General features: G+C 43.4%; 5 protein-coding genes and 1 long non-coding RNA gene across 13 annotated transcripts in view; 4 read left to right on the top strand and 2 right to left on the bottom strand.

The window, feature by feature from the left end:
* Positions 1 to 5,511, top strand: part of misp3 (MISP family member 3) — a 6,544-nt gene extending 1,033 nt beyond the window's left edge. Inside the window, exons 1-3 of the mRNA XM_076265275.1 lie at positions 1 to 3,400; positions 3,886 to 3,968; positions 4,120 to 5,511. The exon at positions 1 to 3,400 is cut by the window's left edge and continues 1,033 nt beyond it. Coding sequence (XP_076121390.1) covers positions 1,033 to 3,400; positions 3,886 to 3,968; positions 4,120 to 4,215 — 2,547 coding nt within the window. The 5' untranslated portion in view covers positions 1 to 1,032 and the 3' untranslated portion in view covers positions 4,216 to 5,511. The remainder of the gene's footprint in view (positions 3,401 to 3,885; positions 3,969 to 4,119) is intronic.
* Positions 5,512 to 7,124: 1,613 nt separating this feature from the next.
* Positions 7,125 to 9,080, bottom strand: LOC143102834 (anoctamin-10-like). Its single transcript, XM_076266648.1, has one exon. It carries the CDS (start codon positions 9,078 to 9,080, stop codon positions 7,125 to 7,127), a length of 1,956 nt encoding a protein of 651 aa, XP_076122763.1.
* Positions 9,081 to 31,145: 22,065 nt separating this feature from the next.
* LOC143103049 (uncharacterized) lies at positions 31,146 to 32,337 on the top strand. 2 transcript variants are annotated; one of them, XR_012982708.1, is made up of 4 exons: positions 31,146 to 31,389; positions 31,644 to 31,740; positions 31,843 to 31,953; positions 32,201 to 32,337. It is a non-coding gene; the product is annotated as an uncharacterized LOC143103049 (long non-coding RNA). The 2 variants fall into 2 exon arrangements; XR_012982707.1 differs by having other exon boundaries at positions 31,843 to 32,337.
* Positions 32,338 to 34,232: 1,895 nt separating this feature from the next.
* Positions 34,233 to 41,839, bottom strand: LOC143101964 (uncharacterized). Of its 7 annotated transcripts, XM_076265272.1 has the most exons (13): positions 41,578 to 41,839; positions 40,250 to 40,277; positions 40,074 to 40,159; positions 39,745 to 39,777; positions 39,531 to 39,620; positions 39,353 to 39,418; positions 39,167 to 39,255; positions 38,886 to 38,988; positions 38,536 to 38,650; positions 38,019 to 38,071; positions 36,741 to 36,819; positions 35,258 to 35,451; positions 34,234 to 34,456 (listed from the first exon to the last, which is right to left on the bottom strand). In XM_076265272.1, exons 2-12 carry the CDS (start codon positions 40,254 to 40,256, stop codon positions 35,300 to 35,302), a joined length of 873 nt encoding a protein of 290 aa, XP_076121387.1. In that variant the 5' UTR covers positions 40,257 to 40,277; positions 41,578 to 41,839; the 3' UTR covers positions 34,234 to 34,456; positions 35,258 to 35,299. The 7 variants fall into 7 exon arrangements, 4 of the variants coding, with proteins under 4 accessions (XP_076121388.1, XP_076121387.1, XP_076121386.1 ...); XM_076265271.1 differs by lacking the exon at positions 41,578 to 41,839 and having other exon boundaries at positions 40,250 to 41,130; XM_076265274.1 differs by lacking the exons at positions 39,745 to 39,777; positions 40,074 to 40,159 and having other exon boundaries at positions 34,235 to 34,456.
* Positions 41,840 to 53,681: 11,842 nt separating this feature from the next.
* On the top strand, positions 53,682 to 57,138 carry nfil3-6 (nuclear factor, interleukin 3 regulated, member 6). The gene is made up of 2 exons (XM_076265269.1): positions 53,682 to 53,872; positions 54,977 to 57,138. The coding sequence occupies exon 2, from the start codon at positions 55,031 to 55,033 to the stop codon at positions 56,303 to 56,305; it is 1,275 nt and encodes a 424-aa protein (XP_076121384.1). The 5' UTR covers positions 53,682 to 53,872; positions 54,977 to 55,030; the 3' UTR covers positions 56,306 to 57,138.
* A 4,501-nt stretch (positions 57,139 to 61,639) lies between these two features.
* The window catches only part of nfil3-2 (nuclear factor, interleukin 3 regulated, member 2), an 11,001-nt gene continuing 1,036 nt past the window's right edge, over positions 61,640 to 71,604 (top strand). The window contains exons 1-2 of the mRNA XM_076265267.1: positions 61,640 to 61,940; positions 68,175 to 71,604. The exon at positions 68,175 to 71,604 is cut by the window's right edge and continues 1,036 nt beyond it. Of these exons, the coding sequence (XP_076121382.1) occupies positions 68,772 to 70,523 (1,752 nt within the window). The 5' untranslated portion in view covers positions 61,640 to 61,940; positions 68,175 to 68,771 and the 3' untranslated portion in view covers positions 70,524 to 71,604. The remainder of the gene's footprint in view (positions 61,941 to 68,174) is intronic.

Raw genomic sequence — 71,604 nt, 5'->3', positions numbered from 1 at the left:
CAATTGGCAGTGGCATTAAGAACTGGCTAAAGAGTTTAGATTGGGTTCAATATACAACACCAAACTGCTACACTGTTGGGAATTGGAGAGGCGGTCATCTGTTTAGTTAGGCCTATACCTCTGTGAACAGTAGTGAAGAATAGTGGAGACATATTAATCCAATCCATTGGAATTAATCAGTACTCTTTCCGAGGTCTTGCCTTCTGCACAGTGTAGCAAGTGGCTAATCCAGAGCAAGCTAATCTGACTCAATGGTGTAATTATAGCACAAATCGTAACAAATCGCTACGTCAATGGAGGGTAGCCTATAGATTAAAGCAGCGTGTTTTTTTAAATACCAAAAACAACACTTGGATGACAATGTAAACAGCAGGGTCTGAGCAGACACAGTTGACAGGTGACACAAGCAATTGAAAGCCTGACAATAATCCATCCTCACCCTTAACCTGGGGTCAGTCTAGACGGCGTGACCTTTCTTTTTTTGATTGGGAATGTCAAAGCTCAGTGGTGCGAGAGACTGAGGGCTTAGGTCAGAGTGGGCAGTATGTGCAGACAACGGGGGCAGTCAAGCTGAAAATCTGACCCGTTTTACCTACCCCAAGTCAACATGACATTTCAGCTCTGCCAAGTCAAGTAATTACTTCGGTCTGATCACACATTCCACCCACATTAATACTCTAATAAGCACAGTAATAAAATATAGGCTGTAATTTAGCCTTAACCATAGTGTGACACCACTCAGCTAATCATTTATCTGCTAGTGAGGTGAAATATTTTATATATGCCAAATGAAAGTGCCCCTTGTGCAATGTGTTAGCATGCTTTTGTAGGCTAATGATTAACTACTAATTCCAAAACATAGACTCTTTTGCTACTGAGTTTTTTGATGCTTTTCCATTTAGGGAACATGAAGATGAAATACTAACTCTTTTTGTTTTGTTTTTAAAGCTCTTCAACAGGGTGGACCATCCACCACAGCCATCAATGTGGACACACAGGTGTCACATAGGTGAAAAGTAGAACATCATTGCCATGGCAACACACAAGGACCATGGTTCTAGCAAACTCGACAAAAGCCTTGAGGAGGACGAGTACCACAGAACACGTACGTACAGTGGTCAACCGGAGTCACCACAAAGCCATGTCCCACCATTAAGCCCAGCATCCCTGTCTTGGGAGGACGAGGCCTTTCCAATTTCCACGCCAAACACGTACTCATCTGGGGAAACTAAAGGTAGTGAGGAGAACGTATCTGAGGAGGTTCAAAGTTCACCCGGCCCATCAACAAAAGAGGGGAAGATCCCTGGGTATGGAAAGTTTGCTGCTTTCCTACAAGAAGAAGAAGAACATGTTGAGGATTTTCTGGATGAGGATGATGACCTATTTGATCCAGACGAGGAGGAAGAGGAGGTCAGCACTCCTGTGAGAAGAGAACTGGAATCTAACTTGCACACACAAGATGCGGAGGAAGACAAAATCCCTGTACAGAATTGTACAGTTAGCATTCCAAGTGTAGTAATAGAAGCACCCAGCATCTCTGACAAGCAGAAGGGAGAAGCCAAGAATCTAACAGGGGAAGAGGATGCTCATATTTCAACAAAAGAAAAAAAGGCAGAATATTGCACAAAGGCAAATGAAGGGGCCAGTCTTACATTTGAAGAGAGACTGGAGGCTATTAGTTCTAATGAGAAGCAACCGGAACCCATATATTTTTATGATGAGAAAGGAGAATCTTGGATTGCTGGGGAGACACAAACCCAGGCTAGCATGCCAAGTGTTCGTGACCGGGATCAAGTGATAGAGATCAGATCAGACTCAAAGCAAGTGCACATGGCACATGTTTTCACAAAGCAACACGAGAGTGCCAATACACTTACACAGGAAAAAGAACGGGCCCACACACCAAAGGATCATAAAGCAGGCACAGATAGTCCTTCACAAGCAGTGAAGAACACAGTGGGGCCTTCATGTGAGCGGGAGGGAAGCACCCCCAAGCCGTCAGAGCCTGCACTGACCGAATGCATCCAGCAGGGGGAGTCGTTGCTCCACCGCCTGCATGTGGTGCGGCAGAAACAGCAAAGCCCAGAGGTGTCCGAGGAATTTCCAGTCATGACCAGTCAGAGTGTCAGACTGGCAGGGAATCTGGAAACCAGGGAGAGGGGGAGTAGTGTGACGGGTCCAGACGTAGACGACTCCTGTGGAGAGGAGAGCGATGAAGATGACGATGACGATGACTATGACGATGGGGCTGCTGGCCCTTCTCACTGGCAGCGTCCACCTGCAGGCCTGGAGACATTACAGGCCCCCAGCGAGGGAGTCCTAGCCAACGCAGCGGACATGCAACTCAGCGACGGAGATGACCAGAATGACAGCGGTGTGTCTGCTGACTTCTCCCCCTGTGGCGGGCAGGAGCCTCTGGCCAACACTGCTGCATCCACAGCCACAGCCCTGCAGCCAGCACCTGGGACCCCAGCCCAGAGGAGGCGCCATCCAAGCTCGGGGCATGAGCCTGAACAGGATGACAGTCCCAAAGGGGAAGAGACGGAGCAGACCCCTGCTCAGAGAGATCCTCTTGAGGGTCAGTCTTCCGCTGCTGCTGAAGGGGGTGTGGGAGTCCAGGCAGAAGAACAAGGTTCAGCTGGGAAGAGGTTGAGACAGCAGAAAAGTTCAAAGGTCAAGGGGGAGGAGGAGTCGGTTCGGATGGGGAAGGTGTTGGGCGAGTACATTGAGGGCTCCGTGCGTAAGTTCAATGAGAGGCGAAAGCTCTTCGAGGCCTTCCAACAGGCCAAACCTGCCGACACAAAACCCCCTCCTGTCCGGCCCAAAAGGATCCTCTCCACCTCCTTCTCGGCGTTCTCCCTTTCATCCGTCTCCACGAGGCGGATGCCAGAGGAGCGGATCCGTCCGTCCGTCTCTGTCATGGAGCGCGCCCGCAGTCTGGAGCAGCTCAGACAGGCGCAGGAGGTGGCCGTGTCCTGCCACAGGGCCAGCGGAAGGGACAGTGATTGGAGCAACCTGGCAGAGTCGGACGAGCGAGACAGGATCATCGTCGAGGGCGACGTCACGCTGGTGCGCCGCCGGAGGTCTCTTCGCCCCTCTTACAGTTCCGAGGCCCTCTTCGGTCGTAAAGGGGTTGAGCTTGCAGAAGAGGGGGCGGGTGAGGAGGAGGAGGAGGAAGACGAAAGCTCCGTGCTGCACATGCAGAACCCCTTCTTTCAGCTGAGGCCCGCACTGGCTCTGAGGCCTGACGTGGCCAGGGACATCCGAGACGCGCGGGAGAGGGAGAAAGAGCTCCGGAGGATTAGGAGGGGACTCTACGGAAGCTGGAAGGGTCGAAGGGGCAGCCGGGGGTCAGCAAGTTCAACGACCAGCCAAGCAGACTCAGGGAGTATGACTGAAGGTGATTAGATGGGATTTTAGTACCGCTTCAGTTTAATATTCAGCCATATTAGTATCTGTCATGGGTTTCCAGCAGTACAGTTTGTGATTAGCACATCCTGATCAATATTGATTTGCTTTGAAGGAGAAAGAAGGGTCTTACATTGTCTGCATTTACCTATGCAGGTAGTAAGTGACATGTATTTCACATGTAAGTAGGCATTATTATGTCTGTCTAACCCTAAATCTAAGCCCAAGTATATCCTTTAACAATTTTACTAACATAAAAGGTATATTGCCTTATTGAATCCTTACACCACACTAAATGTAACTGTGACTCAAAGGAGTTGCCCAAATATCTGATATACTTAAAACTGTCTTACTTTTATATATTTGTAATTACTTTTATACATTTGTCTTGTTGTAATGTTAAAGATCTATACATTATATAAACACATAAAGTTTTAGTACGTTTTACCACATATTTTGTTTTTATTATTATTGCAGATTATCAGTCAAGAGGTAAACTAGAACTTGTGTGGCCACCTCCCTCCCCCACTGAGAAAGTTCCCCAGTTGGATCAAGCACAGGTACAGTAGAGCAGCACGTGGCCTTGGTTTGACTCCTGTACAGTGGTGGTCCGCGGGAGTGCACAACCTCAAACATGTCATGTTTGATGGTGTGAAATGAATGATTTCTGTATGCACGAACGAGATGAGTGAATTGCCTCTCTGTCCCCAGGAGCCGAGACCTCTGATATCGCCGAGTCAGAAGGCTCTGCTGTGGCAGCGCTGGCAGACAGGCACGGTAAACGGACGCGTGGAGGAAGAGGACTGACTCTGGGGTGCCCCGCCCCCACCTCCACACACTCACCTGATGACCAATAGACTCTAAGAACCACAAAAGAGAGGGTCTGCATCTAGATGACTGCGGTAGGCTTATGCAGATGATGGATCTTCACTCAGCGATGAAGATGAAACACTGAGAACATTTATAAGTACTCAGGGATGATGTTGGCAGCAAGTCTCACAAGCATTACCTCATGAGGTACAATCTCAGAATTAAACGCACATGAAATGCTGAGCTGTTACAGAGCTCCAAGTTTTCCTGGGTAGGATTGCACTCAATTAGGCAGGTTATACTTGGGTTAGCTTCATTGCATTAAGACAATGAAAAAAAATTCCCATTCAAGTGTACATGTGATACAATCATTACTTACTGTATTTATGCAATATTGATCTCAAACAAGACTATGGTCAGCTATGGATCTACACAAGTCTTACTTTATGTTTTGTGTTTTTGTGATAGTGTTATTTGTTACACATGATTACTTGTATACCTGTATGTTATGTTTTGTCATAAATCAAGGCTTCTGCAATCAGGTATCTCAACATTTGACTGGAAATTTGACCTTATGAATGTTAAGCTTCAAAATGTTGATCCAGATACAGATGTTTTTGTGAAGTGCTGTTTTACCAAAGAACTAAGACATTAATTGTGAATGACTGTAAATGCATACATGGCACCTCTGTTTCTTCCCCCTTCCCTTCTCAGACAAACCTGACTTCTCTTGCACTTTTTTTTGAACTACAACTAGCCTACTCTAAGTCACTTTCTAATCTTTGGTATCACTACCTTGGTTCTAGCCTGGAAAATCCAGACCCTGGTAATCTAGAAAGATTAAGGGTCTGGCCACGAACAATGTAATGGCCCAACTCGAGGGGCGGCAAAAAGCATGCATTTAAAAATCTCACTGCACGCAATTGGATAACAGTAGACCATGTTTACTCTGAATGATTTCGGACTTCAACGCAATCGGATAGCACTACGACCAATGTGTACTGTCCTCCAACGTTGCAGCGCTGTCTTAATCTGTTTAGCTGGTTCCCCGGAATGTTGGGGTAAAAGTAACGTGCACCATTGCTCATTGCCAGAGTGTCTCGCAGAGACAATTCCATTGTGCTCTCGCGAGAACTCTGGATTTCCAGGGTACCTTGGTTCATGCCTCTCTCCACTTGTTATCTGCTGATTTGGCTTAAAGACAAAGATCCCTTTGGGGCCTCCACTGGGTTCTGTGCCCATGTTTTGTGTATCATACGGAACTACCAGAGGTAAAATGACACTGCTTTCGACAATGACAATGCTTTCCACAACCCATCCATTAGTAAATTGTTCTCAACTCTGTTTTTCATGGCATATTCAGTTATAAATTGAAATGTGTCATCCTTGCTTTCCCTCCTTTCCTCTTTTTGCTTCATGGGCACAGTGTCTGATAACAATAATAACAACAACAACAACTACAACATGATTGATAATATTGATGTTAAATTATAAAGTCTTATAATATTGGTATAGCTAAAAGAAATATCAATGACATGACAACTGCCATATTGTAATGGCAGGGCCTGTGGTACTCTAGTGATCAATAATAATAATAAAAAAATGCGATTATTTTAAATTGCAATCAATTTAAACTATTTTTTTTACAACTTTTTGGTTAGTTACAACTACATGTACCCCCAGCCTCCACCACCTTGGCAAAACGTTTTGTTAACTCTGTGATTGGATTGTGCAAACATAGTAGCCTGATACACTGCTTACAATCAGCTTGTCAGGCTTACATAAAGCCCCATTAAATCTCAATTTACCAAGTAATTGAATTTACTACTGAGAATTTTAAAAAAACAGGCCATTCTAGACAGCTTTAATACTAAGCCACAAGACAAATCCTGAGGGTTTGTTTAGTTGTTCAATGAAATTATGTATAACATTGCCATTTGAGGATCTGACAAGACACCCTTTTCAACTGTGAATGAATGGACACTACTTAGTACACTACACAGTACTTAGAGGAAGCTCTTTGGGGATTCTTTAACCTGGGCCCTATTGTATAGATGCTTTTTAGGACTGGCAGGGAATGCGAAAACCAGGGAGAAGGGGGAATAGTGTGACGGGTCCAGTTGTAGACGACTCCTGTGGAGAGGAGAACGTTGAAGATGATCATGGGGCTGCTGCTGGCCCTTCTCACTTTCAGTACGGACATAGATGAACTAAATAGGTACATTTTTCAGTTATAAAGCGCTAAAACCGTTCTACACTCCCATGTGATAATTGTAGGACTGATTTTATTAAGTTTCTTTACACACATAAAGGTGTACAGACACAGATATCTCTGTATTTAATTTGCCATGTTACAAGGCACTTTTAATGAGCCTACAAGTGGCAAAAACAAGCTGTTAACTTTCATGTTTCATTTGCATCATAATGGATTGTTTGGAGCTAGCTTAATTACACACCTGGTATGATACCCAGAATGCCCTTGTTTGACACCGGGTGCTTTAAAACTGGGCATGTTAATATCCACTTTAGGAACCTTGACAAAGGTCGACAGGCCGAAACGTTGGGATAAATGAAAGTAAAAAGAGATAGAGTGTGCCGTGACCAAGTTTTTCATAGTTTATTTTCCCTTGGAGGGTGTGCATTCTTTTCACTATTTATAAACTTTCATGTTTCACACATGCTCTGCAAGTGTCCACTGTATAGCCATGGGGAGGCTAACAGATAGTATTCAAATTCAGTACTTGACCAATTTCATTCGATGTTTGTAGTGAAAATGTAGAGTGGCAGAGTAAAACGTCCAACACTTAACATCCACATACAGCACAATCAATATCAAATGTTTATTTTGTGCAGTCTTTCTCTCAACGGAGTCCAATCCTCACTGCCTGCCATAGTTGTATGCATCCTTACTCATTAGCCTCTGGGGGCAGTCTCTGCTGCTGCTGCTGTCGGTGGATCCTGTAGTGCCTGTGGTGGCGCTGGCCAGGCTGTCCTGCGTGCCAGCCAACAGCCTGGAAGAAGCCGAACACCAGGTTGGCCGCGGCACTCCCCAGCACCAGCAGGAACAGCTGCTGCCCCAGGGCCTGCACGAGCTCCCATGGGCTCGGGTCCAGCAGGAGCTCCTCCGCCTCGGCAGAGGTCTGCAGCAGGATGATGTTGCCCAGGATGACCAGCGTCTCCACCACCAGGAACACCTCCTGCCAAACGGTGATGCCCCCGGCGGGCGCCTCGCATGGGAGTGGACGGCACACCGCCCAGCCCAGGCGCCACATGTCCAGCCAGGATTTCAGGAACACGGCCGCCCAGCACCAGAGCACACACTGGGGGCTCATGCTGGAGAAAAGCATGACGTAGCCATAGGAGGTGAGGAGCTCGAGGTAGCAGCGGGTCTGGCTGTTATCGCTGGATGGCCAGTCGCACTGCCTCTGGATCTGCTGCAGCACTGGAGGCACGCCGGCTTTAGTCCAGTCCATCCCCCGGACTGCCCGCTGTTTGGCGCAGGGCAGTAGGAGGCTGAGGAGCAGGTTTAGGGTGCACTGAGTGGCCAACTGCACAGAGATCCGCTGACCCAGGCCAGAGAGCTCTCTCAGCTGTAGTGCTTGGTAAAAATGCACACCAAAGTGATTGAATAAGCAGAAAACGACAAGCTCAGGCAGTAGGGGCTGCTGACTTCCTAGAAAACTTGAAGAGCTGGGAGAAGCTGATCTGGAGTTGAGGTGCCCGGATAACTCTACGGCAAACCAGTCCAAAGCCGTCATAGTAACAGACAGAAAGACATCTGGGAGGTAGAGGCAGAGATGGGAATATGGGGATTTGTGTTTGTCTGCTGAGAGATGGTTCTTGAGTTTCCCATCTAGGTCGAGGTAAGTGGCAGTCACCGTGGAGGTCATGAGAACTGTGAGGGTCAGGAAAAGAACCGAGGACAGGACTCTTTTCCAGCCTGTGTCAGCTGAGAGGTTCTCTTGGTTCTGGTGAGTAGAAGGTGGAGACCCTGGCCAATGTCTTTGCATGGGCTCCCCAGACCCCCATTCAGCCTTCAGAGCTTCACTCTTCTGTTTCCAGCCGTGTAGGAAGAGCCTTGACCACACCACTCCAGTGAATGAGAGGAGTGGTGAGTTGAATTCCTGCATCAGGCAGAAATGCAGACACAGGTACAGCACAGATTTCTTTAGGAGAGCATTGGCCAGCGTCCACATGAAGCCAAAGTAGAGAGCCACGGGCTTCCCAAAGTAATCCATGATGTCTTCCAGGATCTCCCTCTGGCAAAAGGGTTTGAAACCAAACCAGCTGGCCCGCCATCTCCTCTCCAGGTGTTCGAGAACCGGCACCTCGTGAAGGGGGTATGCCGCCGTGATAGCACCGCGGTGAAGCATGCTGCTTATGACCGGCTCACCAGGGGTGAGGAAGATGTTTGGGAAGACGTTCACCTCCTCCGTGTCACCCACCTTCAGCTGGCCCAGCACCTTCAGCAGCAGGCTCACGGCCTCCGCAGACGAGATCATCCCTTGGAGGCCGTTGGCCGCGCTTCTCCTCTCCTCGTCCGCCTCCCCTGGTTTGCCCTCTCCTTGTGTCTCTGGTCCCAGGTTAGCCCCTTGTGAGTCTGAACACACTGCCTCGCTCAGTCTGATAGCTGAACTATATGGCTTGTGTCGGAAGAGGATGGACTCGTCAGCTTCCAGGAGCAGCCGTTCAATATCGGCGCCCACCACCACCACTGGCTCCCCCTGCTTTGAGTTGCCTAGCAATCTGCACGGTAGGTCGGCTCCACCCTGGAGTTCGGGTGCTGAGATCTTGACCATGAGCCAGTCCACAGCCTTAGTCGTGACTTTAGGATGGAACTTAAACAACACCATCGGGGCCATGTGCACAAGGGTCTGCAGGGGCATCAGAAAGGCTGCTGAGCTGATAATGTTCTAAGTATTGGTTCACTCTCTGCGCTAAGCCATCCTTGTGCTTGTTGTTTATGCTGGCCTAGCCTGTGTTCTGGCACCCCTTCTCTGGTAAAGGGCTGTCACTGAAGAGAGGACCCCTCTTTGGGTTTTCCATGGGAACAGTGAAAATGACATTATGACATCATTACTGTAAATGTTCTGAAGTGGGTTCATCAAAGTAGAGATATTTCTCTATTTTAAGTGCTATTTGCTTAAAGACAGTGCACCTTATAGAACATAATTCTCCTTAAAACATTATGCCAACTAGAACATAATTCACCACAGAACATAATGCTCCTTCGAACAAAATTCCTGAAAGTAAATTAATTTACGATATTTGGTCTGTTTTTTTATGTTTTCATTTAAAGCCATTTAATTTACAGTACCCTCCAGAATTATTGGCACCTTGGGTAAAGTTGACTAAAAACAGGTATAAAAAAAAATCTTTTAATGATTCATTGTACTCCCGCAATAAAAAAAACAATGAGGCAAAATCCACTCTTGAAGGGAAGACAATTTATTCTGAGAAAAAGGAAAATCTCATAATTTGAATTATTGAATAATTTTCAACGAAAACACGTTGCTCACAATTATTGGCACCCCTAGAAAAATCTTATATACAAAACCTAACAGAAGCATTTTCCTATAATTTCAACTTATTTAATATTCAACTTATATTTAAGTTAATCAGAGTGTCTGTGAACTTTCAGAAGTAGTTCATGACTTTCTTTTTCACTAAGGTATGAAAATAAAGTGACAGACACTAAATCCTCTAGTCATTTTTCAACATCAGAAAGACAAGAGAATACACTAAATTTAAATGAAAAGAAAGTGTGTTGACATTTGTAAGTCAGGGAATGTCTATACAAACTAGCTACCTTGTTGAAAATGCCTATTTACAGTTAAAACAATGATTAAATGTTTTTTATAATTAACTGGAAATGTGACAAACATGCTTGGACAAAGACCCAAGGTTATCTTGCACCCACGTACAGTATGGAGGATGGTAAGATAGGCAAAAAATTCCATAAGAACCACTATTGGAGAGTTACAGACAAAGGTGTCATCTTGGGGTCACCAAGTCCCCCCCAAAATCTTCAAAGTGACCTCACTGCCAATAGCTTATTTAGAGGGCATGCAAGGTAACAGACTGTCCAGTCATTTAATTACCAATGTAAACGGCAGGAGTTACTAAATGGTACAGTGACTGTCTGGAAGTGTGGTCTATTGTCAGATTAAATGAAAATTGCGCTTTTTGGCTAGAAACACGTTAGGTGTGTTTGCCATATATAGAAGAATGACTAGACTGAAAAGAATCCCATACCTAATGAGAATTATGGTGGAGGCGTTGTGCTATTGTGGGGCTGTTTTTATTCCCAAAGGCCTTGGGAATCTAATTAAGGTGTATGGTATCCTGAACAACAAGAAAAACCTGAACATTTTCAAAGGAAATCTGTAAATCTCTGACAAGACACTAAAAGTTGGTCATGGATAATTTTTCAGGTCAATGAACCAAAACAATCGTCTAGATCGAAACAAATATGGTTTAATGAACACAAAATCAAGCTTCGACCATTGACATGTCAGTCCCCTGATCTAAACTCCATAGTGTTAGGAAGAGGTGGCCTGGCAACAAGCTCGAACTAAGTCTAGGGAAATTAGATGTGCTGCCCAGACCAGAGTCCCTAACCTAAGTGTGTGCAATGGTGTGGCAGTCAGTGTGTACGAACTAATAGGAGATGAAATGCAAGAGGACACCAGCTTACCTCCAAGTCCTGGACCAGCCCGCGCATTGCCACTGTCCAAAAGACAGCCCAAAGACAACCTTCTCTAGCAACCAGCCCATGCGTAATTCCTACTTCCAAGAATGTTCATAGAAAATGTGGGGAAAACCCCAACACAAATACAAAACAACAAAAATGTGTCCAAACACAAAATATATCCAATGGGAGAAAGGGAAAATTCATCAAAAGGGGTCCAGGGCGGAAACCATGAGGTGCTGGTAGGCCCCAAACAGGCCTTTCCTCATGCCAAACTGAGTTCCCCATTAAAGCCGCTTCATGGCTTTTATAGCTAGCTCACAGCTACCAGGTCAAAGAAGCAAACTGGTGCCCCCTTGTGGATGAGATGTGTTTGTGAAAGTGTGCCGTCTCACAAAGTGCAAATCACAGGCAGCACATCGTAACATCCCTCCCCCCCTTAACCACAAAAAAAAACACAACCGGGTAATTGACTATTTTTTCTAATTTTATACTTTTTTTTGTTAAACTCTTTTCTTAAATCTTTTGTGTTTTTTTTTTCTTCATTATTTACAAAATCTACAGAGAGTTCCTAAAACAGAACTAGAAATAAAAATTCATCCTCAGACATCCACAAATAAAATGTGGGAAACCTCAAAAGAACAAATAGGCCAATTCAGTGTCAAAGCCACATCAAATTCCGCTCGTTTCAGGTCACAGCTGGGACTCTAGAGCACCCACCATCCTACATTTCTTGACTGGTGGCATGGAGTTTCATGCCCAAGACCAGTGGCTGTGGAACACTGCTCCACCTGAACAAATGGCAAGGTTGTACATAGAGCTGAGAAAAACAGCTAGAGAATCCACAGCCATCCCAGAGTCTGTGAGTCCCATCACAACTCGTCGCAACCACTCCCGAAAAACAGTGGTCTTCCTCCAGAGCCACTTCCGCAGAGATGAGCAGATTCCCGATCAGTTTTACAAATGCAGTGTGACCTTTACCCAGATCAAGGACATCCACAACAGTCTTTTCAAAACCCTTAACCTCCCAAAACAACTCTGACTGTCTCTTGTCAGAGGGATGAGGCAATCCTGTGGCTCCATTTGGGCCAGTAGGATAATTTGTCAAACAAAAATCACTAGGTTCAGAAGCCATCAGTTTTGCCTGCAGAGGACTCTCATCCCTAAACTCAAGCAGGTCACCTAAGTCTTTAACAACAGGCACTTCAGTGGGTGTTGAAAAAGTCACAAAAACCACATGAGCTGCTTCCCGACCATCTACACAAGGTCCTGTTTCTTCACAGGAGACCAGCTGTGAATCAAATTCCTCTGCTTCACAAGTGTCACTATAACATTGCTGATTGCCACCTTCAAACACAGCCCAAAAAATGGTGTCACCCAAGTCTATCTCAGATGTGTTTGACACATCTGAATAGTCAGCCTCTAAACCAAGCTGCACAGATTTTACATCATAACAGGGCACCAAAGAGAACAGAGAAGGTGCTGAAACAGTTACATTTTTAGGCCCAGCCTCCAGAGAGCGCTAAGGCACCTCCATCTCACAGACAGGATCAGAAATGTCCATGGAGGATATATCAAGCTGATTTGCAATAGCCCCACAAACTGCATTTTCTTCTAGATGCTGGGGGTCATCCAAAAGTTTAGGGACCAACCCCTCCAAAAGCCCCACATGGCTCAATGTAGCTTCCCGTCTGATGAACCCTGAAACTAGTTTCACAGGGTCAAGCACTTGCTCTTCCTGCAAACGAGCTACAGTACATTCAGGTATTTCTAACAGCAGCTCTGATGGAACATTTGCTTTCTGTGCCTCAACTATTGACGAGCCATCTGCTAGTAAAGTGCTTGAATACAACAGTTCTCGTTCCTGTTGTATCTCTGTGAGTTCCTGGTTCACCTGAGCCCGCCTCAAGCATAGCTCCTGTCTCTCACGAAACGTATCTAGCTCAGAAGCAAACATCACAGCATCCACAATTTTAGTTTTTTTCGTTGTCTCAGATGCATCTATTTCGTACCAGTGGGCCACTTCAAGCATCTGTGTTTTGGAGAGCCTGAAAAGCCTGAGTCGTGTAATACCACCAGCCACAAAGTCTTCGACACAAAAATCCCTTGGGACTCCCTTCAAATCTGGTTTTCAGAAACAAAACAAACTAACACCAGCACCCCAAAATACAGTCTCTGTGTCGGTAATGTTCCCAAGAAGAAAAACACTTAGACTGACATTCTCCACAAACACTGGCGTTACAATTTCCCTAAAGGGACACAAATCTGCTGGTTAAACCACTGCTCAAATTGCTATCCACCTTAAGTGACCAAACACTGCACCCTGCAGCACAAAATGTCAAGCAATTAATTATTGTCGGCACATAGCTACCTTAAACCACTACATTCAACGCCCCCTATCATAGGCAAGCTAATTCGGCAACACTGTCCAAAAGACAGCCCAAAGACAACCTTCTCTAGCGACCAGCCCATGCGTAATTCCTACTTCCAAGAATGTTCATAGAAAATGTGGGGAAAACCCCAACACAAATACAAAACAACGAAAATGTGTCCAAACACAAAATATATCCAATGGGAGAAAGGGAAAATTCATCAAAAGGGGTCCAGGGCGGAAACCATGAGGTGCTGGTAGGCCCCAAACAGGCCTTTCCTCATGCCAAACTGAGTTCCCCATTAAAGCCGCTTCATGGCTTTTATAGCTAGCTCACAGCTACCAGGTCAAAGAAGCAAACTGGTGCCCCCTTGTGGATGAGATGTGTTTGTGAAAGTGTGCTGTCTCACAAAGTGCAAATCACAGGCAGCACATCATAACAATAGAGAAATAGTGGGGTGAGTCAAAGAGTAGAATGCAAAAGTGTGGACCCAGGAATCTGGACGATCTGGGGAAATTTTGTAAAGACCAACGGTCTTAAATCTCTTGCTTTGTATTCTCCAACTTTATGGGGTGTCATAGGTGAATATTACAAGCTGTTTTATTGGCAAAGGGAGGGTTAAGAAGGTATTATAAGCAGGGGTGCCAATAATTGTGAACAACGTGTTTTTGTTAAAAATATGTATTTTTTTATGAGATTTTCCTTTTTCTCAAAATAAATTTGCTTCCCTTCAAGGTTTGATTTTTCCTTTTTTTTTCATTGTGAGATTACAATAAATCACCAACAGATTATTTTTTATTCCCGTTTTTTAATCAACTTTAGCAGAGGTGCCAATAATTCTGGAGTGTACTGTATCTTACTATTGCTCATACATTTTAGCACTATGCAAGGCAATGGTTTTATGTACATGTTGCATTTCATGTTTTCACCCAATACAACAATGAACAACCTTCAGTCACATTAACCAGTAGGGGGTAGTACAGTTCCAAGATTTGTTGCCGTTTAGCTGGTACTTCAAAGTCACAGCAAGGACACTATGAATGTGGAACACTGATAGGAAAGGGAAGCTCTTACATAACACTTGTGGAATTATGAGTCACAAGCAAGAGAACATATTTATGTGTGACCAACCCTCACTGACGCACGGTGAAGACTTTATTATTTATTTCCCATGACCCACAGCTACTTGTTGTGAAATATTGATAATGCACTGATGTAATACTGCATATAGGAGTAATATAATCATATATTTTATTATTTAGAATTATACAATATGCATCGCATATCCTTTTATCTTACAATGTCACTGAAGTGGATATAATACATTGATAATATTGAAAATAGTTATCCTTGACAGCCACAAGCCTAAAGGGCATTTTCATGACTGTAGAAAATCCCACCATGAAATCTTTTGAAAGACCTGAAGTCGAGCGGTTGTGCATTTTTAGTACCTTTGACATCACTGCTTTCCCTGCTTGTGAAACCATGCTAAGCCTAATTTGATGTGTTCAGAGCTGTCCTCTCCTGCCTGGCAGCATGAGTCATCCGTCAGTGGTGGTCCGGGGGTGTATGGCGGACAGATGAAACACGGCTCCACGGCACCTCCAGTTTTAGATCCTCTAATTAAAGCCAATACCAGTCTAGTTGCACCAAACGTGTGGAGTGACTGAGCCAGTAAACACAGGGTGTTGTTCTTCTCATCCGTGAGAATTACACAATGATGACGACGCAGTGGTGGATAGTCATCAGCCATGGGCCCTGGGAGAAGATTTTGCTTTCATACAAAAAGAGAGCAACAGAGAATTTAAATGAGAAATATGAGATGTGGGGTAAAGTTAAAGCCACCTCCTGCATCTCATCTGAGTCTCACCCAAGTTGAACTGCTAGTGTCTATGCCTGTGGTTCTGTAAACCACAAAGACTGTGTTTGCCGTTCTAATCCCCCCCCCCCTGTCCCCGTCATGAAAAGAATGAAGAACAATGTACACAGAGATTAAATTGTTTATCTTTTCTAAAATGTTTTCAAATTTCTCAGTGTTTCCCATGTCTGTGCCTGTTACTGTAAGTTCCTAACTGTTTGTGTAGTAGGCTATTGATTCCATGACTTTACTGCTTGATGCAATGTCTGAGGACTCTATTCAGGGGAAAACAATTTAGGTCTGAATATACCTGGTTTGACTGCACATTTAGATATGTGAAAATATATGGACAGACAAAGAACCTGCACTTCTTCAAGATTCATTTTAGAAATGTTCAGTGGCATTTTTTTAATCAGGACACTGACAGTAATGTAAAGTGAGTGTAATGGAGGATATGAGGAGTTATCCCTGGCTCTGGTGAGATGACTCACCCCCAGCCAGTGAGACTGAATGACCCATCTCCTACAATTCTCTACAGCCCCCCTCCCTGTCAAGCATGAGAGTTTACCATCTGCTGAGTCTATGTAATGTGTCACTTGTACTCTAAGCCTGGAAAAAAGAGAATGTCCCAAAATGCACCCAAAGAATTTCCTTTCACTTCATTAGACTGTTGTGTCAGTAAAATCTTTTCCAGTTGAGATAAGCTAAAATAATTAACTGTAGGCAGTAGAAGGCAGTGAGAGGGTCACCCCCTTTTGTGTTGTGAGATGTTACTAAGCGTTACAGTAGTGTAAAATTGTAAACTTTTGAATCACCAGCAAATTGATTATTATGTGCTAGTGAATTCCTTTTGAATTCATATTGTAATATCAATTAGACAATTATGTTAACAAATAATTATCCCCTAAAATAATGATATAATATAATTAATATATATGTATATATGTATATATATATATATATATATATATATATATATTCCTTTATTTAACCAGGGGGGTCATATTGAGACTACATAAACCACACCACATTATACAGCAACATAACAAAGCACAACACAACACCTAACAAGGACAAAAATAAACACAGTGACAAACAAAATACAGAGCAAGAATATAACATATAACAACCAAGACATCATACAACAAGCAATACAAAAAGCCACAGACAGTAAAACAATAGACAAGAACAGCAGCCTATATGCAATCACACTTATAGCTGAAGGTCTCTGAGACATATAATTTAAACTCATTAAGTGAGATAAAAGTGCCTAGCTTCAACTGTTTCTGCAGAGCATTCCAGGTTGAAGGGGCATTGCAATGGAAGGCAATTTTACCAAATTCAGACCGTACGGCAGGTGTAGTAAAAAGAATTCTATTATTAGACCTAAGATTGTACCTATTGTTTTCTATAAAACTGATAAATATAGGGCAACAATCTTATCACTGCCTTATAAAGAAAGACAAGCCAGTGATGCTGTCTACGAACTGAGAGTGGAGGCCAACCTGATAAACTGCAGTGGTGTGTAGAGTACTCAGCCTTAATGACAAAGCGCAAGGCAGAATGGTAAACAGTCTAGTGAACGTAATACAGACTTTGCTGCATGCATATAAAGAGTGTCTCCATAGTCCACAACAGACAAAAAGGTAGCAGCTACAAGTTCCTTCCTTATTTTTAAATTAAAACAAGCCTTATTTCTATAATAAAGACTTAACTTAACTCTCAGCTTCTTTACCAACTCTTCTACATGGGGTTTAAATGCAAGCTTTTCATCTAGCAAAAGACCCTGATATTTATAATGTGCCACTTTTTCAACTTTTTGGCCATGTAGAGTGACAATTTGAGGCAAATCCTGTACATTACTAGAGTAAGTAAACAACATTCGGTCTTTTTAGAATTTAGCACCAGTTTTAATTTAAGTAGATTCTTTTGTAAAATTGTGAAAGCATTCTGCATCTTCTTTAATGCCTCATATGGAGATCTGGCAGTACTGTATGATAGTATCATCTACATAATAATGTAAAAGCAAAGTTAGTTGATCATTAAGGGCTACCTACAAAAATGACATGTTTTTCATTATCTCTCTGTAAATGAGTAAATGAGAAAGACATCTCAATACTATTGAGATATTTCAAATATATCTCACAAGCAAAAGAAACTTTTACATTCACCTCCAACCACATGTAGGCCTAAGATATATGCATACTATGATCTGGAAAGTCCTTTAATCTGCTTGTAAATAGTGCTTGATCAGTTTTGTATGATCACTACTTTTGTAATGAATGCAGTTTCATTGAAGCTTAGTGTACATTATTGGATATACCACATGGCATCTGGCGCAATGTTACAGTCATAGAATGACAGCCTTCCATTATGTTATTTTCATCTTCATGGTCGATGTTATTGTTTTGCTTGTTTTGACAGTGTTGTTTGCAAATGACCTCAGTGGACATGGGTGTACCTCGTGTAAGTCTGAGGATGGACAGTGAGTAAAATCCTGACGTCTGACCAAACACCCGTGACAGTTTGACACACCAGCATTTAGCTAGTGGGGCACGTTTCCAAGCTATTTAAACAGTGCAACAAGCGTGGTCTTTGTGGCAAGACTTTGTCCTCAGGAAACTCCTCTCACCCTGCTCACATGGCTCCTTCACTTCCACCCTCATATTCAACAGAAACGCCATTGTCTGACTCAATAAGCTGTTATATGCAGCATAACCAACACAGCTGACATAACAATTGCATCAATGAATAACTGAGGTCAGCCAAAGACCTAAAACGAACTTTCTTCATACTGGTGGTTTAACCAGATTAAAAGATCTCCCCCACAGTTTCTAGGAACCCTGCTTTTTTTCCAGAAACACTTTAAGCATGTACAATCAATATTGTGAAGCAGAACCATAAACACAGTGGACATACTATACAATTCCTCAACATACTTCATGCTGAGACAATTGTGGACCTACTACCCTGCTGTCCTGTGCCATCCCTGCTATGTCTTCAAAGATCAAAGAAAATCTGCATTGTCTGGTGCTGGAGATAACATTGCTTAACAGAGCTGGATTTTATCACAAGCCATTTTACTTGGAAAAAGTAAATCGCATGTGGAAATATTACTCAGTAAGAGTTCCTGGCACTCAGCGGAAGATAGGGGCTGTGGGTGGGTGGGTGGAAAAGTTATGCTAAAGAGTGGGGGTTGGGGTGGGGGGCGGTGCCTTGGTGAGATGTGGGCAGAGTGACATGATGTAAGTTCATGTCAGTATGCTGAGAGCAACAGGATCATTCTGGGACAGAGCCCACTAGCAGCCAATCAGTGTGCGCTCTGTGATTTGGCGCAGAACCGTGGCATCTGGTTGGCTGGTTGGAATGGCGCCAGGAGTCACTTTAGGTTAAACTCTAACAGTGGTTTCCTGTTCTGAACCTCCCTCTGCATACACACAACGCTGAGCAACGCAGGGGGAGGCTAGGGATACAGTATGTGTGAGGATATTACACAAGAATAGCTCATAGTGTGTGACAAACAAACAAACAAACAAACAAACACCCACACATACAGTATACCCATACACATAACTTTTAAAATGTATTCTACTACAGATTACAGAATACATGAGCCAAAATGTATTTTGTAACATATTCAGCAGAAATGGCAGAAGTACTCACTTCCCGTACTCAAGTAGAAGTACAAATACTTGTGTTAAAAATACTCTGGTAAAAGTAGAAGTACTGATTTAACTTCTTTACTCAAGTAAAAGTAACAAAGTACAGGCTTGGAAATGTACTTAAAGTATAAAAGTAAAAGTAGTCTTGTGAATGACAACCATTTTTTATGCAACGGTACATGGACCACATAAAAATGTTATTAGAGTGCAAGTGTGCCAGTCTCTCTTTTTAAATCTTCCCATAACCTGTTGGGCCATTTCTAGGCTTTCCCCCCCAACATTGCACTGCCTAGTTCAGAGGGCAGTGTGTTCTTTTGGCCTACCATCAAATGCTTTAGAAAGCTAAGAAGCATTGGCACAGAGTTACAGAGCCTAGAATATTGTTTTTTCTTTCTGCCGGATAATAAGCATCACTGAACTGACCACATTTCAGCCCTCTAGGTCACTTGATATGATTTTAGAAACACAACTGAGCCCTAGCACCAGGTCTGGTGGAGAATAAAATATGAGTACTTTAGACCAGTGTTCTTTAGAGTACTTTAGACCATTATTTGCCAAGGTATGCTCATGCGTTTTGTAATGCCTTAAGGAAACTCCACATAGGACTTTTGGTTACCCAAAATGCATACTGACAATAAAAGTATGCATTTCTGAGGTTTCTTGTAGACTATTTGGATTGTATGTTAGGTTCTGATATAGAATGACTACACAAAATGGAATAATTACACAAAAGTCTCTATTTTTGCATTTTTTGTTGGCTTCATGGGTGTGTATAAGATGGACTATACATCTGCACAACTAATACGGGATAAAACAACATGAATATTTAATTCCTATGGATTCCTGTGAATATTTCAAGACCAGGAATGTAGTGGTAAAATAAGAGGTAATCTATGAATTCTGTGATCACAGTAAGGTGGACTGTGCCATACGGTATCAGATTTTTAGAAAAGGCATTCAGAACATGTTTGATGATGGTGGAGGTTATTGTACAATGCTTATAACAATACAAGTGGCATTAAGTGGTTCATAGAGTGTTGATGTGTACATATTGTTATTGTGGATAATACAGTGATTTTTAAATGTTAACAGTTGTAATTGGTGAATAAACTCTTTTGAGAGGTGGATAAACTCTAATAAGAGGTGTATAAACTATTTCTAGGTGGATATACTGCGTTTACTTGCGTTTAGCCTCCACTACATCCCTGTTCAAGACCGAATGCTGCATATTGCTAAGGATAGGCTTATAGGCTACACTGCAGCTAGAAGATAGGGAAGCACCAAAGGCGATGAGAGGAGGAGGGCATTTTTGACAACATTTAATTGAGACTAAGATTTACCGACTGTTTCCCGAAACCATCGTGTAAGAGCGTTGTGAAAACACTCGTAGATCTACAAGTGCTCCAGAGTTCTCGTTACTGGCTAAGAGCGTCTTAACAGGCACTTCTCATTGAGGTCACCAACAGGACATACAGAATTACAACTTAGAATACATTAACCAACTTACGTTCCCATTCTTTATTGTGTTTACTTGTGATGAATCAAATTTTAGCGTGCAAAACAGCATACATTTAATGGTAGGCCTAATAATAATAATGTCATTAAAAGCGGATTAAAATGCAATCAAGGTATGAAACGAGACGTTGCCAAAATAGTTTGCCATTATCTTTGTGTAGGCCTAAGTGTAGGCTATCTTTTATTAGGCCTATTAGGTAAAAGCAGAGAAAGGAACATGTAGTTTAGTCTGTGCTGCGTCAAAATCTAAGCCTGACTTACTGTATGTTATTTAAGCCTTCACATTTCCTTCCCCACTTTCTTACCTCTTTCTTATCTTCAAATGTCTTCTTAAAGGAGAATTCCGGTGTGATATTGACCTAAAGTGTGTTGAAACATGATACCGAGTGTGAACGTATGTCTCATAGCTTATCTCGGCTTGTCCCCTGCAGTCCGAAATCTGGCGCTAGTTAACCGATGCTACCAACAGGTTTTCAAAGGGGGTGCCTCGGGCATCGGCCTAGCCATGCAAATAAATCACTGTTTTCGTATTGATTTGTGAATGATTTGTGAATTAATGTGTAGATCCGAAGTTGAAACGGTACTGAATACTGAACGGTAGGCCCAGCTGTGACGTGCAGTCACCTGACATCACCATCAAATTAGAGGATATTTCAGAACACCTGACATGGACAGCTCCCCTTAAGAGTGTCTTAAGAACAGTGCACTCGCGTACACTCTACGAGCATGTTCGGGAAACAGTCGAAAAAAACAAACAACCGATATTCGTGTTCAAATGTAAGGAGTAATAGTAAAAAGTCGCCTTAAAAAAAAAAATAGTAAAGTAAAAATATCTGAAAAATCTGCTTGAGTAGGCCTACAGTAACGAAGTATTTGTACTTCGTTACTTCCCAACTCTGGTATTCAGATAGACTTTTAAGTGAGTAACATATTTTGAATAGGCCTACTTTGGATTACATTAGCATTGTAGGCCTATTGATGGATTGATATATAAGCCTATGCAGTGGTGTAGGCTAGTCTACGTGATAAGCAGGACTACGCAGTATACCCACTTAAAAAGCATCACCATCTCAATATACCCACTAGGTATCACCATCTCAGCAGAGGTGGACAGAGTACACAGCTTCATTACTTGAGTAAAAGTACAGATACCCTTTGCTAAATTTTACTCAAGTACAAGTAAAAGTACAACAGTCAGATGTCTACTTAAGTAAAAGTACTGAAGTACTTGTTTTTAAAAGTACTTGAGTATCAAGAGTACAAGAGTAGCCTACATTTTCTAAAAATTGCATTACTACTGCCACAGTGCTTACATTTACAGAAACAACCTACATGGAGTCATGAAAAATGTTAATGTTAATACCTTGGAGAATGTAAAAGAAATTGAAAGTAAAATCAAGTCATTTTCATCTTTTTACCATGTTGCCAGGGATGGGCAGTATTTCTAATACATGTATTTAAAATACGTATTTCAAATACAAAATACTATTTTGTAATTGAAACACTTGAAGCTAAAACTATCATTAACTTGTTCAGAAAATTGAAATAGTCTGGCGAGGTGTGGCCACAGGTTGGCACATTCCCGGGATGGACCTGCTGCGTCTTCATCCATTGTTTCGTCCATGGTTTCATCTCTTATCTAAATCTGACCATGGTGGCCATTGGCGGAAAGCTGAAGGTGATTGCTGATAGGCTGTCCCAATCAGTGGCGCCTGCACAATCCAATCACGTTTGAGAGGGAAACAACAAATTGAGGGTTTCCGAGATTTTTCTTTTTTTTAGAAGAAGTAACGGGTACTCACGGTTATGGATAGAAATGTAGTGGAGTAAAGAGTACAATATTTGCCTCTCAAATGTACTTGAGTAAAGTCATGAGTACTCCCCAAAAATGATACTCGAGTAAAGTACAGATCCATCAAAATTGTATTCAAGTACTGTACTCAAGTAAATGTACTCCGTTACTGTCCGGCTCTGCATCTCAGTATACCCACATAGGATCCCAAACAAATGATAGCCTACACAGATTTTTGTTATGAATTTCAATAGCACAAGGGGAGTTGCATTCCATTTTGCAGAACACTCTGTCAAGAAATGAGAACCTATACCAGCCTAAAACAAAACTTATTTTACTTTCTACATTCCCTGAGAGGTTTTTCATTTAGGCTATCAATATTAAACAGAAAGGGAAAGAGAAAGGAGACACCTGAGAGATACATAGGCTGTATGGTGTGTGTCAAGGACTGCTTGGCTCAAAGCAGACCTGACATAAGCAGTCCAGCCCATTAACTACTGGGCGCCACCCCTGCACTCAGCACCCTGCAGGAGACAAACAGGCAACACATAGAACAAAGGGGCGGAGCCCCAAGAACAGTCAACAGGGTCGTAACATGTGGCATTTGAGTTTGTTGATGTTATAATGATTTAAAATGTAATCCCTTTAATGTATCAGTGTAACTGTATTCTGAATACCACCGATTTAAATTGTAACTGTATTTAAATACAGTTACTCATATTTTGTATTTTAAATATGTAATCTGGAATACATGTATTCTGTTACTTCCCAACACTGCATACAACACACACACATGCACGCACGCGCACACACACACACACACACACGCACACACACACCACACACACACACACACACACACACACACACACACACACACATAGGCTAGTACACACACACACACATACATACATCTACTAGGTGGCAACAACAATGGTTTAGCAGAAGTAAATGCCAGATTCATTTTCAGCGTGCAAATGTCTTCAGATCCATGACAGTACAGAGGCCATTTTCAAAGACAATACAAGCAAACCAGGGGCGCAGGAGATATTTTGAAAGTGAGGGAGACCAAATTGTGAACACAATCCCATAGTGAGATCAGATTTCCAGATATTGTATCGCCACCTCTGGCCCACTTTTGACCATCATATTTTATAATAGCCAGAATATTAAGATAATACCATTGATTGTTTTCAAAATATGTTTTGATAAAAGATGAGCACAATGCCAGATCTGCCCTCAGACCAGCTTCTTGCTATGTGCAATTCTACTTTTTGTTTTATTTTTTATTATTTATTTCACACTAGTTGGGCCAATGGTAGAATACTCTAAGAGCACCATGGGATGCTGATATTTTATGAAGCCATGAATGAACAAAAGTTCATCATGCCTATGATCCAAACATACATGATCAAATAGTTAGACCTACTGACTGGCAGACGTAACACCGCTAAATTCTCAGCTTGTTTAGGACCCCACACTGAACGCGTAAGAACGCTAGTAGGCCTATCACTCTGGGGTGTGGTAGCCTCAAGGGCATCGGTTTGATCTCAGCTTTGGTGGGGACATATCCCCAACTCCTGTTGTCACAATACCAACATTATTGTTTCAATAACAATACTAAGAATCTCGAATCGATACTTTTGCGATTTTTAAAAAATTTGATTTGGTTTGTGTGATTTGTGAGATCATTCACATCAGTGGCAATCATAGAATTTGATTGACCACACACACACACACACACACACACACACACACACACACACACACACACAGTGCTGGTTGTCATCAGTGTTGGGCAAGTTACTTCAAAATCGTAATGTATTACTCATTACTGTCATTTCAAAGTAATCTGTATCTGAATTGTAAGGCATTACATTACTATTGTATTCCTTTTAAGTTACTTTTACCAAAATATCTAGAAATATGGATTTGGAATTCTAAATGCAGTTTATTATGCTCAATGCAGCTCATTGCACTTCTAATGGAGGGCGAACATAATGACTGAGCTAGGCTTAAGGCTAACAACAGTAGAATGCAATAGGCGCAGTGATGGCTCATGATGCAATACAAGGAAAAATCATAGCCAGAATTTTGTTAAAAGCAGACCAAAGGTCGAAGTCTGGTCAATTGTGATAGAAATGCTGTAACTTTAGGCTTAGGCCTACTCATTAAAATCAACAGAGAGCCCACTACCTGTATATTGTAACCAAAAACTTAGACATGTCAAGATAGGCTACACAGTGCTGGCCTACTATTTTGTATTTCAAATACAAAATAGTAATTTGTCATTTGTATTTTATTGGGTTGAAGGAAATGGCTCTGTATTTTGTATTTTTGTATTTTAAAAATATTGCAAAATACTATGTGACACTAAAAAGTAGATACTACACAATGTAATGAATAATTGGTAATTAGGCAACAATGGTTTATGTTTATCGCAATCAGCTAATGTGAGAACAGCTGTGTTCAACGACACTCACAGCTTTTCAGTGACGGCTATTGCTGAAGCATCAGCTCTGGTCTGAAGTATAAGTAAGTATAAGCAAATAGACAATACAATATAAGTATATATACTCTTTTGATCCCGTGAGGGAAATTTGGTCTCTGCATTTATCCCAATCCGTGAATTAGTGAAACACACTCAGCACAGTGAACACACACTGATCCCGGCATACAGTAGTGAGCTGCCTGCAAGAACAGTGGCGCTCGGGAAGCAGTGAGGGATTAGGTGCCTTGCTCAAGGGCACTTCAGCCGTGCCTACTGGTCGGGGTTCGAACCGGCAACCCCCCAAGTCCAAAGCGCTAACCAGTAGGCCACGGCTGCCCTGAAGCACTGGTGTGAAGTCGTACGCAAGTAAAGATGAGCAAGTTTACCTGTGCAAGTTCACATAAGGACACAGACAAAGGCAACAATGTCCTATTGTCTCCATGCTGATCTTTAACAGAAAAAATGTCAGATATCTCAATGAACCACAATGACATCAATAGATGGTATGGTGTTGAGTGTGTTTGAATTCCCTTCCTTGTAGCATCCTTATCTGCATTCCACAGTGGGGAGAAGTTATCCTTGTTTAATTAAATAACAATTCTATTTCCTTATTAGCTGCATACTTGAGGTTGGAGATAATAGTTTTTTTCAACTGCTTACACACTAAATCTTTGCTTGTCACACAATTTTCTAAACATGTCCTCCAAACATCATAACCCGACACCAAATCTGCAAAACCATACACTAATTCTCAGTGTTTGACTCAGTTTTCAATTGACTAAAACACATTTTGCAAAACACCACACACAATTTTCTACCTAACACAGGTCTATGAATAGATATACTCTCTATATAGGTATAGACCCTTTCAATCTGCTCCTAGAGGATTTCCGGTTACATGTAAAATATTCAGAACCAATGCAGATACTTTGAAAATTACAGTAATCGGACTTTAGCTTACAGTAATGTCCTACAAAAAGTTGACTTTATGTAAAATTTGTCTTTTTACTCTATTTTTGTTACAGTATACCATTAGCTCAATACATTTTTCTGTGCCTCCATAAATGCCTTAGGAACGCTTACTGTAGAATTGTTTGTTTCTGCAGTTGAAAGGGTCTAATAGGCCTATGAATACATACTGTACACGGGGTTGAACTTGAAGGAGATCTTCTGCTTGGCCAGGATTGCCTGGAGGTCAGGGGTCAAGGATTGGTAGGCCTCCTGTAGCTCTCTGGTGCCACCGATGAAGTTGGTACCTCGGTCAGAAAGCAGCTCAAAAGGTTTGCCTCTGCGAGCTATAAAGCGCCTCAGTGCCATCAAAAAGGAATCTGTATTCATATGACTGAGTAAATCTAGATGTACACACCTAGTTGTCAAGCATTTAAAAATAATTTCCCACCTTTTCTCTACTCGTCTGCCAATCTTCACAGTGTAGGGCCCGAAACAATCTGTACCGGTGGAATAGAAGGGAGGTTCACAGAGGCGTAGGTGAGTCAGGGGGAGATCAGCCATTTGGGGAATAAGGGGTTTGGCACGGGACTGCTGGCACTTAGCACACCTGTGCTGATGTTTCTTGACAGCCTCACGACCCCTCAGGATCCAGAACCGTCTCCTTAGCTCAGCAAAAAGTCTTTCCGGACCAGGATGGTGTAAATGGTCATCACAATCTTTAATTATAAGCTTCGTGATTGGATGGGCAGGGTCCAGCACAACTGGATGTATGGCATCAGGAGGCAGGTCATTGCTTTGCTGTAACCTTCCACCTACTCGGATGAGACCTGATACTGGATCTAGTTCAGGAGCAAGGGAGAGAAGACGGCTGGAATTTGGAAGGGGTTTGTGGGTCTGAAGGCATGCCAGATCATTCCCAAAGGAATCCAGCTGGGCCTGTCTTAGGATGGAGATCTCTGCATTGAGGAAGGCTTCTGCTGATGGTGTTGCAGGAGTCTCTGCCGCCCCATGACAGGAGGCAGCGGTAGAGTCAAGGAGATCCTGAAAGGTAGTGAACTGGGTAAGATCTGGAATGGAGTGGTTTGGGCCAAGAAATACAGCACCACAGAAACTGGGCTTACGTAGCTCTGATGGATCTTCAGACTGATCGATGATGGGACTAATTGGCCACAGGTCAGGGGGTTGCAGGAGGAAGGCAGGTCCTTGGTTCCACCTGCAGGGCTTAGCTAAATCAGACAGCTGCTTCCCTCTAGTTAGATCGTCTGCTGGGTTGTTCTGGGAATCCACATAGCGCCATTCCTGGTCTTTGGCGAGCTCCTGGATTTCAGCCACCCTGGTTCCAACAAAGACCTTATAGCGGCATGATTCTGAGAGAAGCCAATAGAGGACGGTGGTAGAGTCACTCCATAAAGTAACCTGTCTGATGTTGAGGGTGAGCTCTGTTTGGAGGAGGTTGAGTAGCTGAGCTCCAATGAGGGCTGCACACAATTCAAGTCGAGGAATGGATAGCTGTTTTTTGGGTGCAACGCGGGACCTCGCCATTAGGAAGGACACATTCACCTGTGGACTATCTTCTGTGCGCATGTAGGCGACTGCACCATAAGACTGCTCTGATGCATCACAGAAGATGTGCAGGTCTTGAGTGGCTGAGGAGGGGTCTACTGTCTGAGGGGTGAGACAACGGGGCAGTACTATGGTGGAAAGATTAGGGAGTTCTCCTTCCCAGGAAAGCCAGGCTTCTAGGATGTTGTGGGGAAGGTTTGGGTCATCCCATTCTCTTGCCTTTGCCCACAGGTGCTGTACAATGATCTTGGCTTTTGTTGTATAGGGGAGGATATAGCCAAGGGGATCGTACTGGCTCGCAAGAACTCTGTAGACGTGACGCATGGTTGGGGTAGTAGCTTCAATGGCTCTATGTCTATATTTCAGGGTGTCTGTATGGCAATTCCAGTGAAGGCCTAGAGTAGACTCCATGGGATCAAGGGAAGGATGGTGTGACAGCCAGAGCTCTGCCTGGTCTGACCTGGCATCTAGAGGGAGGTCACAGATGACCTTGGGGTCATTACTGGCCCATTGCCTAATCTCAAAGCCACCAGAGGAGAGGGTTGTGCGCAGGCTGTGAAGGAGGTCCTTAGCCTCCTCTGGTGTGGGAAGACTTTGAAGGCAGTTATCCACATAGAAACATTGGTGTATGGAATGGGTAATGTGCTCATCTGCCTGTGCATCCTTGGCAATCCTCTGGAGGGTGTAAATGGCACAGCATGGACTGGAGGTTGTGCCAAATGGGATGACTTGCCATTCATGCACAGTTGGAAGGGATCTACTGTCCAAGTCACGCCAGAGAAAGCGGAGGAGGGGTTTATCTCTGGGTAGCAGGCGCACCTGGTGGAACATGGACTTAACGTCTCCGCTGATGGCAATCTTGTGCTGCCTGAAACGGAGGAGAACACCAAGGAGGGAAGGCCCAAGGGTTGGACGCAGGATCTGATATCACCAAGTAACTAACAGTCCAGGATCAATAACGAAGTTATTTGCCCTGGATTAACATTACAACCAACCAATCAGTGGCAAGTTTGGATTGTGATGTCATTAAAAGTGCGACGTGAAGGTGAAAAAAACAGGCTCCCGCCAATTTCAAATTTCAGAGCTACTTAGCCATCGCAGACAAGTGGATTCTTCACTGTGTGATTCTTTACAATCGTGCCTTACAGGTAAGATAGCCTATTTCCAAGAGTTTTAAGCACTAATTTGGGGGGCATGGGTTGCATTTGTAATGGGGGGAAGTGTAATGTCTGACATTAGGTTATATGATGTCAAAACCATTATAGAGTTAATGTGTCTAAAAACAATCTAATAATGATATCTAGCATAACTAGGTAGTGTGCTAGCTGTTATACAATTGGAAAAAATTGAGTTACCAAGTCTGATATTGATAAGAAATAAAATATTAGTGCCCAGTTATATCTCTTAACATGATGGAATGTCTGTCATTAGGCTGTAAGCACTTTGATCCTATGAAAAACAGGCTACCTAGCATGACCAGCTAGTGCAATAGCAGACTTGTGGTGGTATGAACTAGCCTAAAGGTAGCTTACTACTAAAATGTTCAAGCTAAGCCAGTGTGAGTCTGTAGACATGTTTGCATAAATAACATTACAGACAAAACTCCTTAGCAATGTGTGTTTTAATCAAACGTTATGGCATTAGCAACGCATATATGCATATGCGATGCTACAATTAGCTGCAAGTCTCCTGCCTCACATGAAAGTGGTGGTGTTGGGGGGCAATTTATTTCTGACAGACAGAAATGCCACACCTTCATTGATAGCAGTGGAGGTGATGAAAGTGAATTTGAATTGAAACAGATAAGCAATTAAAAATAAAGCGTTAGTCCAGGGGGCATCACAGAATCACATTTATCCTGTGGTATCGCAAAATGTTAGCCCAGGACCATCACAGAGTGACATTCATCCTGGACTGTTGTTTATTGTTAGTCCTGGACAATCACAGCCACAGTCATTCTATGCTGTCATTAAGTGTTGATCCAGGACCATCACAGCATTACATTGATCCTGGACTGTTGTTTATTGTTAGTCCTGGACAATCACAGCCACAGTTATTCTATGCTGTCATTAAGTGTTGATCCAGGACCATCACAGAGTGACATTCATCCTGGACTATTGTTTATTGTTAGTCCTGGACAATTACAGCCACAGTTATTCTATGCTGTCATTAAGTGTTGATCCAGGACCATCACAGCATTACATTGATCCTGGACTGTTGTTTATTGTTAGTCCTGGACAATCACAGCCACAGTTATTCTATGCTGTCATTACGTGTTGATCCAGGGCCATCTCAGAGTGACATTAATCCTGGACTGTTGTTTATTGTTAGTCCTGGACAATTACAGCCACAGTTATTCTATGCTGTCATTAAGTGTTGATCCAGGACCATCACAGAGTGACATTCATCCTGGACTGTTGTTTATTGTTAGTCCTGGACAATCACAGCCACAGTTATTCTATGCTGTCATTAAGTGTTGATCCAGGACCATCACAGAGTGACATTCATCCTGGACTGTTGTTTATTGTTAGTCCTGGACAATCACACCCACAGTTAATCTTTGCTGTCATTAAGTGTTGATCCAGGACCACCAGCATTACATTTATCCTGGACTGTCATAGAGCGTTTGTAAAGTCAAGGTCATTTTTATTCTTGACCTTCGTGCAAGATTATGCACCGTTATGCCATATTTTTACCTTCATGAAGGCAATTTGATGGTAAACAAACTTGTCATAGGCGAATTGTTCACCTAGCATAGCTGTACAGCATAGGCCTAGTGGGTCCCTACCGAGAAACCAGCTGTGCAACTTCCAAAACCAGTGCCCCGCCAAATCTAGCAAGAATCGTAAAACATACCTTGTCAGTATATAAAGCTCTTTGGAGATAGTTTTTGCCTGTAGTTAATCCTTCACCTCCACAACAAAAGCATTTGCATTGTGTAGGGAGGGATATATGTCGGAAGAACTTTGCTATTTACAGTAGCAGAGTAACATATAAATGCATTGTGACTCTAGAGGGAACTATACAGTCTGTAAAGATACCTAAACCTGAATAGTGTACATTTAAGTGGTAGCCCAGGACAATCACAGCATTACAGTCCCAGAGTAATTGCTGCCATTAAATCATAACTCTGGCATTATGCGATCTATAGCCCTGTTGTTCAAGGTCACAAGTGCTGTCTATATAGCAAAAACTACATTTTTCCAGCACCTAAAGCTAACCTATCAGGGCACTTGGCTTAAGTTTGGTTAATTTCAAATGCCCAGTTAGGTTAGTTTTAGCTGCTGGGTTATTTATTAACTGTATAATGGAAAGTATTGTGAGTAAAGTCTGTGGAGGTTAAAAGCATGTGTTATTTTCTTTCAGAGATGGAGGATATTATTAAAAAAGCAGTTATCAATGAAGAGAAAGGAAAAGGTGGATCCAGGAAAGCTAAACTAGATGTTTGTGTCATACCACGTCAACAGAAAGATATTCATACCATTGTAATGGGCAAACTGAAAAACCTGGATGGACAATACAGCACATTCAATTGCACCTCAAAGAAAGACCAGGAAAAAAATTATTTCAAATTTAATTGTCTTCGGTTTGGACATCCAAAGCCGAAAAGTTACCGATCTGTAGGCTGCAAGGCTTATGTCTCATTCAAAGTCAGCACTTATTGGGAAGGTTACACAGTAATTGTACAGCGTGTATATGACCACCATACTAACCATAGCACCAGCGATCCTGGGGATGTACACTCAAACTGTATGGCCCCTGAGCTGAAAATTAAAATAGAAGAGCTCCTTTCCCTTGGAACAAAACCAGACATAATATTAACCGAGTGTCACAAGTGGGCCAGAAATCAAGGACACAGTAACGTTCATGATAGAATGTACTTTGTCACTCCACGTGATATTGACAATGTGAGAACAACTGTCACGAGAAGGAAACACTTCAATTCTAATGACAACCAGAGTGTTGAATGTTTATTGACTGGGGCAATGCAAGAGCATGTGTTATTTTACCAGCCATACATGTCATATCAGGAGCTGATTATTCTTCTTCAGACACCGATGATGAAGTCAAACTTAGATAAATATGGAAAGCAGCTTGTGTTTGTGGACACCACTCACTGTGTCAATCAGTATGACTTTCCTCTGCTCACACTCCTTGTAAGGGATGATCATGGACGAGGAGTTCCGGTGGCATATGCCATTGTTAGCAACGAATGCCAAAACACTCTGGAGAAAGCTCTTGCACAACTGAGGAAGCAGTTCTTGTGCCCTCCAAGGTAAACCGAAATCAGTGTTTTGTTTTATGTGTGCATGTTGCAATTGTGTGACGGTTCTCGTGTCAATGACCTGGCTCATGCCTCTCTAGTATCTTTACTAATCTAAAAACGTAAGCCTGTTGGGCACATCTTTACATTGGCTGTGTATGGTGTCCAAGTTCATTTTTTTTTTAAATTTATACTGTATTGGAACCTACACCCCCACCATGCACTGAGTTTTGGTCACACCCATTTTGCCATAACCTTCCTTTTAGGGCATTCATGGTTGACAAGGACTATGCTGAAATCAATGCATTATCAAGTACTTTCCCAGAGTCTGCCATCCTTTTGTGCTGGTATCACGTCTTGCAGGTAGATCATTTTTAAGTCCACTGCATATTGCAATAGCTTTTCTTTACACTCTCAGATTTAGTCAGTGTCCTCCATTGTTTAATTGTTTCCCTTAATCAACAGGCAGTTGAAAGATGGCTATCCAAAACGGACTCTAGTGTGCATGGACCCTCCAATGTTAAGATCAGAGATTGCATAATATCTTTTTTTTGCAAACTCAAGGCTTGTAAAACTGTAAGTGTATTGTAAGTAGGTCTGTGCATGCGTGGACTTGATAATATAGGCATTACTATGGTGAAGTAGGCTATAGCGATATGTTGTGAGTTGAAATTCTAGGCATGTTTTAGGTGTACTGTACATAGCTTATTTGTAGTATTTTGACATATCTTCATCATGTTACAGCATACTACATCCACTAATGTATTTGAAAATGATGTGATTCATGTACCATGTAAACTTGTGTTTTTCATATTTCTTGGAGGTTGCTGAATACAAAGCCACATCAGAGAAGTTCTGTCATGAATTTAAACAGTACCCAGCTGTGTGCCATTACTTCAAAAGGCACTGGGAGGATATTGGGCACATGTGGTCAAATTATGGACGTTGCTTCAACCACTTGGATTCGGAAACTAAATAATGTGATTGAAAATAATGTGATTGAACGGTAAAAATGTCATTTTTGCCCAACCTTACATGCTATACATACTAAGTTATTAGCCATACATATCCTACTGTGTATTTAACAGGTGTCTAGCATTGATAGCAATCAGTATAATTATTGTTTTATAAATATTGTTCTTCAGATTTTTCCACAGGCTGAAGTACCAGTTTCTCGGCGGCTCCAGAAACAGGCGCATCGATGACCTCATTCAAGTGCTTCTGGGAAAAGCTGAGGATTACTTTACAATCATCCAAAATTTGCAATTTGCTGGACGTATAAAGAATAAATGCACATTCATTCATTGTACTTCACCAGAAAAAAACAGAGGATTTGATCAAAGTAATTCTGACACTCTGTATGTCCCATTGCCAACCACTGGAAGCACTACAATTGGCAATCTAATCACAGAGAAATCAGTGCAAAGTCATTCAGACAGTGCAGATGTCCCTGGGCCAACCATATGTAGCACTAGTACTATGGATAATCTAAACACAGATAAATTGGTGCAAAGCAATTCAGACAGTGCAGGAGTTTCTGTGCCAACCATGGGGAGCAGTACTACTGAGTTGACAAGTGTTGAAAAATTAATGAATGTCACGCGGATTGTTAGCTGTTGGACAAACATTCCCAATCGCATTGAAGATATGATAGACAGACTACATAGCCATGTTGTACAGGCAGAGAGTCAAGGTCACATCAATGTCCCATATCCCATTAATGTTGTTGACAGAACCCTTAAAATCAGACCATTATTTCCAAGTCGAAAAGGTACTATGGGTTCAGGCACTTTGTCTTGCAAAGCTGAAACACCAGCGAAGACAGTGGAAACCCCTGATTACCCTCTCAAAAAGCGATTGAGAAGCTCAACATTTAAACATAAACGCCTCAGATTCTCTAAGCAGTAATGGGGGTCAGGGCAATTCTAAACCAAACCCTTGTAGTGCAACAGGCAAAAGATACTGTCTAATGCTCTTACAGTATAATTATGTGTGCATATTGATGATATGTGATGAAAGACTGTCTCCGCTGTTACTTGTAGCGGATGTTGCCCAGATCCGGGCCTGATCTGACCTCAGGGGTGTATAATAAAACAAGAGTTGGTTAAGCTATGAACTCTGTTATGACGGTGAAGTTGGTTCTGATTCTGTATGCGATTAAAAATTGTTTGATTCAGTATAACATGAATGAGAGTACTAATAAAGCATGTGTCTAGAACACAAATTATCGTGCGTGTTCTGTGTCATCTTTACACCCCCCAACACACACACCATTACACCCCACACAACCAGTAGGCGTAAGTCATTTAGAGAATGTCAGAAGGAAGTAGGTACATAATTGACTAATCTTTATGGAGAATACGGGGGGGGGGGGGGGCTTGTTTCCTTTCAGTCTATGGAAAAAAGTGACTGCATGTAGAACGCACATTATTAAATAATAGATTGCGCCTGCGCCAGCTGACATGACTCACAGCAGATATGAAATTTTGTCTGCATTGGCTATGGTGCAAATTCCCTTACTATTCATTAAATTGAACATTATGACTGACCATATAAATCACTATATGTTTCCTTAATAAACCATTGTAGGCATACATTTAAAAACTCATATCACACAATTTGGTTAATTAGATTTTCTGTAGGCTAGCCTAACCATTATACCATACCCCCTCCCTACACACACTATTTCATCACACCCCATTATTATTACTTATACCGGTAATTCCGTTGGAGTAGCACGACAATGAACTACTTGAACTGATTAGACAGTGTTATTGTGTGTTCAATTTGCCCATACATGTAAATGTATGAAATTATTTTAAAAAAAGAAACTCAGAATGAAGAATATGTTTTTATTTAGAAACTAAAAAGTCTGCATCATGAACAACAACGACATCATTCTGTTTAGTATTTTTATTTTTTTACATTTTGGGACTAAACATTCAATTGATCCAATTTCGCGCACAGCACGGAAAGAACATGGACCAGTGCAGCTGGTCCGAACGAATGGGTCTCTAAACTAAAAGCAGAGTCGCAATCGTACATTTTGGCGTTTTGGATCATCTTCATCAGAGTCTGTCTGTGAAAAAAAAAACATCAATCACAGCAAAACAACAAATTATTATAAGACCTACGGTATGGCATATGGTTTAAAACTAGGGCTGTGAATCGATTAAAAAATAAACTAAATCACATGCATCCATTTTTGGCTATTACATATTTTACATATTTAGACATATTTTAAAAACAATTTTGGCAGACGAGTCAATCAATGAAAAGCCAAACTAACATTATACACTTTTCTACAACTCAATGACTGAACTGAAGTGATATTAATTTGGCTACCCCAGCATCATTAACAGCTCAATCAGCACACTAGGCCTCCTTTCTGCATATCTGCAAACTGTAGTTAAAAATATTGGTGTCCTAGTTGATAGTTCTTTCAATTTTAGTAAACTAGTGAGCAGTGTGGTGAAGGGCCGCTTTTATCATCTAAGAACTTTAGCTAAGCTCAAACCTTTTTTTTTAATATCACAACAATCACAAAAAACAATTATCCATGCTTTTATCACATCCCGCCTTGTAAATGTAAATCAGGTTTGGCATCAGTGTAGTGCCTAGAATCAGATTTTTAGCATGATAAATGCAAATGACTGAAGTTTCCATTCACTGTCAAAGATTAGTTTAGGTTAGATTCAACTTCATTGCCATTGATTGTGAAGAGTACAAGTACAAAGACAACAAAATGCAGTTTGCGTCTAACCAGAGGTGCAAATAAGCAGAAAAGTGCAATGTGATGATATACAGTACAGACAGGTGCATTGAGGTGATACTTCAGACTTGACGAACTATAATACTGTGATTGGATCATAATACTTACTTTGTTTTGTCTGCCATGTCTTCAGTGACACCCTGACAGATGTCAGCTGAATTGACATTGTGGACCAGGCTCCCTGCAAACCCATCCGCCAAGTCCATGGCCTCTCCCTCTGTAAGACAGCTGAAAATTGTCGTTTTTGTTTTCTTTTTTGGTGGCTGCTGCAGTACCACTGGAGGCAGGTTTGCCCTTCTTCCCTAGAAAGAGAATGAAATTGAAAATTGTAAGGACTCTATTTCTTTTTGAATCTATAGCTTAAAAGTAAAAAAAGAGTCCCTATCTTTGTAGGATTTGGCAGCACAGTGGTAATTTGAAGAAGCTTGTTGGAGCCATTTTGGGTTGAATTTAGTTAAACCACATCTTGTTTTATATAGTGCGGTCTAAATTGGGTCAGGTACACTGTTTCTTGAAAAAAAAAAATAGTTAAACAATATCAAGAGGGGGTTGAATAATTTCACTGGCAACTGTATAGTGGGTTGAGGCAGCCGTGGCCTACTGGTTAGCGCTTCGGACTTGGAACCGGAGGGTTGCCTGTTCGAACCCCGATCAGTAGGCACGGCTGAAGTGCCCTTGAGCAAGGCACCTAACCCCTCACTGTTCCACGAGCCACTGTTGTTGCAGGCAGCTCACTGCACCGGGATTAGTGTGTGGTTCACGGTGTGCGGAGAGTGTTTCACTAATTCACAGATTGGGATAAATGCAGAGACCAAATTTCCCTCACAGGATCACAAGAGTATATATACTTATACTTACTTATCCTCAATGTGATTAGGAATATAAATTGGCACTACAGACATTTCATGAAAACCTACCCCAATAAGACTCCTGAAGACATTGGCCGACATGTTTTCACCTTTAATTCTTCGCTGTATTTCCGCCGGAGTCATTTTGTACATTTTTTTTTTGGCCCCCGTGACCGCTAGGCGACCAGGGACTGCAATACTGCCTTGCTCCTCCTTTTCCTGGGCCAGTCTCTGGCCGTCCTCCTTTTCCTGGGCCAGTCCCTGTTCTTCTTCCTCCTTTTCCTGGACCTGTCCCTGTTCTTCTTCCTCCTTTTCCTGGACCTGTCCCTGTTCTTCTTCCTCCTTTTCCTGGACCTGTCCCTGTTCTTCTTCCTCCATTTCCTGGACCCTGCCCTGGTCTTCGTCCTTGCTGTCACTGCCCTCAAGGTTTCCCTTTCCCTGATCTTCTCCCCCTTCATCTCCTAACATATCTTCCTTCCTCCTTCCTTTCCTTCCTTCTTCTTCCATGTCTTCTCCCCATATACTCCCAAAAATCTGTCCCTTGTCTGCTAAATTTTTTCTGATCTCTGAAGTATAAAGATGAATGTAAGTGCTCTGTAGCATTTTAGAATCATGAATTCAAGTTCAGTACAACTAAGTTCACAATCAGTTCACATGCAGTTATCAATCATCTGTTAATGTTAAAAAAGTTTTATACTAAGTAAAATTAGAGTGATAAATTGTTGAACAGAATATGTACTCACCTTTACAATAGGCGCAAATAGGACACACTTTTGTTGCACAGCGTGCATGCCTGTAGGCAGCACAGCCATCACACTTGACCTTAAATGGAAAGAAAGTTGTCAAATACTAATAAAGTTACACTTTAAGGATTAAGGTTTTTAAATTTAGGAAGGTGTGTTAATTGTCATTCCTACATGGTGTACATCAGGGGTCTTCAATTGGCGGGCCGCGGTCTGGGTCCGGACCCGGACCCTGACGTGATCCTATCCGGACCCGGACCATATTGAGATTTTCACTACAGATTTTCACAGCTGCGCTAAATGTTTCGTAGGCTATAACACAGTGGTCTCCAACACAGTGCCCGCGGGCACCAGGTAGCCCGCAGAACGGCTATGAGGCGCCCCCAGCGCACCTTCTAAAAATAGCCATCAGGTCCCCTGCAGATCACGCTCTAAAAACACATTGTGAAGTTTTCAATAGATATTCTAGACCAGAACCATTTTAAGAATGTACAGTATGTAGCCACACATCTGTAACATTAAATTGATATTGGTGATACCTTACAAAAAACATTTAAAGTTGTTGATGGATGGGTTCAAGGAACCAGCTGTGGAATATCCCTCCTTGTCTCAGCTTAAATCTTATTTCAAGTTCACGTTAAGATCTTAAAATAGCTCAGGCTACTCTGTTTTACTCCCAATAGCCGGATATATAGACAGAGACTTTCTAATAAAGAGACACAGCACTCAGAAAATCCTCTATAGAAATGCATTGGGTTAGTCTGTCTACACATATCCCACCCCTTCCGCGGCAAAACGTGGACATGTGAATACATTGAGCCAATCATGTGGTGTGTTGTGAAGACATTGTGCCAATCATGTGTTGTGATCTCGCAGCTGGAGCAAAGTTGGTGTTGTGAAGCCATGCGCATTTCTGCCGAATAGATGCCCGATAAGTCCCCAAAAAGCATTGAGATATCGCCGCCGAGTGGAGGGACTTGCCTAAAAGGACTTTGATATAGATAGATAAATAAAAAAGATAGATAGATAGATAGATAGATAGACAGATAGCCTATACAGGCATGTTAATCATTCAAATATTATGATGCTCCGGGCCATTGCTTGAGGAGGGCTTAAGTAATTGAATACCCCTGGTGTACATGAAGGGACGAAATAAGGGTACTCGAAGCAAAGTGAGGACAGAGAATAGGTCAAACAAATGATAGTTACACTCAAACATGATTTTTAAACTGCCCCAATAAAGATTATTCCCATAAATGGTTACATGGTATACTTCACCTTTGTTTCAGATCGCATTATCCGCCGGCAGTCGCTGCACTTTTGTGTCCTGTCTACAGATGAAATTAATTTAAAGTTAATACATAGAAACCATGCTGATGGTTAACCAATTTCATGTATACCATAAATTAACATGATTTGTATTCAGGGTTTCTTCCTCATCCTGTGTGTACTCACATCATCAGAATGTGTTGGTGGTAAAGCATAGTGGGCATTACAAAAAAAAAGGTTATTTTTAGGCCTTTATAGTCCTAAAAGCGAAGGTGGAAGTCAAAGGTGGAAGTAAATAGCCTATAGCAAACTTATTTGGTGTCATTTGAATCATCTTTTTATGCACATTAAGAATATCAGGTGTCAGTGCCCAAATATTCGACAGAGCTACATAGAACAGAACAGATGTGGAATACAGTTACAAACTCGACTTTTGCCGCAGTGGGACTTTAAGTAAAAGCATAAACAAATCTATCCCATTTACTATGTATACTATGTATAATGTTAGATAACTGAAATACTTTACCTAATGACCTGAAAAGATCATGGCACAGCTGTGCTCGTATTTCGGACATCTCCCATCCAAAGTCCTTCACAATGCCCTGCTCAACTGCCCCACCATGTAAGAGCGCTTGTGCATACTGGGGAATGAAGAACAAAGTGGCCTAAAGATTAGAGAAATAAGCTTGTGACCAAAACCTTCTCCAGCAGACATGCTAAATGTTCCGGAAGATTGAACTGTACTTATAAGTAGCTTCCAGGTTTGAATATGTACAGTATGTGATGAGGGCACTGAAGAAATATAGTGAGTGCTATGTTGACAAAAATAATCACTGATTTAGTGCAACAATGCAATGCAATATCAACAAAAATTACCAGAATGACATGGACACCACAAGAGTGTCCATCTGTCTGCATTGGATGCTGGACATTAACAATCTCCCAGGGCCCATCACAGCCCCTCGCTGCAGCAAATGAGCTGGTCAGAATGGAGAAAAGATAATGAGGTAGTTATTTTGTATAGATTCAAGGAGTTATAACTGTAACTCGGCTACCACAGAAGGTGCATCATAGTTAGGAACTATGCATTAGGGAAATGGACCCCAGTATAGTGTTAATCAGGTAAAAAATAGGTTGCCACTGTTTGCGGATTTTACCTCCAGTTGTTCAGGATATCCTGTTCCTTGGCTTTGGACTCTCCAAGGGAGTTCATATAAACTACAATTCTCCGTTCTATGCCTGCATACTAGAGCAGAGAACATTGTGAGTTTTACAGATTCCAAATTTCAACAGTTTTTATGCACGGAAAGCATGTGAAAAAGAGCAAGCAGCAGAGCACTTACAAAAAGAGTCCAATGATTGCTGTTCTCCAGCATGGCTCCCACGACATACTTCTGGAAGATGTTCATCTAACAGGAGAGAAAGAAGAAGTTAAAAACGTCAAAATTTAAATGACCACAATAGGTATAGTAAGCCCAAGTCTGCTGACCTACTGCACATTAAGAAAATACACACACACACCTTCAAAAAGTAGGAGTTTCTGGCTCTAGAAGAACCCTCCGAGATTTTGGTCATTATGTGGCTTGGTACATTAATGGTACCTGGAGAGTCCTGCGTCAAACAAAAACACAGAAATAGTGAGATTACATTTAAAAACTTAGCCAAAGTATATTATCACATCCTGCATCTGCCTCATGAGTACTGATAATTAAATGCTCAGTATTAATAATAATACCTTGCAGAGCAGAAAAAGGAAAGAATCGATCACCTGTTGAAGAAACATAGTTAGATCAATTCAAATTCCTGCATGCATTCCAATGATTTTCTTTCAAATTACTCTTTGAACCCAAAATTTGCTGTACATTGTTTGCTGAACAGCACTAGTAGGTTAATAGGCAAATTCTACCATGCCCCCCCCCCTCCAGCTTTTAATGTTGTATTTACATATTTTTTCAAAAAGTAAAAGTAGCAATTTATCTGGTTTTAAAACTTAAAATCATATGTGACATAATTTCCATGCATCTACATTAACATATAGACACATGGCTGAAAATTAGTTGGAACCTCATCTGAAATATATGCGTCCTCGAAAAGATTCTTCAGACTAGACACATAGATAGTGTGAGGTCCAACCGTTCCAACAAGGTTATCTAATAAAAAGGAAAAGGATATCTTTAATTTGACATAATTTGAAATAAACTAATGATGACACTTTTTATCACGCAGCCTTTCACACTTACCAGGCATCCTGAAAGGTTTCCCAGTTTTCTGAAACATAGATTCAAATGATTAAAATAAGGTGTGGACAAAGTAAGGATGAATGTCACTGTCATATGTGGGCCCAGGCTAAACATAATGCTGGTGGTCCTGGATCAACACTTAATGACAGCATAGAATAACTGCGGCTGTGATTGTCCAGGACTAACAATAAACAACAGTCCAGGATGAATGTCACTCTGTGATGGTCCTGGATCAACACTTAATGACAGCATAGAAAAACTGTGGCTGTGATTGTCCAGGACTAACAATAAACAACAGTCCAGGATGAATGTCACTCTGTGATGGTCCTGGATCAACACTTAATGACAGCATAGAAAAACTGTGGCTGTGATTGTCCAGGACTAACAATAAACAACAGTCCAGGATGAATGTCACTCTGTGATGGTCCTGGATCAACACTTAATGACAGCATAGAATAACTGTGGTTGTGATTGTCCAGGACTAACAATAAACAACAGTCCAGGATGAATGTCACTCTGTGATGGTCCTGGATCAACACTTAATGACAGCATAGAAAAACTGTGGCTGTGATTGTCCAGGACTAACAATAAACAACAGTCCAGGATGAATGTCACTCTGTGATGGTCCTGGGCTAACATTTTGCGATACCACAAGATAAATGTGATTCTGTGATGCTCCTGGACTAACGCTTTATTTTTTATTGCTAATCCGTTTCAATTCAAATTCACTTTCATCACCTCCACTGCTATCAATGAAGGTGTGATATTTCTGTCTGTCAGAAATAAATTGCCCCCCAACACCACCACTTTCATGTGAGGCGGGAGACTTGCAGCTAATTGTAGCATCGCGTGCATGCGTTGCTAATGCCATAAAGTTTGATTAAAACACACATTGCTAAGGAGTTTTATCTGTAATATTATTTATGCAAACATGTCTACAGACTCACACTGGCTATTAGCTTGAACATTTTAGTAGTAGGCTAAGCTACCTTTAGGCTAGTTCATACCACCACAAGTCTGCTATTGCACTAGCTGGTCATGCTAGGTAGCCTGTTTTTCATAGGATCAAAGTGCTTAGCCTACAGCCTAATGACAGGCATTCCATCATGTTAAGAGATATAACTGGGCACTAATATTTTTTTTCGTATCAATATCAGACTTGGTAGCTCAACCTTTTCCAAATTTAGAACAGCTAACACACTACCTAGTTATGCTAGATATCATTATTAGATTGTTTTTAGACACATTAACTCTATAATGGTTTTGAAAACGTTCAAGAGGCAAATAATCGTTTTGAGTGCTTAAAACTCTTGGAAATAGGCTCTTACCTGTAAGGCACGATTGTAAAGAATCAAGAATCACACAGTGAAGAATCCACTTGTCTGCGATGCACGGCTAGTAGCTCTGAAATGTGAAATTGGCGGGAGCCTGTTTTTTTCACCTTCACGTCGCACTTTTAATCACATCACAATCCAAACTTGCCACTTATTGGTTGGTTGTAATGTTAATCCAGGGCAAATAACTTCGTTATTGATCCTGGACTGTTAGTTACTTGGTGATATCAGATCGTGCGGGTTGCACCAGGGAGCAGCTGTGAATTCAGGCATTGATTCTGATAGGAGAAGGAACAGTCAAATACAATGCGGTCTTTTTCATTATGACGCACAATATGGTGAGGTATGTACCAAGCAGTGTTGCCAGATGCCAGCAAGGTTTTCCAGCCCAAAGCCTCGTCAAAAACCGCAAGAATGCACAAAAAACCGCCCAAATTTGCTTTTGCTTGTTTTTCATTTAAACACATTGAAATCATTAACAAGCTTTAAAATTACCCATTTTTCGACTTAGCCTATCCAATTTCAGAAACAATATTCAATCAAATGAACGCAAAAGTAGGCTACACGGACCTCAGTCAGACTATTCTTCTGTAAGCTTATATTAAGGAAAAATAATGCAATAAACGTAGACTATTAATGAGTCTGTTTGTGTCAATAGACGCTTGGAACAAAAGCATTCCGTAGGCTAGCCTAACATAAAAACATTGAGTGGATATATGAAAATACAAAATAGCCTAACGCACAACATTTCAATTATTTATAATAGCAACTTGACATGCATATTCATGTATAATATTAGATGAAAATCGCACTGATTATAGAACAGGGGTGTCGACTCTTTGCAGAGGCAGTGCGTTCATAACGGGTGGGCCAACTCTAGGCTACACAAAAAATATTTTCATAGGCCTACCCCAAATGTAGGCTAAAGGCTTGAGTTAAACTTGAGTCTGACACCTGTGATTTAGAACAATTAATTAATACATAGGGGCTATCTATTCCCTGAGACAGGCAGTTAGGCCTAGAGTTTTCATGAAAATCGCGCTGAACATAGGCTATTTAGGACAGTGTAAGTGCGCTCTTTGCAGAAGCAGTGCGTTCATGCATGGCAACTGCACGCAAAAAATATTTTCATAAGCCAGATATAGGCTAAAGGCAAACTTGAGTTTGAAACCTGTAATTTAGAACAATTAGTAGGCCTACCTGACAGGCAGTTTAACCTAGAGTTTTCATGAAAGTCGCGTTGAACGGACAGGGGTGTCAGTGCGCTCATGCAGAAGCAGAACGTTCATGCATGGCGGGCCATCTCTACACAAAAAACATAGGCCTATGGCCTAGGCCCTTCGTGAAAATTGCTTTGAGCAATTGTTATTAGGCCTAAAAATAATTAAAAAGTTCTAGTAGGCTTTGTCAAACTTCCTCAACAACTGTCGGGCTGGACAGAACGTGGGCCGTAGTCCTATGTCAAGCCATTCGCGCAAGACCTGTGCGCACATCCATCAACCCTGAAAGAAGGGGTAAGTCCATCCTGTCTCGTAGGTAATCTTTCAGCAGTGTGCACCCTCATGAAGAGATTGACTGTAATGAGAAAATGATCTTTGCCCACTTTGGCATATTGATATTGTCAGTCAGGTAGCTAAATTTGAAAACCCCGCGAGCTGTGTGTTTGAAGGGCGGTCTGCGCCGCAGTAGGGGAGAACCGGACTGAAACACTTTTTAATTAAACGTAATTTACAAAGACATCGTAAAACACAGAAAGCTAATATTTTGTCACAAGCAACCCACATCTGTCCTCTGTCAAATACAGTTGCATTTTCAGCTCTGAACTAAACCATTCAGGAGTTATTTAAGGAGAAATCGAACGTGCGTTTTGTTTCATTCGTCCCTCCTGGCCGGGATAAAGGAAACGACATGGGGGACGAAAGAAACATACAGCTTAAACTTCCCACAACTTCAATATTTGACAACATCATGAATGGTACTTAAAATGTGTTATTTTAGATAAATTACTGCTGGGCTTTACTGTCTGCTATGGATATCTAACAACTAATTGCCGTCATTGTGCGCATATCTCGCGGTTATGGAAATACCATGCACTATGCCATTTATATAGCTAGAATGCATGTTTCGATACATAAGGTGACGTGAGCTGAGAGTGTCTGTTGTGAGTTTAGGGGGCACGTCAGCCAGAGGGTGTGTGAGTGAGAGACTGCTGCCTGCTGACCAGAGAGGGTCGCTGGAAGAAGGGTCTGAAGTGCCTGTGTTTCGGCTACAAAAACCCGCCGAACTGATCCGAAACCAGCCCAATTTTTATACACCCGCCCAAACCCATTTTTGCCCGCAAAATAGATTGCAAAACCGCCCAATTGGGCGGGAAACCGCCCAATCTGGCAACCCTGGTACCAAGACTCGGGAGCATCAGCTACTTCAGATGAGGATAACTTCTTGACATACCCAGCATCAAGCAGCAGGGTTTTGATTGCTGCAGGGGCTCCAGGAGGGCCTAACCTTACAGGCTGGGTTGGAGTGATAAGGTGAGTATGATCAGCTTCTATGAGTAGCAGAGGGCTTACATTATCATGTTGTTTCAGGGGAATCTGCCGGAGATGAGCATAGCACCGCTGGAGGGATTTCACAGGGTGAGAATGTTCGGACAAGGAAAGCTGGTCAGCAGTGAATGCGTGCCTGATGGCATAGGATTTCTCTGGATGGGCCTTTGGAATGAGGGTGAAGGACACGTCGGCACCGTTAAGAGTCTGGATATCCCGTCTCACAGTCCTCAGCGTCAGGCTCTCAGGCTCTCCTTCCAACTGAAGTTTCTGGGCAGCAGGATACAGCAGGATCGTACGTTCGGACCCATCATCCAATATGGCATACGTGTCTAGGGACTTGTTTCCATTGCGCAGGGTCACATCAACCACCTTCAGCAGCACTTTATTGCAATCGCTAGGATGGTCTAGGTAGAAATTCTGCACTTGCCTCTGGTTGATGTTGCATAGGACCTGCAGATGTTTCCCATTGCACTGGTTGTAGCGTCCCTTCAGATCACACTGGGTTGCAAAGTGGTCTCGTGCACATCGCCAGCAGCGTTTCTGCTCTTTGATCCAACTAGTTCTCTGATCTTTTGTGAGGTGGAGGAAGTCCTCACATTTACTGACATGATGTTCAGGGGAGTTACAGTAAGCACACACTGGACAGCGTTCGGATGAGGAGTTGGGGGGAAGCGGACTGGCTTTAGGAGGAGCAATCTGGACTTTAGGGGAGTTCACTTGAGAGGAAGTCTTACTACCATGGAGTATGGCTGTAGCTCTGAAGGGGAGAGAGGGTGGTTGCTTTGGCCGGACAGGCTGAAGGGTTCTCTCCCTTCTGGGCTGGCAGCGGGCTTCATGTCGCAGCCAGGAGGAGAAAGCTAGGAGGTTATAGGAAAGGGGACCTGGTCTGCTCAAACTCATGCTTCTCTTAAACTGGCAAAATTGCTCACTGGGTAGTTTCTCTAATAGCCTCTCAACATGTGAGCCACAGGTAAGCTCAGAGAGGCCTTCGTGGCCCATGGACTGGAGGAGACCCACTAAGGCCTGTACTCTAAGGGAAAACTGATCTAGACCTCTACCATCACCTATCCGGATAGCCGGCATCTCCATTATAGCCCGGAGCTCTCTCAGAGCAAGCTGTCTGGGTTGACCATAACGCTCATCTAGGGCCCGAATAGCTTGAGTGTAGGGATCTTGGGCATGGACATAAGCTAATGCAAGTCGCCTCGCCTGATCTACCTTTAAGTGATCCAGTAAGATGTGGTATTTATACTGCTCAGACTCTCCTGGGTCTAACAGGTTAGATAGGGCCATCTTTAACATCATATACTGGCTTTCATCCTCACTAGTAAGATAAGGAAATGAGGGACCTTCTACCTTTCTATATGACTGCAATCGGCCTGAAGGAGGAGCTAAATGGCCTGGAGGGGCCACAGAAGTAAGGTGGTGAGGCTGCACATTGCGGGACTGGTACACTGACTGGGCAGAGCGGGCCATTGCTGCAGGGACAGTTTGAGGTGGCAACGTGTAGGCTGGGAGCAAGGGGTTACATGAGACTGAGACTTGAGAGGTGGCAGGAAACTGACTATGGTCAGGAGGATTCATGTTCATTCAAGTTCATGTAGTGTGATCAGAATTAAGAATAATTGAAGAATTTACATTTACATTTAGTCATCTAGCTGATGCTTATCCAAAACAACTGACAGATTCAGCAGCCGTGGCCTACTGGTTAGCGCTTCGGACTTGTAACCGAAGGGTTGCCGGTTCAAGGCACGGCTGAATCTAGACACTTTTTCAACTGCATGAAACGTAATAGTGAACCATCAACTACCCCCCAGATTTCAGTGCCCATCAGTCCCAACATTTATCAATATAATCAAACAGTCCAAAAGTAAATTAAATCCCAAACCAAACCGAAAGCATATAAGTATAAGTATATATACTCTTTGATCCCGTGAGGGAAATTTGGTCTCTGCATTTATCCCAATCCGTGAATAAGTGAAACACACTCAGCACACAGTGAGGTGAAGAACACACTAATCCCGGCGCAGTGAGCTGCCTGCAACAACAGCGGCGCTCAGGGAGCAGTGAGGAGTTAGGTGCCTTGCTCAAGGGCACTTCAGCCGTGCCTACTGGTCGGGGTTCAAACCGGCAACCCTCCGGTTACAAGTCCGAAGCACTAACCAGTAGGCCATGGCTGCCCCGTCAGGTTATAAATAAAAAAAAAGCCTGCCTTGAATACCAGCCTGTCCCAAATAAAGGTCCTGTGCTTTGTTTAGCCTAAGGAAATAACATTTATAATAATTTGAGGATTAGCCTGGATTATTTTATGATGGTTGGTAGACAAACTGGCTTCAGATATCCAACCGAGTGAATATGAAATTGTCTTGGCTGTGGATAGTGATGTGATGCTGTTAATGGGGAGTTTTAGGCCTACAGCTAGCGTAAACCTAAAGGTTATTATTTCTTTAGCGTACCTATAAGGCTTTTTTTTCTAATCAAAAGTGAGGGGGACGACGGCCGTCTCTTCAGCACTGCGGGGGACATATCCCCCTCGGCAAACAGACCTGTGACCACCCAGCCATGCATGAAAGAGTGGACATAGGTACACAAAGCAACAATTACAGAGAAAGCATATAATATAATATAATATAATATAATATAATATAATATAATATAATATAATATAATATAATATAATGTTATATTATATTATATTATATCATATAATATAATACAGAAAATGGCATGCTTGACACTGAGACACCAGACAATCAAGTTGTGTGGTTCTGAAAATTCCAGAAATTATTTATGACAGTTGGATGAGGATTTTGCTGTAGTAGAAGAAGCCTTTTATGTAACTCCCAGGGCGAAAAAAAATCATTTGCACCTTTCACTGAAAGGTTCTGGAAATCTTTCCCCCAGCACCCCCTTGTTTCTCAGAAGGACGTGGTTGGATTTACTTTGTTTGTGGGATTATGGTGTCAACGTTGGTGGTAGAGGTCGGGATCTGAATAGACCCACTAAGACCCCCATGTACCAACCCCACTCTAAAGACTCTGGAGGGTGAGAAAATGACTCTCTCGTTAATGGCTCAAACCAACGGGAAAAGATTATCAGATGCAAAGCTTCAGTCCACATATCATGCACACACTCTGCTGCGCTAAAGTTGATTCTCTAGCAGCAGGATTGTGATAATAATGTGAACCATCACACGACTGCAGGGAGAATTTGAGGGATGGTATGTACCAACTGCGTGTTTTTGTTACAAAGTCACTGGAGTGGAATGAAATATGAAAACACACCAATGCATGCACACACACACACACACACACACACACACACATAGACACACAGACACACAGACACACAAAGCACCCCTCCACTCTCATCTCCCTGACCCAATCTAAATGCAGGAGAGGTCTACAGAAGTAACCCAGTTACATCAGGAAATGGTGCGTGTTGCACAGAATGTTCAGGACACAGAATCGTCAGCATGCACCAGCCGGAAACTAGGCCAGCTATATTTGTCCTTGGGACTGATTATGAATGTATTATGCAAGAGGATGGTACTGTTGCATAACCCGTATAGTGCTCTCTCTCTCTCTCTCTCTCTCTCTCTCTCTCTCTCTGTTTGTGGCTCACCTCATGTCCCCTCTGCCCAGTGCAAGATAGAGTAACATTACCCTCTTTTCAATCATGTAATGCTAACCCAGAGCCAAACATTGACAGTTTTTTTTCTTACGCTGTTGAATGGTGGACTGAGCCAAGCAATCTGTGGGGACAAAGCAGTCAGCCTCACACTGCGTAAAAACATCAAACTGTAATTTAGAACACAGGGAGATCCAATAACACTGTGTGTTTGTCTCTCTCTCTCTCTCTCTTTCTCTCTCTCTCTCTCTGTGTATGTTGGAAAAGATGGCTGATTGAAAAAAGCCCCTGTTGTATTTCCAGTGGCCTATTTGACATAACATTCCATTGGCAAAAGAACAGCGTCCCTTTTACCCAAATAAAAAATGTTGTGTACTGCAGTTATTAATGCATTATGAAACATTAAGTAAGTATTGTCATGATGCATTTCTGCTGATGCAAAAACTTCAACCGAGTGGTCAGCTCTTGGAACGTTGGACTGAGACCTTAAAAGATGACAGGATTTTGACCAACAATTGCTTTGAGCAGACTGATAAGGCCTTACTGTATGGAGATGATAAACATTGCTCAACAGTCTGCAGGGCTGTTTTAAAGAGAGCAAAAGTGCTATTGAGGTTATGTGCACTCTGTGACTTGCAAGCCATCTGGCAGCAAGGAGGGCTTAACCCCGGTAAGTACGCAGATTTATGAAGTGTCTTGTTACCACTGCGGCAGTCAATTGACCTTTACGTAGAGACCAATGATTCATGCAAAGACAAGAAAATCAAATGCAGAAATGAATATCTTGCATAACAAGATTAACTTTATTTAGTAATGATCTTTGAGAAACCTGTTTAACCTGATTTATGTGCCAGGATTCATCATCAATGGTCTCTTTATTTTTTATTATCTTTTTTATTATTATTTTATAACTCTCCACCTCTGTCTTTGCAACTGCCAGGGGTTGCCATGCCAACATTCTGACGTATGTAGGATTCCAGAAATAGAAATGTGAGGAATGCTGTGGTGTCCCAGGGTCCTTTTGGTCCTCAAATGCATCACTGGGCTTTTATTACTCCCAGATCAGAGGATATTCTGTCCATGTATGTACGTGAAACTTGTATGTGTGTGTGTGTGTGTGTGTCAGGGGGAGGAGGTTGTACTGTATGTGTGTGAGTATGGATTACCAAAATCTATAGATTCACAGCTCTTTTAGTACAAGGTGCTGGGGTAAAAGATGGGATGCTGAATAGTGATTATGGTCCTGGTTAAACCACCCACACACCACTTACACATGATCTGTTTTTAAACATACAGGACCTTCATCAAAGGTGGGATAATCTAGGCTCTTATACATATATAATGTCATGGATGGACTAGAGTGTTATGTAAGTATGATGTTTTATTGAAGCGTTGCCTACGCTTGGAGCAGCTGTGCATCAGAAGCGGACCATGAAAACGTCACCCATTAAGAAGCAGCCAGTTCTGAGGACAGTGACCTAAACTGCCCCACAGCCTCACTGAGCTGTGAGTGTTTGGATCCAAGTTGATAAAGAGAGCATATAACATCACTTATCCTTAGGCCTTTTCAAGTATCTATGTCTCCAAATTAGAACAGCATGTTTGGTTTTTGTTTTATGTTTGTCTGTGTTTTGGTGTACAGTGTACAACTCAACTGTTATGTTATATGGTGTTATATTGTATTATGTTCTATTATATTGTATTATTTCATATCATATTATGTCACAAGGGAGGAAATGTCTTAATGACTGGGTGTATGGGAATGAACTGAACAATACAGTCCTGAGAGGGTTAAACACAGTGTAATCACATTTAATAGGCAGGCATTGCAAATACATTCTGGTCACTGGGGACTAGTTCACTGTTACATAGAGGAAGTGTCTCTGATTAAGCAGTGCAGGAAGTCGGACAGCTTTAGAAGAGCCGGGCAGAAGTGCTGTCACAGGTAAAGTAGCACAGTGGGTCAGGGCTCCGCAGAGCAGACATCATGTGCAGACTTGTCCCTCCGTTGGTGACATGCCACAGTGTCATGGAGGCACCTATTAGAGCGAGCCACCAGGGAGTTCCTGCAAGAGAAGAGCGGGTTAGATAACAGGATACATACCCTTCTTGTCTCTGTCTGATGCAATGCCCCACACACAAGGTCCTCTGATCTAGCTCTGGGGTAGTCGGCAAATAAGCTAATTTACCTAAAAGTTGGTGTGTTCCTTTGATGGCCTAGTTCTCAGTGGCAGCTGGCCGATCTCAGAATACAGAATACATGAGCAAAGGTCCACCATGGAGCAGATGACAGCAGCTTGGCAGTTCATAGGGTTCACAGCTGACACACTTACAAGATTAGATAGGTTTGACCTTTTGACCTCCACACACAATATGAATCCATGTTTATAGTTTTCGTATGATGTTACACGTGGCCTGAGTTTCCATAGCTCTCAGAGGAGCCTGTCAGGAGTACAGGGACTGGCATTAGCCCTGGCAGCCCAGCAGTGTCATCTAGTTAGAATTTAGATGGGCAGAAATATTTATAACCTGGAACCAACTGACCCACGGCCAGGCATGGTAGCTGTCAGCTCTGGCTTTGAGTGATACACAAATACCAGCAAGCATTTGGCGCTGGAGAATCTGAATTGCCATACAATGAAGAAACTCTCAGGGCTAAATACAGCCACACTGCTTTGAGCTTTTGAATTTGCATTTAGCCTTGAGCTTTCCTCTTGAACACACATTACTGTAGTATTCACATACTTGTATAAGCCTTTTCTGTTGATAAATGAGCATTTCGCTTACAGAATAGCAGTACACTTGTTTGTTTAGCATGACGCACATTTATGTTCACAAAGTGTAAAACATTTTTTTAATTCAATATAGGCTACACATTCTTACAACTGGACAATGTTTTTCTTACAACTGGACAATGACTTTAGGCCTACAACAATCATAAGAAAAAAAATATCGCCACTGGGAGGGGGCAAAAGGGCTGCGAAGGCCGTGGGTTGCCGACCGCTGGTTTAAAGGAAAGTTAGATGAAGTGCCAAGATTGCTTATTGTGGCTTTACATTACCATTTGAAAAACAGACGTCATGTTTTTTTTAAAAAGGTTTATCTGCAGATGGTTACAGAATTACCATCTCACACATTTTTGCTCGTGCAGTTTCATATGAGTCAATAAAGCCATTTTAGAGACATTTGTTGTTCAGGCATAACTGCCTCACTACTATAAGATGCTTGCTGATTTTCAATGTTTTCTTAATTCCCAAGCATAAACACTGCACATCATGATGTCAAATAAATAAAAATAGCGTGTAAACAACCTGTGTCTGGAGTAGATAGTCTGGACATAGCAAGGGACCAATACAGATTGCATCATGAAATGCCCTGGTTCCTATACGTTCACAAAATAAGACTTCTTTTCTTGAGGTATCTGGGGAGATGCCCTCATCCCAAAGCCCTAATAATATGTGTCAATAGGATAGTGAGGGGAGATGGGAAATGATCTAATCCAACTGGGCAGCACTGTACTGGAGCCAGATGGAGCGCGTTCTTGTCTAAACGTTTATGACAGACCACACTGAGTCTGCAAACACCAGATTAGCAACTTTAGTAAACAAAGGGGGCAAAAGAGAGCTTTCCACATGTCCGTGAGACAAGAGCTGTGTGAACCAATCATTGTGTTCAGTGCCAATGGCATTAAATAGAGGTGTCAAAGTAATAAGGGTATTAGAGATTAGAAATAATAAGGTATTAGAGATTGCATGTAACACTATGAGTGTTACCTGCAATTAGGTAAAAATGGCTTAATCTGCTCAACAGTTACACAAACTGGTACAATATTCATGGGTTTCATCAGATCCCTTTCCACGGGTGTGTAAAATCAAGCTCCTAGATTATGAATGCAGACTGCATGGTGCTTGATTACAGTAATACACCTGTGGAAAGGGACCTGATGAAACCCATGAATAAGCAACTCTGATAGAAAGTTGCGCAACCAATGTGTAGCCCTAAACTGTTCAAACATGCCAAATAACATGCCTCTGAGCTTGTCTGTTGTAAAGCTGACAACATGGCCAAATCTAGCTTTCTGTTTTTGTGTCCAGAGACTGAACATTTTGCCAAAATATCCTCAAGAAAAACAGTTTTACCTTGTTTTATAGCTTAGATATAATAGGCTATGATGCTGAAACCAATCCTAGTTGATCAATGGCAAATACACAGTAGGCTACTTAGACTATAACCTATAGCAAATAGGCTAGGTCTATAATGTTTTTTTTCCGTAGCATCAGCATATCCCTCCATCATCAAACTAGCCTCTCAGTAATTTGTAATCATCAATCAGGTCTCTTCTAGGCTGCTGGGCTACTGAAACGTCTGTCAATATTTGATACCAAACTTCTTTTGTTAGATAAATGTTGCTTTGAAAATGTCATGATTAATTACATACCACACAATAGACCGAAAGGTAGACCTACAGATTTTAATGACACAACCTACACCTAAACCTACCTCACCATTCAAAAGAATGGAAATTCTGCCTGTCATAGTACTTCATTAGAAATAAGTAAGACGGGTTCGCAAATTATTCTATCCTCCAGTGTTCTATTCTATTACTGCAGCTGGGCTAGGTGGTGTAGTAGAACTATGAACCAGTCCTGCACATTCTCTCTGCAAAAATAAATCACGCAAATCACGCAAGTCAATTTGTCTCCATCTCCTACTCCATCCCCTGCTTATGTGTATGTAAATGAGCGTGTTCATAGTGTGTGTTTGCTTTTGTGTATGTGTGTGCTTCTGTGTGTGTGTGTGTGTGGGGGGGGGTGTGTGTTTATGTGTGTGTGTGCATGTGCATGTGTGTGGATGTGTTTCTGTGTGTGTGTGTGTGTGTGCGTGTGAGTGTGTGCATGCCTGTGTGTGTGCATGTGCGGGAGTGCGTGTGTGTGTTTACGTGTGTATGTGCGTGCATGTGTGCGTGCCTGTGTGTGTGTGCTTATGCTTGAGTGTGTGATTGCCAGTTTGTGTGCATGCGTGTGTGAGCGTATATGTGTGCTGTGTGTGTGTTTATGTATATGTGTGTGGGTGTGTGTGTGTGCGCGTGCATGCATGTGTGTGTTTATGTGTGTGTGTAGCTGACATGGCCCATGAATGGAATTCCACGAAACTTGGCATGCATTCAGCTAAACATACTGTATAGCTTTACATCAAAGCTTTAGGCGTATGCCATTTCGATCAGCTACAGAGAACGAGTGGCAGACAGAGTGTGACGTCACTTATAGGCTAGAGATTGTTGAGTCACATTGTTGCAAATTTCATACAATGATGCATCATTCCACAAAATTCCACTAATCAGGAAGTTATTCAATAAGCTTATTAACAAGAAACATATAGCCTCAAAACAGCTATTATGTCTTATGTCATCTTGATCTGTAAAAATGTCACATGCAGCCATGCCTTAATATTGCTTACTGCACATTAATTATAGGCTAATATTATTATCATTTAATATTCAGTATTCATTATTGAATGCTTAACTGTAGGCCTAATGATGTTTTTCCCTATCATCCTATTTTATAAAGCAGGCATAGGCCTAGGCCAACCTGCGGGCATGTAATTGGGCTATGGGTTTTCTACAGGAATGGCCTGTTTGAACGGGGACTGCTAGTTTTCTGAAATAGTCGTAGGACTCCTGAACTATTCTGTGAGGACAAGAGAGAGGGTGTTCGAGTAATATTAACCAATGATTTTAGAAAATGTATGTGTTATTCTAGAATAGGCGGGTCTTCTGCAAGCGGGGTGGGCTGCGGAACCAAAGAGGCGGTCCCTGCGAATTAGCAAGAGAAGCCACGCGGTTCATACAGGGATAGCGGTCGTCCTCGCCTGAACTTCACATAGAAGGACACAAATAGGAGCTGCGGCATCACGGACGAATCAGAACGGACCAATGAAGGGTTGCAGCAGCGAAAACAACATGTAACATTCGCCACTGGATATTGTAGAGTGGAATTTGTTGTAGTGCTGTCACTGAATCCATTGCTGCAGGCGCTTTGTTCAGGATTTCTTTTTAAAAAGTAGACCTTTTGTTAATCATCGTGAACTGGATGGTCACTCGCTCATATAAGGTACGTTTATTGTGTACACTTTTAGCCTTTAATGATAATGCCAATCTGCGTTTGTTTGTTAAGAAAGACAACTTGAGTTAAATGTATTGCCAGTCGAGACTACGTTTTGTATTTCTACATCGGCATCAAATCCTTTCATACTTTGGCAGTTAACAGTTTTACATCTATTCTGTCGCTTATGTATTCGTGCCACCATGTTTTGCATAACGCCTATAACTTTGGTCATAGAGGCCATCTGCGGTCATAAGTGTAGCGGGTGGTATTCAGCCTAATAAGAGAACAGCGTAGCCTAACGCATCGTAAGAATAGCGTATAGGCTGCTCAAGTTCAACGAAGTGAATGGACACGACAAATCTGTTTAACACTGTAACAGTTTAATTTCGAGAATAGTCTATACGTAGCCAATCTGGATCGTCGTGTCGTACAATATTTGAGTGTTATGGTCTATCGGTCAACACAGATCCACGTTGGGCTTTGTTGGTTTTACTGGGGAATGGGGCTAATGTATAAGTAGGCTAGTTATATTTTATATTAGGTTTGGTTAGGATACATTTCAATACGCATCATTAAACAGATTCGCCTACAAACAAGCGTTTTAATCAATAATATTCAACTGAATATTTGTCAACTAATATTCAACTAAACCCTGCATTCATGACCATACGATAAACTGGGATATGACAGCGCGTTCTCTCTCTCTCTCTCTCACACCTTGACAAATCCTTTGAAAGTAGGCTAAACAACAGGTGGTGATTTCAAAAAGACACTGGCCTGTAGACAGGACCTTACTCTTACATCCGCAAATCGTCCATGTGAAATCCTCGACAGTTTGTCATTACTAAAAGAAAGCATACAATTATTAGCTAAACCCACTAAGCTACTTCACGGCAGATACGAGTAATTCTTGAAAAACAGTTAATGGTTAGCATAATTGGTCAGCTCGCAAATAGATCCGATTCGTTGATTTTACATTAGGTCATTTCGCGTAATGTGCTCCTCAGTGTAGCTCCAGTAACTTGAAGGGGAGTTACATAATGTTGTAACCGATCTTACGCAACTGCCTGACTGACTCTTTTGTTGTATTTCTCGCTGTTTCCCCACAAGGTGGCACTATTGTGAAACGCAAGTGAGGTTTGCTGAGCTGCAACAACCTGATCAATGAGTTTCACTGCACCAGGGGTGTTTCCCGAAGAATCCCAAGACATGAGAGAGCACGGCAGTTTGGGGATGCAGGTCCTGGACACCCCCATGGCACCTGGGGTCCGCGGGCTAGAAATGGCTTCTCCGAACGAGGCGCGCACGTTCACAGATGAGGCCGTGTCCATCCTGACTTCCAGCAGCCTCCTGGCACGTTCCTTGCTGGGGCGCAACACAGCACTCAAGCGCAAGGAGCAAGAGGAGACGGAGAGCCAGGCGGCGGCCAGACGCAAGCGGGAGTTCATCCCGCAGGACAAGAAGGACGACAGCTACTGGGACAAGCGCAAGAAGAACAACGAAGCGGCCAAGCGCTCGCGCGAGAAGCGCCGCGTCAACGACATGGTACTGGAGAGCCGCGTGCTCGCCCTGCTGGAGGAGAACGCTCGGCTGCGGGCCGAACTGCTCGCGCTCAAGTTCCGCTTCGGCCTCGTCAAGGACCCGTCCAGCACACCCATCCTGCCCCTCACTGCCCAGTCGCCCCCCCCTGCCCAGCACTGCTACCTGCCTTCTCTCCACCCGTCTCAGCCCTCAGGCCTGCAGCTGGGGCCTCGGAGCCTGGGTGGCACTGGGGGTGGCGTCACCAGCAGAGGTGACATTGCCATGGGCGACGCGGGCAGCATGTCGTCCGAGGACTCGGGCTTCTCCACTCCAGGCGGCTCCAGCGTGGGCAGCCCCGTGTTCTTCGAGGAGCGTCTCGCTGGAGAGCGCGACATCAAGCTGTCCCCTCGGCCCAGTGCCGAAGACCAGGCCTGCGAGGCCCACCTACACCACCTCCACCACTCCGCCACCGCTGGCGGCAGTGACGGCCTGCTGCACCACGCGGCCGGCCCGGCAGGCTCCCCCATGGCGCTGCATCTGTCTGGGGAGCTCTCCCAAGTCGTGGGGAAGCTGGAGTGCAGCGAGAGCATGAAGTGCCTCCCCCACAAGTTGCGCTTCAAGTCTCCCGGCTGCTCCGACACGCCAGTAGGAGACAGCCGCGGCAGCCCACACCCGACCACCATAACCAGGGGCCCCTTGCAGCCACACATTGATGGAGGGGAAGGCACCGTGGCAGGGTTCTGGTCCCAGGAAGGAGAGCACGCAGCCCCCAGCGCTGGTGGTGGTGGACAGGGGCCGAGTGATCCTTCGAGTCAGGCCGAGACCCACATGCTCAAGTCCCAGCTGTCGTCTCTCTGTGAAGAGGTGGCCCAGCTGAAGAGGCTCTTCTCCTCACAGTTGGTGTCCAAAACCAACTAATGTGCACCCCTTACCAACACATCGCACCCCCAACCCCAACCCCAACTCAGAGACACCTTTGGTCAACATCTGACATCACCTCACAAAAAACAGACCTGGCCTTCTTCATCTCCTCAACATGCACACAGGGACTGGGTGAAGAGAATAAATGGTAGGAAAACAGTGGACAAAAAGAAGAGAGCAAAAATGGACTGGACCTGTCACAACACTACCTCTGCTGAATCTGAGATAAGAAAGACAGGGAAAAAAAAACAAGAGATCACAAAATTATCAACTGCCTAACACACTCCTCACTGTATAAGTTCTTATGTGAAATATTTTGTGTAACACTGTTGTTTCTCACTGCCCTAGTCACTAACTTGTGTCACACTCGACTGACCGTGTATGTACTGAATACTGTATGTCCCAGTGCAAATGGCAGCACAGTGCCAGCTACGTACGTTGTTCACTCTCGCCTCCAACACTGAAAAGACTGGCCCCTTGTAGTACTTGATTACAAACATATACGTATCTGAGTGACATGCCGGTGTTCCAGGGCCATCTTGAAGATAAGAGAGGAGCACTATTTGAACTGAACTCTAGTGGACTTTCCATTGAAAAGCACAGCTTTGAAGCTAAGAGGAATGATGTTGGAGGCAGTGTAGCAGGGGGTCTAAGATGCCCTCAAACACTGTGTGTGAGTGTGTGTGTGTGTGTCAGGAAATCTGAAAATTACCTGAGTTTACAGCACACACACTGTAAACTTTACATTTGATGATGGTAATTGTCATGTCTTGTGTCTTGTAAGCTTATGTAGTGAGTTTTGTACATGTGAATAAATACATATTAAAATACTCTTGACCTTGACATTTGTCTTTTTCAATGAATACAAATGACTCCACATTAAACCTAGAGCCTACAATGTTTTAAATTAATCAGTTGTGACTTAATGAAGAAGTCTTGACACATAGTTAGGGGAAAATGGCAACAGAGTAGCTTGTGCCTTTAAGAGTGCCGTGCTCTCTGGCATACTGTGCAGTAGGGAACAGTAGTTTGGTGGTGAAACATAATCATTTCAAATCACATTACAAAATCAGATTTTTGTAATTATGGTGAACGTCCTCAGTCTGGCGAACAGCTGCACTATTTTCAGTTATAAGAACTCTCTTTCTCTCTCTCTCTCTCTTGTATGTGTGTGAGTGTGAGTCACTCACCCTGGGGTGGGTAATGTTATCTGTGGGTCAGTTAATCCGTAAATGAGACAGGCAACCAAACAGTCAGTCATGACGGTCAGCTTCAATACCAGCCAGTCAGAGAGACAAGTTCTGTAATCTGTGCTGATAGAAATAACGATGAGAATGCTGAGGTTTCTAAAAACAGCCAGATGATGATGATGGCAAAAGTGTGGATACTAGATTAAATTAAATGATTAAACAATTTATTCAAATTGTAAGGTCATTTAAAATATATACAGGCGAGGAAATTCCCTGTGCTACAGGTGGGGTATTTATCACAGTGGCCAATCAACAGCTGAGCCTTAACATTCAACAATATGACATGGGATACTACTAACAACAATAACAACAACAGCAACATACCAAAGCAGCAAACACAAAATCATCAACACAGCAGCCTACAGTGCAACATGTAGGAACAGGAACAAACATCACCCCCAGAACAGCCTTCAAGAGCATTTCACTGGGGTTTTCAAGTGGGCACCCATCTTCTTTGGTCTTTCGTTGAATTAAGCCCACGACACCTCCAGAGGGCTCAAAGGTGATGTCTGCCATCTCTCTCTCTACCACCAAATGCCAACAATGGTCCGCAACATAATCAGCCAAAACGCAAGCCCTTGATACAGGCACCAACAACCAACACACCCAAAATCAGCGATTCCACACATCGCAGAGTCAACTCAGGTGGTCTGTGAATGCCTCAGTCATACCAATTGGCTTGTCTTTTCAGCAGCCTCCTTTCAGTGATTGTCTGAGTGAAACCAAAATCCAACAGCAGTGTTGTGGCTGACTTTGCTACGAAACCTTAAATACCTACTGGTCTTCTGTGTGCGTGCCAGCCACGTTCCTTTATTGGCCACCTGTATGCCACCTGATCTGCATACTTTAACTTCTTCCTCCATTGCATCTTCAAAGGGAATAGTTAGCTCAATAAAGTAGACAATGCGCTCACACTCTGAATACACCATGTCTAGTCTCAAAGCAGCAATACATTGTGGAATTTGCAGTTGCCTTCTGATGTCCGCCAGGAGTTTCCAATCCTGCACGTCCCATCTTCCTGTATTGCTTGTATTTGCCTGATTGTCGCCTCTCTGTCCTTCTCCCACCAACAAAATTCTACTGTCCCTATCAATTGCCGGCAAAGAGGTAGCCTCAACTCTCTTGTTCCCAAGCAAAAATGCCAGTGATTTTGAAACCTGATTATGTCTCCAGGTGTAGCGGCCCTGGGTCAGGCTAGTTATACAGAATGAATGTGCTTCAGAAAGCCATGACTCATAAAGAGCTTCCAGCTTCCATCTTCACAAACCCATTGACTGAGATTCTGTGGAGTTGGAAGAATGGCATAAGTGGCTCCTACCATAAATGTAATGCAGTTAGCATCCATGGCCCATAGCTCTCTTCAGCTGATCTTCCTCTTCTCAACACCATGCCAATTCATCCATTGCCCTTGTTCTGCTGGAGACACCGTTGTAAGGTAGGTATACTTTAATGTCCCCAAAGAGAAATTTGTCTTGGGCTCCAGCCACTGCATCACATACTGTAATAACTTACATACATTACACACAACATAAATTATACATTCATACATGTACTTTACTCCCAGACACTGGATCACACATTTCCCAACATACTCAACGGCAATATAGACATCTGCTAGAAGTAGCAGCTCAAACAGCAATGTGCCACACATGAGTAGTTTATTGTTGAACGCAGCTCGCTGTCCTTGATTGCGAACAAAGCAGGTCACCATTTGTCTCTTCTCCTGTGCTGTAGACTTATCCCATGCTTTCCAACTGGAACCAAGACCAAACCCTGCTCTGAGATTCCTTATGCTGCAGTGCACCTGAAGTATTCTTAACTGCTTCCTTTGGATTCCACTTCCTTCCAGGTTTCACTGTTGGGACAGTATTCTTGATGACTGAATCCTTGGACTGTGACAGTCAGTCATCTCCAGATTGGTCTTTGAACTCCTCCGCCAAGCTGGTCATTGGCAACTCCAAGATTCTCTTTCCATACAATGCTATGGTAGACAATGTGCCCTAAGCCATTTCCTGACTACACTGTTAACAATTCTCTCTAATTTTTCAGCCTATGAAACAGCAATTTCATACACAAAGGCCAGCTGATAATTGGCAAAAGTCCAAACTGTAGGCACCACAACTTAAGTTTCTATTGATGGAATGAATAGCCTCAACAATGAATTCTCTAAGCTCCAAGACTTGTCCTGGGTCACTCAGTGTGGAATTATACAAGCCTACCTCAACTCTTCAATGATATTTCCACAATAGACGAAATCACCTGGCCATTAGTATATAACTTGTCTTCCACATTTTTCCTTTCCTAATAGGTACATATATCCAGCTATGATGCCAACCCCCAAGTGCAGCTAGCATATGGTGGACTGATTTGTGGTGAAGCACAACTGAATGTCCTCAAAATTTGCCCTAACTAAAGCTGGGATGTAAAGTAGGTGGCAAGGTAGTAAGAACAAAAACCTGGTCAACAGGATGAAAAATACAAACTCAAACATATATATATTATATATATTTTTTTTTCCTACCCTATTCTTTTCACCTCCTTATTGACACAAAATAACATCCTGAATTTTCACTAAGAGTTTGCATCCACTCAGTAGAGGGCAGCAGATAGTCAGTTTTCAGCTCAACAAAAGACATCCTGAGCCATGTGGTACTCTGTGCAAATAATCTAAACAGACCCTTGAATACACATTCACATCCAATAGAGGTTGCAACCTGGTTTCATTAGCGAAACCACAAAACTGTATATCTCTAATGTTGTCATGCTATGTTGACAAATTATTAGGAAATATAAAGGTCTGGAGATGCATAAGACAAAATTAATTGCAAAATGTGTAGGGTTAGTTAAAACTGGATACCTCCTGGTGAAGCTATGGTTGCACAAAGGAATGCAATGTGCACACATGTCTTGCTGTGGTTCAGAGATTTTCTTTCTGCTAGCTGGAAAGGCTCCGTGCAATTGTGTGGCTCTCTGCCCTGGTGGGCTAGCCCTGGTCGAGGATAATAAAGAGATGGTTGACAGAAGGAGTGTGTTGATGATGGGTAGGGGGCCACAAGATCTGAGAGGCATGCTTTAATCAAGTCATCTCTTTGACTTCCTCTTTCCCTCCCCCTACCACACTATTGCACATCCACACCCACCCATGCATACACAGACATTCAGAAAGACATACACACACACACACACACACACGCACACACACACACACACACACACACTCAGATGCACACACACAGCCCACACCCACCATTTTCTGCCCATCCCCATTTTTGCGGAAGATAAAGCCTGTTGCTAGGCAGGCAGTAAAACTGTTGCCATGGGAACACTCTCCCAGACGCAGCTGAGTGGAATAGGGGTGGGGTTGGGGTGCATTTGTAGGGTTTGGGAATGGGGAGGGGGGAGGGAGAGAAGAAAGAGGCGCCAAGTTCAAGGCAAGTGCTTTGGCTCCAAGCTGGCGGTTGGCATCCTTTGTACACCTCCTCTCCTAAATTAGGGCAAGAGGGTGCACTGAAGGAGGGCACAGATATCTATGGTCTGCTGTTTAAAGAGTGGCTCCATTCTTTCTTTACATCACAGGGAGAAGCAGGAAGTAAGTAGCCTACCTAATGGGAAAGTGGTATTTCGCCAGACATAAATATATTCATGCAATAATATGCAATAATAGGTAGCCTACTACTTCTATACAATAGTCACACAAGTATTTTCATGGTAGAATGAGCCACAAACATACAGAGCTGCCCTCACAGGAAAGCAGAATTGCAAAAGAAACCAGGTTATGGGGTTAGGTTACCAGTCTGAATATATCTCAATGTGATACTAATAATAACAAATTTGAGACATATCCAAAACGACACCGGTTTAAGGAAAGATGTTACTTTGTATATAATCTACCACAGGCTTGTTTCTCAAAATGACCTCTCTACATTCCATTTTCTGTCCTCCCTCTTTCTCTCTAGTAACCATATTATGTGGATCTCGCCCTACATCTGAGCTAGTCTGGCTCTGAGCCGAGTCTCTCTCTCTATCTCTCTCTCTGCTGCAACGGGATTCTGAGGAAAAGATAGGGGAGGGCTGTACGAGAGCGAGAGAAACAAAACGTGACTAGGCACCCAAAGCGTCCTGTTATGCAACTACTGACCTACTAACATACATTTGGAGACGGAGCGAGAGAGAGGGAGGAAATAGGAGCAACTCAACAACATAACACGAGGAACCACTGCAAAATAATCTAAACGCTACCCGACGACACACTCGGACACCCAGGACCTTTGCGTAGAGCGCAGACCCCTTTGCATTTCTGCTCTAATTCTTCACGACACAGATAAAGGAATTCATACCGAACGCGCTGCAGCGAATATAGTGGAATTTTGTTCATCAAAGAGGTAGGCTTTATTTACGACATTCAGCCTTTCTTTGTAATGTAAGCGTGCCTGTCCGTTCTTTTAAGAGTGGCGTGTAACTGAAATAGACAAGCACAACATATTGACTGACACAAAATCGGCAGGTCATACTATGCTTCATTCGTGGTGCTGTAATATGGTTTCGGTGCAAATTACCACTTCCTGATGTGAGACCTCCTTTGTATATTTTTGTATTGTGCTACCTGTGTTTACTTGCCTTGTTTTGAGTGAGGTGATGCATTGCACGTTCTCTTGTCATGTCAAGGCGAGGCATTTCACCCACGATTCCGAAGTGGGTTTATAGGTGACGCGCTACAATGTTATTATCCCTGGCTACAATGTAGCCCATAGAATTCCTCCCTAAAAGTGCAAATGTTTGCTTAGCAGGAAGAACAGTCCCATATGCTAAATCACAAAAATGGTTGTTTCGAAATGTCAGCCAAATGGCAGTTCAGTAGGCTATGATGTAATTGTATAACAAATAGTTCGATACTCAAACTTAAACTTTATTCTATGTGTGTGTTTATATTGTTATATATTTTATATTTCGTCGCGGCCTGCTTAGGCTATGTCGTTAACAGCTTACACAGAGGATAGGCTACCCTACATTTCTCCAGCAGGTTACGGAGTCCACGCGGGCGCAGGACTGCGAACACACTTTTCGCTGTCACGTGTAGCAGTCCCGTAAAGGTTACCGCGGGTGTTTATGTTAGCGGAGTAGCTGATTAACCCTTTCCTGGACACGACTAAAGTAGGCACAAAGCATAGCCGGTTGCTAATTGGTTAGGCTTCTTGAAGCTCAGGTAGAACGTTTGGCAAAGTGCGTTTAAACATGCGAACATCAATAAATTCCCTTGTCAAAGATCAAAGACTGTAATTTTACGTCAGACATAACTGCAAATAGGCAATTGCAAAGATCCCGTGAAGGCTACTACGGTAACCTAACAGATGCATCCAAGAAGATGAAGCAGTCTGGTGGCTTAACCTGTTCAGTCCCATCGTAGGCTACAATTAATGCATTAATGCGGGGAGAAGGATAACACCACTAATTAACCTTAAACGCGTACCTTAGTTTTCGACAGGTTTGACCAATGTGTCGTTGGGCACGAAGATGAGAAAGGCACTCTTCCATCAAACAAAATCTTAATGCCTCAACATTTTTTGTCGTTTTTACACCAGAGATTGATTGCATTGATGATCTCAAACATGTTGCATGCAGGCCAGAGACAAATATGCAGACCATGATGTTTGTATTATGTTTTGATTTTCTAAATTCAGTTAAGCTAACCAACAAATTGATCAGATAAAATAACATTATGCAATATTATCTCAAACTTGATCAATCATTAAAGCAGAAGTCATTTCACGATTAACAAACCTTGTAAACAAGCACGGCGATGTAGCCTATGCCTAATTTGAACAGCATGCCCCCCCACACACACACCTAATGTTCATTAAGGGCCTTTGTTGTTGCATAATATATAAATGAAATAATTAAAAAGGGCCGGGAGAAAGGTGATGCAATCAGCGGAAACCCATAGCCTGTAACGCGCCTGGTAGAGCGGGAATGCCAAGAGGTTGGCGTTTACCCCAGGTTCGCTGTGCCAGTGCTGAATGTAGGTCACTCAGTCACTGAGGGAGGGGGATACGGTGCGGAGGAATCCATCATGTAACCCCGCCAGCGTAAATCCTCTACCATCAGCCATAACACAAAAAATACAGACAGGGTTGTCGGCCGGAGATAAATATTTTTATTTATTACATTTGGTTAGGCTATTTAGTGCATTTTATGTATGGCCGCGCTTAGTCGAATGCTATTGCGTCATACGGAGTAACCCATGTGCTGTGCTGTAGTCTTTGTTCTTGTATTTTCATATCCATTGTCTGGGCATTTTACTGGCAAAGAGGAGGTAGCATGTTATCAATCTGCATGTTACAATCTGCTAACCTCAGACTTTACTTAACAACACTGGCACCGTCAACAATGATTTTGTGGTAGTAAATATAAAAAAACATCTGAAAATCTGGAATGGCTTCTGTCTGGTTCTCTATTTTCTCAGGGTTTTCTTGGCACAGGAGTGTTAAAAGATTGGAGGGGGCGGTAGAGCTTTGTTGTATGGATGTGGGTGAGGGAGGGAGAGGCCAATTACAGCTTTTAGTAGGCCAAGGGAGCACATGTGACTGGGAAAACACATGGCCAGGGTCACTTTTTTTCCCCCTCGCTCCCTTCTTTTCCCTGTACGAGAGAGTGATATGAGTATGTTCATAGAATAAGGAGTTTGCCCCCAGCGCTCCGCCCTACAGTCCTGAGATTCCTTGTCTTCTTTCTTGGAAAAAAGATTAGTTGACCAGTGACCCTCACCACCCACCCCACCTCTCCACGGGCTGTACATTGCCCTGTTCCTACTGGAGATGGGAGCCCCACCATCTAGGGCAGAGACAACTGCCCCCCTTTCTCTCCCCTCTGGATCTGCAGAGGTATCACGTGCAGCAAGGCATCTGGGCTTAGCTGGAGTTTCCAGGACTCACCCAAGTCTGACTCCTGTTGCCTCAGAGTGTGTTGGTGGTGCATCTCAGATTCTTTCCCCTTTGACAAACCACAGCTTTTGGGTAACCCAAGCCTACTGACATTTACACAGGCACACTTGTCTCTCAGACAAACATACACACTTAGAGAGAACCAAATGTGGCAACACTTAGGCTATGCTTCATACATACGTACATACTATACAACTGTTTGATAACTATACAGGTAAACGAGTACAGGAATGAGTAAGAAAACTAAAAAAAAAAAAAGTTTGAAAAACATATCAGCTAGGGGAAAACGTTTATGATGTATGCCGTGTGTTCAGTCTAAAAACATATAATAACAACCAATTGGAACATTGCAGTGGCCTGGCTGCACAAGTCAGCACTAACAGCAGTAACTGGATATGCACCAGATGCTGGAATGTAGGGGGGTATGAGTCCCATTGTACTGATAACTTTGGCTCGCCTAGTCTTTCCTATCTGTTGCTCCTTTGTGCATAGCACAATTCACACTCCTCTCTTCCTCTTTGTCTGTCTCGTCTTGCACCGTCTCTTTTTTCTGTGCGTGGCAAGAGATGAGTTGGCATGGCCATTGACGTCAGCTTGTACTTCCCTCTAGTTTCTGTGGTTAATCCCCCTCTGGTTCCAGAGCACTTTTTGCACACGGACCTGTCATTGAGGCCCTGTGTGTCATGGTTCGCTGATTTTTACGTTGGTAGTGCTTGGTGTCTGTGTGAGCTGTGTGTCACATTGGAACACTAATTTCCTGTGTTAAGCCCCAGCCTGTAAAGGACCCTCTCCCCTTCCTAATTAGTTTAGTTTTGGTTTAGTTTATTTTGCTCGCTTTTAGTCATCCTATTTGTCAAGCACTTCTTTTGTCGTCTTTCTTTCCCTCATCTCCTACTCACTATATTTAGAGTAGCCTCCCATGATCAACCCCCCCCCCCCCCCCCCTCGTTCATGTGCGCAGCTTACTCGTCGCTACCCTGACCTATATTCTGTCGAGTGCGAGCAGCACGTGGACTGTTTGCCGTACGGTTCCTCGGTTTCTGGGTCAGTGGGGCATTGTGAGAGATCTTTGTCTCTCTAATGCATGTAGCCCCTTAAACGCTTGCGTTATATAAACACATAATTTTCATTTTTCACAGTACCAGAGCCTCATGGGCCAGAGACGTATATTTGCCTTTCAGGCATCAGGTCCAATTTCACCTCAATTCAAGATATAAACTGGATGCAGTTTGAGCTTGCCCTTTTTTGTCCTTTTTTTGAAAACAAGGTTTCCTCATTCACAAAAAGCTGAAGTGAAACCTGCGACAGTGGCGTCAGTCAATCTTGTTTGTTGTGTAAGGCTGGCCCAGACGGCCGGGGCCGGGACACAGATGGAACGTAAGCCAGGATGTGTACAGGACAGGAGAGGAAAGCCAGCAAGGTCATGAGATTACATGCACGTCAGCGGCAGCAAATACACCACCGAACCCTCATACAGGGTTACCTGTGGAGCAGCCGTGGCCTACTGGTTAGCGCTTCGGACTTGTAACCGGAGGGTTGCCGTTTCGAACCCCGACCAGTAGGCACGGCTGAAGTGCCCTTGAGCAAGGCACCTAACCCCTCACTGCTCCCTGAGCGCCACTGTTGTTGCAGGCAGCTCACTGCGCCGTGATTAGTGTGTGCTTCACCTCACTGTGTGTTCACTGTGTGCTGAGTGTGTTTCACGGATTGGGATAAATGCAGAGACCAAATTTTCCTCACGGGATCAAAAGAGTATATATACATATACTTTACTTATACATAAAAATGCAGACCCATGTGGCAACCTCTGTGTCACTAGCTCAAGGTCAAGTGCAGCAGAACTCACCGAGGCAGGTGCAGGTTTTATGGAACTGCTGGGCTCTGGTCAACACTAAGGGCAGCTGAGGGGTTGTGGTGGATGTGCTGGCCAGGTAGTTGGGAAACATGGTCTGCAAAAGCAGGAAATAGACGAGCATGACACACAGGCGGCAGCGTGACAGACATCAGAGACAGACCGAGTTGATCAGAAGTGCGTGTCTGTGGGGTGTCCATTAAAAAGAGTGCTGGAATGCTGTGAGGATTTGCTCTTAGTTTTATGATCATTAGACTTAATACTTTATAGTTAATAGTTTAAATGGAGCATTAAACAAAAACAGGGAAATTTGGGGAGTTTGGTATTAACTAGCACATCTGTCACAGAACATGGATAAGCCATCTGTGACTACATGGAGGGAATTCACTGGAACAACCACTGGCTGGTTTTGAACACCAGACATCCTGCCATAAGAACCCCACTCCAAATACACACACATATACACATAAATCAAAGCCACGTGTTTTCATGAACTAGGCTAGATACTGCTTACTCTGCTTGGTCGTAACTGCAGACGCACCTGTTTTGCCTATTACCAAATGGGTGGGCTGTTTATTCCATTATCACCGGCCATTACAGATTCCCCCCTACAGTATTGCAGCCCACCGAAAACTACGCAGCCCCCACCCCCCTCAAATTCATGTCTTCAGTTAAATGTCTCGCAAAACCTTGTGCCAGCAGTGGGCCTCAGGGTGGGGTGTGTTACCCAGCCCTGCCCCCACCTTTCAAAGCACTTGACCTATATAGCCAGAGCTCCCAGCCCCCACCCTCTCATGCCAGACTCCCTTGTGACCTTCCTCGGGTGTTAGGTTGACCTCTATTTGTCTGCGTCCGTCAGTCATCATCAGGAATTCCTGTCCTTTTAACCCTCATGCCGTTTTTGCATACCTCCTTTTCCCTCTTCAACGGAGTGTTACAGCTTAGTAATAAGGAAAGGAAAGAGCTTTCAATTACTCCATCATTTGTGGCTGTTATTTCCTCCTCTTAGCTAACTGCTTTGAAGGTAGTTGTCAGCCTGCCATCTTTATGTAGAGGAAGTAAGAACCAGACAAGCAAGCACTGGGGAGATGATGTGAGATATGATCGGATGTCTTCATCTTAGGCAGTTATGGCTGCTCCACTCTGAGTCATAGCCACAGATGGTTTTAAAAGCAGACTGGAGGGCCTACAACCACTCCCCTCAGTCACGGTGATGTAATACTGGCTAATGATTCACAATATGAAAACAAATGAACTGCACTATGCTCACATTTGCCAGATGCACATTTCTGAAGAAGGCTCACTGCACTGTTTGTTTAATACAGAATATCTACCGACAAGGGTAATACACATGAAATGGATGTTTGACTTCTGGTCGCGTCAAAACCAGACGACAGATGCTTTCCCTCCAAAAAGTAAACCCAATCCTATCCCATTGTGGGCCATTACATCATAGAGCCCAACCTCAGTGTCTGGCCTGGGAGCCAGAGGTGAAAGGTCATAGACTTAGGAAATCAATAGGGAGGGCAGAAGGTCAGACGGTGCCTTCCATGACTGAGACACCATTCAGCAGTTGCCAAGGGCAACTGTCCCATGAAAGGAAGGCAGGCAAAGCCGTGCATAAAGAACGGATATTAATACCCAGCAACCCCCCCCCCCCCAAAATCTCTTGATCAGTCAGCCAGCCTGCCAGCAAGCAAAGCGAGTCTTCTTTTAAACGAGGCTAAAAATAAACGTGTGTTGTCTTTTATAAGTCTGCAGTGTTGAGCTCTGTGTGCTGGACTGCAGGGAGATTAACCGATGTGCATTTTCTTCTTTGTTTCCAGGATCTTTTCATCTTCCTAGCAGCTGGAGGTAGAGTGAGGGAGAGACGCCCAGGCAGAGGTAGACCGAGTGACCTACATCCGGCAGCACGCTTGGGGCACTTGGACACATCTCCGTCTGGCTCCCAACGGCTCCTTTACTGAAAGCAAACAAACAAACAAAGAAAAAAAGCTCAACACCAGCTGTACTCATAACATTCTTCAGGCTTGAGGAATTCTGATCCTCGAGGCTGACGTTGAACATTGAGCATAGCCCCTAGGAAAAAGGTGCCAACTAATCCACTTGGAGGAGTTTCTTAAGCTTGTAAATGTGGGGTGTTGACTCCGATTTGTACCTCTTTTTGATTTTCCTTGCCTATTTGGACACGTGAAAAGCCTCAAGAAAAGGTTATTTTAAGGGCAACTCCCATTTAACCAATGAGTTTCCTTCTTTCTGAAGCTCAAACACCTCCCAGGTTTTTCAGAGATCCAGAAACCTAGATTGTATTTGCTCAAGCAACACAGAAGAAGACACTGTACCTTCACATCTGCGCTGTCACAACCACCGCCCCCTTCATCTTGACCCTTCCCTCTTCCTCGATTTCTTCCCATCGAGTTGGAATGGAAAGCCTGAATTCCCCCATGATGGCCTCTCCAGCCGACATGAAGAACCTGGACCACCTGGAGACCTACTCCAGCTACAGTGAGTCCCTGCCATCTCCATCCCCGCAGCAGGACGGTGGGTCGCGCCAGGGCCGCAGCGGCAAGTCCAAGCCCAACATGTCCTGCCGGCGCAAGCGGGAGTTCATCTCCGAGGAGAAGAAGGACGCCTCCTACTGGGAGAAGCGCCGCAAGAACAACGAGGCGGCCAAGCGTTCACGTGAGAAGCGCCGGCTCAACGACATGGTGCTGGAGAACCGCGTCATCGCGCTCAACGAGGAGAATGTGCGCCTCAAGACAGAGCTGCTGCAGCTCAAGCTCCGCTTTGGACTCATCAGCACAGCCTCGTATGTGGAGAAGAGCCAGCAGATAGGCGCCAATGGCGCTGGAGCAAACGGCAGCTCTTCGTCCTCTTCTTCCTCTGCTCATTACTACACCAGCGGTTACTCCAGTGGCTCTCAGGTGATGATGAACTCAGACTCTTCGGAGACCGAGCAGCAGGAGGGGCACATGCAGCACATCAAGTACTCCCCACGGGGATCCCTCTCGGACATGTCTGATGGTTCGTCCAGGGACAGCCCAGAGCCCATGGCCTATAACATCAAGCAGGAGGGAGCAGGGATGGACATGGATATGGGTGGTGTACCCACCACCCCCACCACCAATGCACAGCTGATGTTCAGCCTCCAGCGCAGCTTGAGCGCTAGCCGGCACCTTGAGATGGAGGCCTCCTACCAACACCACCAGCAGCAGCAGCAGCAGCAGCGTCACCCCAACCACCAGCAGCAGGAATCGGTCATTAGCTCCCCGAACCCCAGAGCCACACCTCAGCGGAGTGTCATCCTCTTCCGCTCCAGTAGCACCTCTTACCCGGTGGAGAGCCAGAAGGCTTCAGACACCAACCAGCAGAAGCCGCAGTCGCTTGCCGCGGTCCCTCAGCTCTCCCAGGCCTTTCAGGGAGGCTTGGAGATCCTGGCCGAAGTGACCAAGCAAATGGAGAGGAGGACATTAGACTCCCCTCCTTACGAGTATGCCAGTGGGTATGGAGCCCAGCTGCATGAGAGGCTGGAGGCCGCGAGGCAGGGCGGCTCTGCCCCAGAGCTGCTCCCCAAGCAGGAGGAGAGGGCTGAGCCCCAGGTGTACCACCAGGGCTACCCGGGTGCCTGTGACGAGGAGCCTCCCGTCCTGACCTATGAGGGCGGCTCCCAGGGCGACGCCTACTACCCAAGCCAATCGACCTCGGCCAAGGACACGTCGTCGAGTGACGGCGACCTACGCAGCTCCGACAAGGACGCATCCACCGACGACGAGTCCCCGCATTCCTCCTGCTCTGAGGCGGGCAGCTACCAGCAGCACCTGTCCTCGGCGACGTCCCCGGTGCCCTTCACCCCAGGCACCTCCCCTCCCAGCCAGGACGTCAAGGGCACCGCGCTGCCCCACAAACTGAGGCTCAAGCACCGGGCCATGAGCAGCGGCGGCTCCTCGGGTCAGGAGTCCCCCACCACGCCACCCATCCTGTCCAGCCCTCTGCCCCAGCACCCGTACCTGGCACTGCCCCACAACGGCCAGCCAGAGCTCAGCAAGGAGCCAGAGGCGGAAGACCTGGACTATTGCAAGCCGGCCTCCTCCTCTTCCTCCATAGCGGGGGCGAGGGCAGAGTTCAGCAAGAAGGAGTCCGGCAGCCGGACCAGCCGGAACAAGAGGCATGACTGAGAGTGAGAGGGAGCTCTTTAGGGCAGCATGGACATACGAGTGCCCCCCCCCCCCCCCTGTGAGACTTATGGGGGAACTCTTGCTGCCCTCTGTCACTTAATGTTATCCCTCCTCTCTCCCCCAAACCCACCCCTTACCCCTCCACACACTCTTCCAAGTCTATCTCCTAAGGACAAGAGATGTTGACTCTCGAACATGATATCCCAAGCTGGACTCAGCCTGTGGGTGCACTGTATGATAGATTGTACAGACTTTGGGAACTCCTTATTACCCATTTCAAACAATACAAGCACTTTTGTATATGGACAAGAGAATGGAACCCTTCATGTCACATGGTTTGATTTGTACCATTACTGTCTCAACCACAAAGTTAATTCAACATTATGCAAGAGAGGCTTGCTTGGCTGTAAATAGCACACATAGGATTGCCCCTGTATCATGGATTGAATGCCATGTATACACATACACACTCACAATTATGCAGGCAACAGCTATTTACCATCAGTACCAAACATAACATTCTGGGAGGAGCTCCCATTGACCAAAGATGCAATGCTTTAAGTTCCATCCTCCGTCTCCTTCCCTACCTCTTCAAGGTCCTTGTATTTCTTTATACATCATCAACCCCTGACACTTTGTATATTTCTGTGCTATAAGTATGAAATTAATATTGAATAACTTTATATTTTGAAGAAACAAACAAAAAAAACGTTACGTAAAAAGAAAGAATTGTAAATTAATGTGAGGAAGGACTGAGTGGGTTTGAGGAATATCCAATGGCATAATCAGATCAGTTGTACAGTATCATGGTGTTTCTATACCACTTCAGAAAAAACATTTTATTTTTTTATTTTTTCTTCTTTGAAGATTTAATTTGTCTATAAATTAGTTTTATATGAACACATGTTTCCATTTTATTTTCAAAAGAATGTTTGGCCTTTAAAAGCTATGAACAAAAATAGCTCTAAAATCCATCAGTCCCTTCTCATTTGTTTACACAATGCAGTCAAATGTTTTGACCTCTGTTATGTATTTATTTTCCTTTCGTTCATATGCAAGCCACAAACAGGTGTTTTAAATG

This window comes from Alosa pseudoharengus, unplaced genomic scaffold (genome assembly GCF_046254945.1).
Source record: "Alosa pseudoharengus isolate Yale_2024_CS ecotype anadromous, Long Island Sound unplaced genomic scaffold, YU_APseudo_1.1 YU_APseudo_1.1_scf_4, whole genome shotgun sequence".
In the NCBI taxonomy this organism is placed as follows: Eukaryota; Metazoa; Chordata; class Actinopteri; order Clupeiformes; family Clupeidae; genus Alosa; species Alosa pseudoharengus.
Note: the sequence above shows the minus strand (reverse complement) of the source record. Positions and strands in the feature narration are given on the sequence as shown.

Coding starts and splice junctions, on each gene's coding strand:
- LOC143101964 (XM_076265271.1), bottom strand. CDS start 40,286: ATGTTTCAGAAAACTGGGAAACCTTTCAGGATGCCTG. Junction 39,419..39,530: donor GAAACTCCTACTTTTTGAAG/GTGTGTGTGTGT, acceptor CTCTCCTGTTAG/ATGAACATCTTCCAGAAGTA. Junction 39,256..39,352: donor GCAATCATTGGACTCTTTTT/GTAAGTGCTCTG, acceptor TCTCTGCTCTAG/TATGCAGGCATAGAACGGAG.
- nfil3-6 (XM_076265269.1), top strand. CDS start 55,031: ATGAGTTTCACTGCACCAGGGGTGTTTCCCGAAGAATCCCAAGACATG.
- LOC143102834 (XM_076266648.1), bottom strand. CDS start 9,080: ATGGCCCCGATGGTGTTGTTTAAGTTCCATCCTAAAGTCACGACTAAG.